Source organism: Microchirus variegatus (assembly GCF_963457635.1).
Source record: "Microchirus variegatus genome assembly, chromosome: 4".
Taxonomy (NCBI): domain Eukaryota; kingdom Metazoa; phylum Chordata; class Actinopteri; order Pleuronectiformes; family Soleidae; genus Microchirus; species Microchirus variegatus.
The window spans coordinates 8,535,783-8,586,543 of NC_139805.1; the positions used below are offsets into that span (position 1 = coordinate 8,535,783).

The following is a 50,761-nucleotide window of genomic DNA, read 5'->3' on the forward strand; positions in this document are numbered from 1 at the left end:
CAATAGATAGATAGAATTCACAGTCTTGTATGTGATGGAGACAGTTTTTCAGCTGCACCGGTCCAGTTACACTGCAGGACTTTCTCGCAGCCAGCAGGGAGGGAGCACAACCGTCGATTTGTTGGTGTCAATAAATACAAACATTGCAAGCATTCACACTGGTGCAAATAGAGCCCGGATGAAATTGCTCTGTGTTGTATCGACGTAATGACACGGTTTAACCAGTAAACATTAAGGTTCATTACCATAACCCCTTTAACAAACACCCCCTGCTTAAAAGGTTACAGAGAAGAGATCAATATGATTGCATTTTCCAAAAAGAAAATGATTTACGTTAATAGATAATCTAATGCTAATTCATAGTCTCCACGTCGGCCCAAAGACGGCTACTTATTATCCTTTTCCAAGTGATTCCAGGCTTTTGGACGTGGCTCTCTTCTGAGAAACTTCTTTTTCGGGATCTCACTCAGGGAGAAGGGACGAGAGACACCTGAGGGGCTCTCCTTCCGGGAGACGATGCGGTCCTTGATGGCTTCTTTAATAACCTGAAGGGACATTTACAGTGTTTAAAACCAAGAGGAGGAAATATTGCTTTCACAGATCATTTAACAATGTCCTCTAGTCAAGGTCACCACAAACTAATAGGTTTCAAGATTTGAGGAACATCACATGTGTCGCTGCTGGGCTGATTTATTTCATGGAATGTGAATGATGTCCCATGACGCAATAGTTTTTCCACATGATCCTTCTGCTGCTGCTGCGTTCATTCATCCATCCTGCCATCCATCCCCTTAATCCTCCACATGAGGGTCACAGGGCTGCTGGTGCCCATCCCAGCTCAAGTGTGTTCATGTAAATATCCAATTACAGTGCAGTGTATGAATGAGCTGACTTTCCCAGTCAAGTCAAATTAACTACATCTCATCTCATATGAATCCTTACTTTGCAAGGAGGAAGTGACTCAGCAAAGAGTGTGAAAGTCAGCCTGACCGTGCACAGTGACACACCTACTGTGTACTTGTCCAGACCTGCACTATCCAGCCTAAGACGATTCATGTTGCACAATGAATTAATATTTGTGTAGTGACAACATAGCAATGCAAAACCTTCCACAGTGACAACACCAAATAGAGGTAGTTTGACAACGAATGACTGAGGTGATGAATGTCGATATAGTGAGGGCATATGTAACATCTCTAGATGAGGTCATTAATCACCTTTAAGCACCATGACCAGGGACCTTGACATTGTAATATAACACGTTACGTGGTTACTCGTGTTTAATCTGTTGCGTCTGCCTTTATTTTGTTGACAAAACTACAGCCTGATCTTGTTTGGGGTTTGGAGAAATCCTCAGCGGTGGTTCCAGCTAAACATCCTGTAATAAAATCTAAAGGGAGCCAAACTGACCTCCAGGTTGTTGAGAGTGTTGAACTCCATGAGGTCATGTAGTCGAGTGAAGGCCTCGTTGGGGTATTGGAAATTAAAAGTGGAGAACGGAGTCTCTGGGTCGTCAAAGATGTCAAAATCTGCCAAGTCCTTCTCCTTCTCAGTCTCTCTGGGGACACCTGTGTGGGCATTTATGAGTAGAAATGTGAGTAAATACCAAAACAAATAAGTTAAGTAAACATTTAATTTCAACCTTTTGTCCATATTACTTTGTTCACTGGAGTTTTTTTTTTTATTATTATTTTATATCTTAAAATCTACAGTTTAATGGCAACTGTCCAATCTCTTTCTGCTGATTAAGATTGTAAGATGTAATAACTACTAATAGAACTAATAGAAACTAAGTAATAAGTACAAATAATAAAGTAATGATGAGTAAATAACTAAATGTTAGATCGTTATAAATACAATACACTGGCGAACTGTCCAAGGCGTTGCTTGCTGCACTAAATAATGTTACTATGCATTTACCTTTGCAGGTCTTTCTAAATCTGTTATTAGCAGTATTGTAATGTAACAAAGTACAAATACTTTGTTACTGTACTTATGTGCAAAATTCACAGTACCTTACTTTTTTATTTATATTTCTAGCTCTAACTTTTACTTTTACTCCAATACATTTCCTTTAACTATCTTTGTTACTCGTTACTACCAAATAAAATCATATGAAGAAGAGTTGGTCATGGTCTGTATTGTTATAAACTCTACTCACATGTGTTTCAGTATCTCCTTTCAGGGAAAAACTGTCATTTATTGTATTATAACACATGAAAAAAAAAATGTTGCAGACACATAGTAGTCATTTTTTAATGGACAAAATAACTTCCTCTTTCCATAAATGGGAAGTCCATGTATGGTGTTACTCCCTTACATGTCTAATGGGTTTAAGAGCAACAAGCTTATGTAACGTCCATAAACAGAGTGCGGATGTATGTGGGCAGACGACCTACTAATGTAAAGTTGGTGTGTCTTTGTATGTCTTATGATGTATGGCATGTTTACAGACACACACACACACACACACACACACACACACACACACACACACACACACACACACACACACACACACACACACACACACACACACACACACACACACACACACACACACACACACACACACACACACACAGCTCTCCCACTGGAGGGAGAGATTCCCTTCTGGCACCTGGCTCCTTGAGGAAGCGTAATTCATCCAGAGCAGCTTATTAAACACTGAACACACTAAGGAGGGGCACATCTGTGGGCACACACACACACACACACACACACACACCCCCCCCCCCCCCCCCCACACACACACACACAGACACGGGGCAAGCTTATCTGCAGGCGCACCATTTCCAGCACAAACCCACAGTGACCCTTAACAGAGACCTTTCATTGGTTAGAGGGGAATCGAGGTCAGAGACACAACCTTTGACAAAACATTAAACAATTGTCTGTTCTCAGCTGAATATGGTTATGTTACAAAGCGCACATTCGAGGAAGAAATGCCTCATGTGTCATGACGGTAATCCAGCATTATTACAGTAATATTACAGAGAGCCTTGGCATATTTTCCCCCCACTCACACGTGGCGGTGGAAACTCCACGTGTGCATATACTTGCCTGGAGCTTTGAATTGCCTAAAGTTGATGTTGACCAGGACAAAGTGGATAACAGTCGGACAGTTCTTTTCTCCTATCTTTGGTTTGAAGACGTAGCATTCCTTCAAGCCCTCACGGTCAAAGACTTTGGGGTCGATCTTGGGGAACGGGAGCTTGTTCATTCGGGCCCACTTCTCTGCGAGCAGGAGCTCCTGTGGTGTACATTTACAAATTATTCTCTATCACAAGTTTAAAGTCTAATTTTAAGCACCCTGTGACACTAAAAAAAGAGTACAAGCCTGACTTTGAACGGAGGACTGGAGTCACTGGGCCGAGCAGAGAAGTCGAAGGAGATGATGAGGTCCACACCGCGCTGCGGCCGCAGAATGAGAGGGTAAGGGAGGTTGTAGGTCAGACCGCTGTCCACCACATGGATCTTCTTACTCTTCACATCCAGAGGCTCGTAGATGCGATCAAACTCATCTGGGTCTGGGGAAATGACACAATTAGAATGAAATGAGTTATGTCGCCAATTCTTGTGGCCACATTTTATTCCACACGACTTTTCAGAAGAGCTAACCTGCGTATCACTCGCCTACGTTAGTAAGATTAGTAAGTTTTCACACTGATGCCCACAACACACCTGTGTTCTGGCTCTGAGCTGAAACCATATACCCCACATACGAGCCAGTTTGCAGCCTTTGACCCTCAGTTGGAGCATTGCCCCAAAGTCCAGACTTAAATTAGGGCCTCTCTACTTTGGATTGACCTGCCTGTCGAGATTAAGTTCACAGATTATGTGAATTATTTCAAATGACTTCTTCAAACCATTTTACAAACTTGCCTTTATCGTCATTTTGTTCCATTTTCCCCTGTGTTTATTGCCTTTCCCACTCTATTTATTTACTTTTCATTCCTTAAGTCGCACTTACTTATGCTTTGGTCTTCTCTTTTGTGTTCTGAATTTTCTAACATTGAGTTGCTTTTGAAAGACTTTGTCAACCTGTGTTTTTAAATGTGCTACATATACATAATATATATCCATCCATCCATCTTCTACTGCTTTAATTTTTGATATTATATATATTTTTATTTGATTTAATTTATTTTATATTAAAGCTAATATGAGGCAAATGTGTCTCTTTGTCTCTTGGGCCAGTGTCCTGTGGAGATTTGTAGAGAGACTAGACTAAAGACTAAACTGTAAACTGTGCGTCCTCGGTCATACAGGCACTAGACTGATATTTTTACACATGACATTTTTACACAGACTTGTAAAAACTGGAGACTGACCCTTCAAATCTGGAAGCAGCAATGACCTTTGAACTCTCACCTGTGACGGCATCCACCTCCTCTTCAGGTGTAGACACAGTGTGATGGATGACCTCATTGGCTGGTGAGAAAGGCATGCTGGTGTTCAGGTTCAGGCCCAGCATGAAATTATGCACCTGACAACGTAGTGAGAGTATGTTATGGAGCGTGAGAGAGAGAGAGAGAGAGAGAGAGAGAGAGAGAGAGAGAGAGAGAGAGAGAGAGAGAGAGAGAGAGAGAGAGAGAGAGAGAGAGAGAGAGAGAGAGAGAGAGAGAGAGAGAGAGAGAGAGAGAGAGAGAGGCACGTCGCTGTGAATTTGACTGTAGGAAAATGGATAGACAAACACAGCTGAAGTGTTACACTAATGTTAACGGTGTTGTGGTGAATGAGCGTATTCGGGTACCTTCCCGGCACGGCCCTCTCTTGTGTTGAACAGGGAAGAGTCGCTGAACAGTGACGTAATCATCCGCTGAACCCAGCTGGCCTGAGCGGTGCGATGAAACTCGTCCTCTGCTTCCTGGTTCTCTGTCCCACCTGAACAACAAAGTCATAACATGGCGGTTAAAGAACTAAAGCTTTAGCGCACAACCGCGACGTAACTGCAACGACGTCACAAGACGCTCCCTAGACTCCTAAAGTATGGATCACGTCATTGAATGGTGCAATTATTAAAAAACCAATGAACATCCCAATTACAAGGATCACATAACCACAAGAAACAAATGACCAGTTAATCTTCTAAAAAGTCATTTAATCTGCCTTTGCTTCTTCTGTCTCACATTCAAATGCTTGCGTCTCCTTCACAATTTTTGGCACAAGTGTGTTATTCTTTTAAAATCCAGGGTTACAAATGGAAAATGAGAGGGTGTCTCTACATTCAATTTGCATTTGGCTGTTTTTTCTGGCTCTAAAGTTCTTCTCAGTACAAGGCAGAAATATTCCAAAGACCTCCTCATGTATTTTCCTAAAAATCAATCAACTCTTTCAGATTTCAAAATGTAAATTCATTTACTATTCAACTCGTGCAGAACTGATTCCGCGACGAGATCCAGAATCAACTCAAATCCAACAGTGTGCCAGTGTTCTGCTTGACACTCTTCACAGTCATACACCCAGATTCCATAATATCAAATATAATAAACAGAACAAAGAGGTTGTTTTCAGCTCGTACATATTTTTTGCCGCTCACCTTTTCGTGGCTCGTCGTCATTGTCCATGCTGTCTTCTCCAACAATGTGCTGAGGTTTGATTTGCTCTGAAAGACATCAGTCATCAGATTACAACGTTATAGTAAGCTTGATTAATCTGAACACGTCAGCGCAGTATCTTGACAAAAATGCCTTTGTTCACTTGTGTGACATTATCAAATTCACGGCCTATTGTTTATCTCTGGGAGAATTGCAAGACAACCAATAAACACATGTTTCTTTAACTGGGTGGAAAATGTTTTGAGTCCGAGTGTTAAAAGGTCACCACATAGAAATGCTTTCAACCATAACAAACATCCGTCCCATGAGCTGTCAAAATAATGACAGGAGGCTGACACACACACACACACACACACACTTAGACTACAGATTTCTAAATCTGTGGTGGGAAAATTTTAGGTCAGCTATTTTTTGAAGTAGGAGGAGACTTAGCTGGTGTCAAAAGTGTGTGAACGTAATCCCGGCATCAGACAATGAGGCAAGCGAATGAAAAGACAGGCAACAATAGGATCTCAGAGAAGAGTGAATGTTAGTTTCAGTAGGACGATGTACCTGATATTTTATCAGTAAATCAGTGCATATCAAAGACTAAAGAAAGGAGCTCAAACCTCGACCATAGAAACTCAGTTTACCACATACCCCTAGAAAATGGCATCAAAATAAATCTGCCCTTTCATTTTTGTGTTATGCCGCTCATAACCTGAGCCAAATGGAGCCAAAACATTACACACATACATTGTGATTTGAAAACAAACACTACTGTCATGTATACACTAGAGCAGAGAAACCCAACCTCAGCCTGTTAGGCTCAGGTCAGGTTAGGTCAATTCTTTCATTGAAACATAAATGGCTATAATTGCTTTATTGAATGTAAAATGTAAATATTTACGTAGATGTACTGACATCAGCACCATCTTTGATTAAAATGCTCAATTATGTTGCATCACTTTGTATGTTTTATGTGATATCGTAAGGCGGCTGATTGGAATTTCACCTGTCTACTTCTCCAGATCCAAAAAAAAGGAAAAAAATTTTGAATGGTGAAAATACACTGAAATTGCTTGCAGTAATGGTACATTGAACATCTACAATCCAAAAGATAAAATTACCTAACTCCTCCTCCATGGTGCTGCCACCAACTGTGTCTTTGACTCCCAGCACTCGGTTGAACAGAATGGAGAAGGCACTTCCCCACACACCTGACACAAAAACATCATGTCAAAATCACAGCAGAAGGTTTGAGCGATGTCTGAAATGATGTCCATGAACTCATCTTTCTTACCCATTAGAAAATGAAGGGGGTTTTCCTCGTATTTCTTCACAGCAGTCCCCATGAAGAACTTGCTTCCAAACAAGTCTGGGGTCATGAAGGTTCCATACTTTGCCATTCCAATTTCATACGGACTGAACTCCACCCAGTCTACAGGTCGAAAGTATCAGTGTTAATCAAGCATGCGTGCAATATTCACAAAGCATCTGTAGAAAAACCTGCAAATAGCTTCCATTTAAAGACAATACATGAAAAGAAGAATAAACACCTTGTTTAAATGTGTTGGAATGCTCTGAACATGACTAAGAGTCTTTGAAGTTTTACAAAAAAGAGGTTCTTAACATTTGCAAGGCAACAATTATAATAATATCAGCATGCTCGTGTTCCTCTAAATGAAAACATTAAAAATAATTGTTGTGATGTCGGAACAGTTAGGACATTTCTATTTCCCAAGTCATTTCTCAGCCTCCACATCATAAACGCAGAAGTCATTTATGACATTATTTGTAACAACTTGTAATACACAAATGCGGAGTGAATAATCGTTCGAATACATACAAACACGCCTACAGTCATCTGTGATGTTATGCAAACACAATAGTGATACCTTAAACCTTGGCAACATTTTAGACAACGACAGCCTCTTAAATACACAGACTAATTCACTGGGCATTCATTTAAGCTCTCTTTTGACAGAGCGGTAGTTTCCATTAAATCGGCTCATACAGAAAGGGGAAAGGATTTTAAGGAAGTTGTCCCGAATTATTGTGATTGCTAAATATCCTTTCTTTGGAATGAGTTTGGTACAGTCTTGTTATAATAGTGATACTGCACAATGCACTGATATGAATCATATTTATTACAATCTTAGTGGGAAATTCTCAATATGAATCATGATTTACAATAGCTTTCACTGGAATTAGGGCAGGAGCATTTCATTATCTGGAGATGCAATAAGAGGGATTGTCTTTCGATTTCCTTACACAACATTAAATGGATTTGCAGGGTTAAGGTTAGATCGTTGAGGAGCAACAGACAGTCATGGCACATGCCATCACCTATAGTAGGACTATGGTTTCTGGTTTTGAAGTCAGACTACAGTACTATACTGTACTGCAGATATTGTTTTATATCTGTTTGGCTATAGAGTAGTGGCTGCCTCCACATTGAGGAAGGATCACACGGTAGGGAACTGACCCAGAGTCAACCATGGCATCATCAGTTCCTCGATGTAGCTCAGTTTCTATCGAAGTGTTATGAGGAAATACTGTACGTTCTGTTGGTTATTTTTGCATTTGAATAAAACCAGAAACATTATTACCTGCAAACATGAGCTCAGAAACATCTGGCTTGACATGCAGACATGTGAAGAGAGGTAGAGGACACTGTGCCTGGTCTATTTTCTCCTGGAACTCACTCAGCTTGGTGTCCATCCTCTAGTGGGAGAGAGAATGTTATTTGTTACAGTGATGAAAGTAAAAAGGTTGTGAGAAAAAGTACACAAAAAGAAGCATATGCTGGGTCTGGATGAGACATGAGATCAAATAAGATGGGAAGTTATGAAGGAGAAAGAAGTTAGCTATGAGGAGATGGAAAAGTAGGAAATTCTTTTAAAATGAAAAGAATGAACAGCTGGCAACTCTTACCGCGGGTATAAGGGTCTCTCCTATGAGCATACCAAAGATATCAGTGAAGGTAACCGGCTGCCCTAAGGCCTTTTTGGCCCACAGCGCCTGGATGTAGTTGGTGATATGCTGGGGCAGTAACAGCCTCAAGGGATTACCGCTAACTCTATTCATCAACTCCTTGTTGATGTCCTTTGGGCCCTTATTTGGAAAGTCGGGGTGGGAATAGAGACTGGACATGTACCTACAGGGATGAAGGAGGTTAGATACAGGTATGGCAGGTAATACATGTTAAAACTATTGGGATAAATCACTCAGCAGGAAATACTACAAGCGTAAGGTACATCCACCAAGTCCCTCAACAAATATGAAGTAGTACAGTAAAGTCAGTGGTGTCAGTGGGGATTTTAACACTGGGGGAAACTCTCAGAATATATACACACACACACACATGCATGTTTGTGCACGCACACGCACACGTGCACACAGTCAAATAATGTTCTTTTGCCAGCCATTGTCAAAAAGGTCAAAACTGCAACGTAACTGAAGCAATACACCTGCCAACTCCCGCTAATTGCTATCGGCGCGCCTGCCCACTGACGTGGCCGCTGTGACCGTGCCCGTGCCCGCCATTACACAATAAGAATTTCAATAATAATAATTGTGAATTGCAGTATGTATGTTTTACTTTATTACAAGCTATACAATTGCAAAAATGATAACGATCTCGCCAAAAACACTGGAGGAACGCTGTTCCCCGTAAGTAATGAACAGGGGGAGAAGAATAGGATCAATAAAAACTAACCAAGTAGATCCGGAGAGGCCGGCAATGTAGGTGACACAGTCCAGGACCCCAGATTCAAACAGAGCCTTCATGACACCCGAGAACCCAACCATGGCACGGAAACCTCCTCCTGAGCCTGCAATGGCTATCACTGGAACCTGCAACACACACACACACACACATAATTACATATAAATATACATATATACACATATTCAACGGTAGCAGAATCCCACATTCAAATGTATCCTCACAAACAATATAGACAAGATGTAGATTCTTAAAAGAAAGAAGAGAGAATGGACACGAGCTCCATCATATACTGTAATTATGACGCTACTATACAACAAAGAGCCTGACTGACATTCTCTCATCTTCTCTTTCTCTATGGAGTTGAGGTGCTTTCAGATCTACAGGTATTCTGTAAATCGTGGTTGTGCAACAACGCTTCCCTTCCACGACAAGTCTGAGTTTATCTCATGAGTACGTGAACAGAAATATTTAAACAATATCGTACTGGACATGAAGTTGGGGGGAGTTGTAGGGTCTTTTGTAACAAAGGAGAAAATGAACCAAGGATTAGGCCACAACTGGGGGAAAGAATGGCATGTTTTGGGAGGCTGACTTTATCTTTCATGCTCTAAGAGGGAGAAATATTGAAGTGCTGTCATAAATGTTAAGAACTTACATCACAGTTCACAATTCAGCACAACAGCAGGTCTGCAGGAAGTGCAGAGTCATGTGGTTACGTGACTTAAAAAAGCAGATTGCAATATTATATAAATACGGAGCTCAGCAGAGTAGGGAGTCTTATTTGACGAGCTCATGAGAGCATAACACGGCTTTCAGATGAGTAGCAGGACAGCAGGCCAGTGGTTCTGATATGTTGTGGTTTATATTTACATTAATAAAAATAATCATGTCAATTAGTGAAATAGGTTTGTGCTTGGTGGTTTTGGCCAGCTGTTTTTCTCCATTTCCAGTCTGGCTTTGGGCTTAACTTACACCAAATGCAAAATGATTAAACATATTTCTATAATAGTTAACAGTATAATGGGTCCACTATGTCATTTAGTTGTAGCATTAGAATAACCATTGTATGTGTACTAAGACTTGCACCATTAGTCTCACCATTAGATTCTGACACACTGAACCGTTCGTTTGCAATATTTATATCTTTCCTGATGTATTTTACTTGTCTTATCTTGCGTCTCTCGCCTCCTTAGTCCCCTGCATAATTCGAAGCTCAGAATTAGGGGTAAATTTACATGTAAATCATGATAGTGCAGCCAACAAGTTGTGAAGAAAGAAAATACTGGAAAGCCTGCTTACCCAGTTGTCAGATGTTGTGAAGCAACGCGGTTACTTCACCCAAAAGACTATGTGAAACTTCTCGATTTTGCATAATGGTCTTACTCTTAACCTTTGAACACTTCTATTGAGAAACATGCAAATCAGTACATGTTAAAGCAGCTCAAATAATGTTGCTGGGACAAGACAGACAAGCCTCCAACTGGATTGGATTCAACGTTGTCCAACTCTGTAAATGTACACTCTGTGACATTTTCCATTATCCCTGAGTTACGGACACAACCCACAACAAAAACACATCTTATACCACAATAAACACCAAGACCGCTGTTATTAGAGCGTAAAGACACGTTACTAAAAAGTTCAATTTCATGCCTGAGGAGAACTTGGCTATCGTCACAATACGCCAGATTTGGCTCTCTGATCACCTTTCAAACTAAGGCCAAAGCCAAGTCATATCCATCTGACAATGTACCAACACGTCTTCAATTCAAATAACTGTGCGACCGCAACATTGTTTGAGTGTCAGTCAGCCTGTTTGCTTCACTGGCCATGGTAGTGAAAAAGAAAAAGAAATCCACCTGTTTGGGTGTCATGGAATGTAAGTCACACAGTGTTACCAGATAGGGCTTGAAGAGGAAGACACAAACAAAGCTGCTTTTGTCACATTAAAGAGGTTTTGGAAGGTCAACTCAACAGGATGCTCTGAGCGCCCGGAGCACCTTCCAGAGAGTCACGAAAGATGCAATGGATTTCAAACGAGCCCCGGTTGTTATTGACGACGTCGTAGTGTTTTCTGACACCCTTGACGAACCCGAGGTAAATGAACTTCTGCAGGTCATTAACAAGCTGAAAGGGTTAGTCACATGAGAAATGTCGTTTCTTTTTTGAGTAGGCTGTTGAGATATGTGGTTTCACACCAGAGTTTGTCATTCTTCAGTTTCTCATAGCAGGATTGTTAAGGGTCATACGAAGACAATATGTAAATGATTTGATTGCAATCAAATGGGGAAGTTGCATGTTGCAGATGAAAATCCATCCTCAGCTCATCCTTCCTTTCCAAGTGTATCTGAGAACCCCACGAAGCCTTCAGTTTACATAGAAACTGCAAATATGTTTAGTTTGTCCTTCATGGGTGATTGTAAAATCATCCAAAAAGGATATCAATATAAAAGGCTCATTCAAAAAGGTCATGAAAAACAACTCTTCATACAATCAGGTGATTGAAAACGTATATAACAGTGGGTGTAACTAGTTCAATCATTTCACTAAAATGCTACACGCTGGACATTTAAATAAAGACAGGATCCACTCCAGCTGACCATGCCACCTCACATGGAGTAACAACAACCTTACTGTTAAACAGATTCACATTTGAGATCTCAAAAGACATCCAACTACCTGGGTAACTGCGTTAAAACTGGTAACTGAGGGACACTAAACTATTTTAACAGACTTGCAAACAGTTGTTGTTGAGTTTGAAAGTACACAATCTTACACTGAGCTAAAATCTGCTGTAGTGCCAGACAGCAGCTATTAAAAAAAGGTTCATTTGCCATCATGTCAGACTATTCCATGAAGAAGGGTATCTGTCATACAAGTTTATCTTTTCTAACAGGCCTATGGATGATAACCCCTGTTCTGTTCTACTTTCCTGTTTTCTTTTTCCATTGCTAAGTGTCCTTAGGACCTTGAAAAGGTTCTATCTAATTTTAAATTATTATTATTAATTTTATCATGTAAGAAGTGGATTGTAGAACTCCAACAATGTCTTGAAGCCCACAGCAGTCGTACATGCCAAATGTTTTTTGAATATTCTGAGGTATAAGCCCCCACATTATTTTCTATATGTATATAAATGACTTTGCTTTCTCTGTTCAGAACCCATCTATTCACCTTTATGCTGATGACACAGTCCTTTATGCTGTTGGTCCCTCTCCAGATGCAGTACGCTCTTTACTTCAGGATATTTTTTTAAGCTTTCTCCACCCTAAACCTTCTGCTACACACCACTAAGCTCAAGGTCATGCGGTTAAAAGGTTCTGTGCCACTCCCAGACCGGGGGAATCGTCCACTTTGACGGAGCCATCCTGGAGCAGGTCACTGAATACAAATAGAAACCCGGGTATCTGGCTTGACAACACTCTGTCATATCAGCAGGTTACCGTCAAAGGTTAAATCTGAAATCGGCTCCCTGTATAAAATGCGCTCCACTTTCACTTCCTCTGCCAGACTAACTCTTGTACAAACGATGATCCTGCCCATGTAAGACGATGGTGATGTGATGCATCTACAAAACTCCACACAGCCATAGACAGTAACAATGTCCCAAAACAACTCATTATGGACACATTTATCCCCAAGGACATGTTTACTATCACACGCAACTGTTTCCTCACACACTAGATACGTTGATCCCTGTTTGTCAGCTGCTAATATTTGCTGTTATGTGTCATTTTGTTCATATTCAATATTTGTGTGATAAACCGCAAACAATTGATTTGTCATTGTTTGTTCTTAACGACGCGCCTGATTCAACACACATTCAAACGCACAATTTAAATGTCTTAGTTTTAAAGGTGCCATATGTAAGAATGTGGCCAAAAACGGTTACTACATTCAAATTCAAAATAACAAGGTCTTTTAGGTTTCGTTTTCTGACGTAACTGGCAACCCGTGGTTGCTCAGCAGCAGAGACTCTACTGACTGCAATGATTGGTAGATGGCGGTAGGTGGCGCCACATGCCAAAACATGATTTCAAAACATAAACATGATTTGCAGTCTGCAAAATATATTTTTTAATGCAAATATGTCTGTACTGTTGTTGTTGGTGAGTTCAGTTTGTTATATGAATATTATTCCAGTCTCTGTGACATATTAAGAGGATTTTATGTCCAGTTGCTTTAGATTTATTACATAATGGACGTTTAAATATTAACAGTAATCATGGTAAATCTATGAAAAGTCGTCATTCAGTTGCACTGTTCCCACCTCCTCTGGAGCGCTGGGGAGAAAGCGAGACTTCTCCATGTCGAGAAGCTTCTTGATGCCCAGCATCACTCTCTCCCTGCGGGTTTGTCTGAACTGTTTCTCTTTGTCGCACAGGGCCAGGCTGAACCGCAGGTCCAGTTTGGTGCTGCAGATATAAAAATATTTATATAGTGTCAGTGTTTTACATCGTGTCCATAACACTACTGTTAAAAACACACATCTTTTCACACACACACCCCTCAGGCACACAAGGCATTTCCAAATCCTCCCACACACTCCTGTGCAATGATACAACAGGTATTACAATGTACTTTCAAACCATATTACGTTACATGTTATTACTGTGTTATGCTGCTTTAAGTTCTAATTTTAGTTTCTGCGTCACTCCCAGTAAATTCCTGCGAATTCTTGAGTTCTTGTGAAGCCTTTGTTGACAGGCATTACATTACATAAAAAACAACACTGCTTCTTCACCTTCACCTCGTAAAAGTAATGTTGTGAACATACCAGATCTCCAGTGACATCTCCAAGTATACTTTTGTTGCCTGCCAAAACAGTTAAATAAGTGGTTAATGTATGAGTAAGAGAGCAACTGATTGTCACTGGCAACATATTATTCAACAAAACAATATGACATGATATCACAATCAGCCACTAAAAAGAGCGGATCTGCATATACGCAGTTAGCACATCACACACTATATTTAATCACACTTGAAATATCAGATGTTTTGCACATTTCCTTGTTATATTCATTTGCCTATAATTCACAAGAAGTATTACATTTCTTACTTTGCCGATGAGAAAAGACTCCATCTTTGTTTGGCCCATTTTGAGCTTGGAGATGTGGAAGGACACTGTCCCGAGTGTCTCGTCCATCACATAATTGGCGTCCATTAATGTGATCTGATTGGAACAAACAACAGCAATTCATGGTTGAGTATATTGGGAGAAACACACAAGCTCAGCTTAACAACCATTTGCAGTATGGTTTAGTCAATAAGATCAACAAGAACAAAACTCTCCTTTTCCAATTTTGCATTCACTTTAGAGGTTCCAAAATTAACCCCTCGTGCTCATGTGGTAAATTGCAGTGGGAATAATACACAACTCCTTATATGGAAATCCTCGTGGTGTGTTTATAGGTCACATCTTCAGGCTTCACATAATGTTGTTTTTTTTCATCTTCTTATGTGAAGCGCATTGCATTCACTTGAAAAAAAACTGGTTTGTTTTTCCGAGTAATTATTCACTTGTTTTTCAAATGAATGCAATGCGCTTCCGTACCAAGCAAACTTTGAAATGTGTTTTTTTAATTTTTTTTTTTAATTAAATGTGAGTACTTTTTGCTCAGGTGTGTTTATAAAGTTGGTGAAAATGGAAACAAAAATCATTGCCTATTGGCTGTGCTGAAAAAAAGGATATAAGACACTTTGTATTGCACATTCTTATAACCTCTGTGTATGTGTTTTAACATAGTGATGGAAAAAATCGGCCGAAATGCTCTGTGTTCTGAGGGTGATATATAATACAACAATGTATTTGTTTTCGTTTGAATTTGTTTTGCAAGCGCAGGTTTAACCTCCAGGACGTTCTCCAGGTTGGGGTCTAATATGAAGTGAAAGGACTCGTTCCATTTTGGGTTGATGTCGTTGTCGATGTGTTTGGTCCTCTTTCTGCTCTCTGGGGCCGTCGGGATGAACAGTTCCACATATGGATCTGGGGTGTCCACTGCAAGCACACACACAAACACACACAAAGAAAAAAACGTCAAAGTATCTCTGACACTCAACGGTGTAGAGACAAACACTTAATATGTGAAACTAGTTTTGATGAGAAGAGTTAGTGAGACTCACGCAGGTCACCCAGGGCTCCTTTGGTGACACTCTCAGCCCGAACCACTGTCACTGTGAATTTGTGAGAAAACTGCTGCTCTACCTGCAATAGCACATTGTGGTCAGTTTAGCTTCACCAACTCTAGGTCCACTCACAGTAAATTCTGACAATAATATATTCATTAAATTAGGACATGTGGTGTAAGCAGACTCTACTTTTGCACTCCTTGTGTAATCAGCCTTTACAGTGTGCCACAAATACACTCGTGATCGTTGAACAATGTGCTTTATGTAAACTGGCATATCGTTGTTTTGGATGTTTTAATCTCTTTGTCTTTTGTAACAAAAAAACAACAAACAGACGCTGTTCTTCAATTTTGCCGTTCGTGTCAACCTAATCAGTGTCGACGTGCAATTTGGTTGCAGTTTTGTGGTGTGAGCTTTTATAATTGGCCCTAAAATACAGTTTGTTGATTATGGTACGTTGCACACACTGAGTTATGTAGGACAGATTGTTCGTTTTCAGTGAACCGTGCACAAGTGTTTAAAGCACAAAGTGCTATCAGACTGTTAACAGATGGGAACACCTCTAATTCATTTGACCTTGTCAGTCGTCACAGTGATAACAACACAACAATCAATTTTGTGTCAGCCTGGGTCATTTTAACATTGTGTAGAGCACATAATAACAATAATAACACTCACAATTATATTAGAAGCCATTATGTGTTGTCAAGTGAGTAATACTCAAGAAAAGCCTTCGTCAAAATGTGAAGTTTATCTCAGGAGAACGTCACAGTCATGACCTGAAGAGATCAGAGCCTGGAAGAGGGAAAAAAGACGTTGAGTATCAGTAAAAAGGCAGGTTTTCAGTTTTAACAAACACACATTTACATGATATTAGATTTGTCAGTATGAACAGAATAATCAACTTTAGACCAGAGCTGTTTCAGTATTACCCAGCCAAATATGACTCCATCCTCTTCAAGGGTGATATCTTTCTTTTTTTTCTTTAAAGAAAAAAAAAGAAAAAGAAAAGAAAAGCCATAACAACTTCTTCAAAAATATCAGTGGAAGCCTTCACATCTTGAGACGGGCAAGGGGAAGTGTGCTAAGCCACAAAACTGTGATAGGAGGCCTGGACCAATAGGAATAGGCTCTACATGTAGGCTATATGTGTTCGAGTGCAATCACACTTCATGTAGCTGAGACACAGACCCCAGGAAAACTGAATTCATCTTTGAGGATAAAGATAGGCTGTAGCTATGCATTGAGCTTGAATGGCACAACAAAAGTATACGTGAAGAGAAGAGGAGGCAAGGCTATTTTAACAATGCTAATGTTTTTTTTTTTTACGATGCATAAACAAATGATGAAAATAATTTGCATGTGATGTTTCGACGTGTGCAGGATATGAAAGCATATGCAAGCCTTTTCTCAGCTGTTCACCAAAGCGTATCATTGCTGTGGGGACGAAGAGCACGTAGAACTCCTGCACCGGTCACGTAGTTTGTGACAGGGGTCCAACTTTTCCGACGGCCAGCTCACTATGACCTTGTTCTGCAGGGCACAATGAGTGCACGCAGCCTGCTGAGGCCTGTGAGAGTGCCAGCATCACCCAAGCAGACACATTTTTATATGTGAAAGAAAACACGGCAACCTGCCAACTACAGCTGCTGCAGTAATGATATGAAGGGCCTATGGTTCAGTGTCTGACATTTTTGTGGTCTGATACAACAGTGTTTCTCAACCCCTGTCCTGCTCCCTGCTCCAACACACCTGATTCAAATGAACAGGTCCTTCTCAAGCTTTTGCAGAGCAATTGTGATTTAATTTATTCGGGAACAAGATCTGTACCACACGTCACCATACATACATGAACCACTCTGGTATATTACGCAGGTTGTAGGAAACGCTATTTCCTACAACCTCACAATACAACATGTACCATGATACAGAGGACACAACACAACACATATAGCGATACACAGTTATTTCCAATGATGATCATAATATGATCATCATTGGAAATAACAGCTAAATTCTGTAAACGATATTATCTTTTACAGAATTTAGCTGCCATCCACAGGCTTTATTCCACACTGCACCATAGGTGTCGTTTCAAGACTACCGTCACAACATGTGCTGTAAATCAATACGTGCCATATTCCGCACTATCCATGTTTTTGGGAAGATGTGAAATGTTTCCAACGTGTATGAATTCCATTTCGAAGAAGAACAGTTTAACAGCAACCTTTTGGCATTGTGTACATTGTACTGTAAATTGTACTCTTCATGATTCTGCTCTGCAATCCTACACAAAGTAAACATCAGCAATTATTAATTAAACTACTAATAAAGCAACCAGATAACAGCAGTGTGAACTGTGGATTCAGGGGGTGATTGATGAAATGACTGGCTTTTATTATGATGACTGTGTGGTACAAGTCTGAGAGTTTAGGTGCAGGGTTGGGGTGAAAGGTCACACATGAAGGCAGATAACCTCTTTGAATCTACTGTACATTACTGCACAAAAATATCACATGTAAAAAAAAAAAGTGGTGTTTCAACTCTTATCTAAATGATACGCTTCATATACAAACTGTTTCACTGCACCTCCAACAGGTTTTGCCTGATTCTTAAAAGCTGAGCAGAATAAGGTCACGTCTGCTGGTACAGTGAGTGTGTAACGTGCTGTAAATTAAGGCTGTCAAACTCATTTTAATGTCAGGGGCCACATACAGCACAGTTTGATCTCAATCGTGGACAGGACCCGTCAAATAAGAGCGTAGTAACCAATGAACAACAAGTGCTCAAAATGTTTCCCTTTTATTTTACATTAAATTAACTATCTTTTTATAAAACATCTTATGAACAGCCTGACATTTACAAGTATCTGTAACTGAAAAAAAATAATAATTCACAAATTCATGGGGGGGGGGGGTTGGACCCACCCACTACCCACTGGGCCGGTTCTGGCCCGCGGCCTTTACCTTTGACACCCCTGCAAATAAAATACTAACTGTTTATTCATTTATAATATGAATATCATACATGTTTATGTGTGTCGTTTCTATAAAGAAGTTATTCCTTCAACTATCCTTCAATTATCACTTGAAGGATAGTTATCACACAGGACAAAAACTTTAATTTCATCTTTAGTTATCTGATTATTAATCATGCCGATAATATCAAGACAATTATGGACATTAACTTGATGAATAAAACGTGTTTTTGTAGCGTTATAACGTTGTTGTCCGTGTTGCCCAGCCCTGTTTATTTCAGATATGACATCAGCGTGGCTTGTAAACTCAATATTTTTGCGTACAAACGAAGAAAGACTCCTTCACGCCTGATCAAAAGTGCTGATGTGTCCACAGACTTCATGCAAGTCAGTACACTGGTGCGTAAAGAGAGAGTTTCCTTATCCTCTGGCGGAAGATTGAACCCCCAACCTTCGACATAACTCTCCAGCTCGTTTCACAGCACTTATTTGCTCGCCACAAACACTGCAAACTACTACAGACTCGTAAAAGACGCGGAGAAAGGACACGTACCTTCGGCGAGAGGCGTTTATCAGCTCACGAATCCTGACACGAGTGTCATGCTCATTGAGAATTTCGCTCCTCCGCTGCGCCGCCGCCGCCGGAGTATCAGTGATAGAGGAGGTGCTTCCCGGGGCCGGAGAGTGTGTGTCGTCAGTCTGTCACACACTTGTGGACATTTCAAACAAACACGAACATCAAGGAAACGACCGAGGCGACCTGAAAAAACATGACAAGCGGGGAAGGATTGCAAAAACCCGCAGTCAGGCAGTTGACTCAGCTGCGGGGAAAGTTGCGCCTGGCTGACTGACTGACTGACGGACTGACGGCTACGTTCCAAATCCAAACCTCTCTAGCAGCTGCGCCAGTGCGCACACGCGTCCACACCACACGAGGTCGCGGAACGGCAAAACTCACTGTTGTCATGATAAACTCAGCAGCGCTGAGCCGTGAGTTGCTCACTGCAAGAAAGTGGTGACGCCGAAGTGAAGTATTTTAGTAAAACTTTCCTCTTTTAATTCATCTCTTTGGGTTACTGCGTCCTGACACAGTCAGAGTGGAATAAATTGTCTCGTTTTGCTTACAGGCAAAATATTTCCATCCCGTTTTCCGGTAAAGATGTTGCTAAATTTATGATTCACTCAATAAAAAAAAGACATATATATGCTATGGCTCTATAGCCTTAATATAGATCTATTATACATGTAAATACATTGTTTATCAAACATAAATGTAAAAAGTCATGTCTTTGTTAACGAGGTGCAGATGAACATATACAATATATTCTATTTTGTGTAAGTAAAATACAAATTAGAATGCAGACCATGAGGTCTTTTAGAGGACATTTATACGCTTTATAATAATACTCCACATGTAAAGTAAACCATATGGAATCAAATTCTGTGCAATCACATAGTATATATTAGTTTGTATGGAAATAAATAAAATTAGCTCTTTTAAGTTTGAACAGTTATAGAATAGTGTATATATAGATTTATATTCATATATATATAAATATAAATCTATATATTTATAAACGTTAACTTATTGTGTGTTAAGAAGGGCAGTTTAAAATACTCTCATCCTTTAATCCAGGGTCGGAAGTGAACGGAATAAAGTTGCGAAAGAAAAGACATTCCTTCACAGTCATTTAGGTGTCAGTGTATTTACTTGTGGGCAGATTTGTATTTACAGGCGCGTCTCTCTACGTCCAATGTGTGTAACGTCACCCACGCAAGGAGTATAAATATGCTGTACGCGAGCAGGACTGGCTATTCAAACCCTCAGCATCAGAGGAGCCACCGGAGGAGAGGAGGGACAAGAAGAGCAGGCAGACCAGCAAAAAAGTAAAGAAGAAAAGTCTTTGGACTATGAACAGACTCACATTCGTGGTTTCCCTGTTGGCGCTGGGCTGTCTTGTGTGCGAAGGAGGTAAGAAAAATAACCACAAAATGATTATCTGCTGTTCAAACAGGAGCTCGGGACCTCATTCTTTATTTGAATGTATTTGATTTTATCAATGACTTTATCAATTCATCAAAAAACAAAAAAAAAAACACATCACACGTGTTCCCAAAGGCACTGTAGTGATAAGAAACAATTATGTGATTGTACTGATGTGTATTTTATGACTATTATACAACACATTTTGTTGTTTTGTACAATAACAATACAGGCTTTCTGTTCTATCCTGCTCTATTATATTATATTCTGCTCTATAACCTACTTAACGCAGAGTTATGGGATGTCTCTTTGTATTTCTATATGAAGTTTACTTTAATCACAACATTATTCTTGCCAGGTAACCCTTGCTGCTCAGAGCCATGCCAGAACAGGGGCGTATGCACAACACTCGGAACAGATAACTACGAGTGTGACTGCACCCGCACAGGTTTCTATGGACAGAACTGCACAACACGTAAGTACTAATAGAACATCATGTCAGGTGGATAAAGGATTTGTTTACTGAAGCAGAACTCCTGAGGTGTTTTATTTAAATTCCTCTCCTGGCCTTTACAGCTGAGCTCCTCACACGGATCAAAGTGACCTTGAAGCCAACACCCAACACTGTCCACTACCTTCTCACCCACTTCAAGGGCTTCTGGAACATCATCAACAACATCTCTTTTCTCCGGGATGCCATCATGAGATATGTGCTGACATGTAAGTCGCCAGCCGAAGGCTAAATTAGATGGACGGGAATTGTCTCAATTACACTTAAAACAATTTGTAAAAGCCAAGAAGCAGAGGTGCTGTTTATATTAACAGTTAAACGTGTTTTCTTCCCCCCTCACTCTAGCCCGATCCCACATGATTGATAGTCCTCCGACTTACAATGCAGATTATGGTTACAAAAGTTGGGAAGCCTATTCCAACCTCTCATACTATACACGCACACTTCCTCCTGTACCAGAGGATTGCCCAACCCCCATGGGAGTTGTAGGTGAGTACACTCCTTTTGTTTCATCTCCGGAGAACCTGTTTTCATAGATTCTTAGATACTGAGCGAGCGTGTTGTGGTGCCATTACATCACAGGAAATGCTAAATTATTCCTTTGGGTGACACAGAACAGCACAACCTGCTCCAGAAAGGCATTTTACATGGAGAGCATGAAGCAGACATTCACCAGTTTGAAACACATGTGTTATATCTAGATTCAACAGGCCTTATTCTGTATTGTAGAGTATGTATGCTGACTGTAATTCTCTTAATTGTTTCCCCAGGTAAAAAAGAGCTACCTGACGCTAAAATTTTGGCCGAGAAGCTCCTGGTGAGGAGACAGTTTATTCCGGACCCGCAGGGCACCAGTCTGATGTTTGCATTCTTTGCACAGCATTTCACTCACCAATTCTTCAAAACTGATACGAAGAAAGGACCTGCATTTACTGCGGCTAAAGGCCATGGGGTAAGAGGAGCAGATATCAGATTTCAGTCAGGATAAAGAGATATTTTTCTAAATGAGTGACTCATTAAAACTTTTTCATTTTCAGGTGGACCTCAGCCACGTTTATGGAAACGGCCTGGAGAGACAACACAAGCTTAGACTCTTCAAAGACGGCAAACTTAGACATCAGGTACGAGAAGAGGCAGATTGAGTTCACACAGTCACATGCTTTAAACCACAGTGTGTGTAAGTGTCTTACAGTTGCTTCCTCTCTTTCATAACTTCACAGATTGTGAATGGAGAGGTTTACCCCCCAACAGTGAAAGAAGTAGGTGTCGACATGATCTACCCTCCTCATGTCCCCGAATCTCACCGCTTTGCCGTGGGTCACGAGGCGTTTGGCCTGGTCCCTGGTCTGATGATGTACGCCACCCTTTGGCTGAGGGAACACAACCGGGTGTGCGATGTGCTGAAGGAGGTGCATCCGGACTGGGATGACGAAAGACTCTTCCAGACATCGAGGCTCATCCTGATCGGTGAGTTTAACTTCGGATGAATTCATGGGGGAATTTGTTTCGCAGTTGGCAGAACAAAAACAATAAAAGTGAGGGGAAAGAAACATAGGACGACATTAACACACATTACAACAAAACATTTCCTGGAAAAATAAAATCAGGACAATCATTAGAAGAAAATAATAAACTTAGAGGAAGTTGTACTTTTTATTTTGGTGATCACCCAACAAACCCTGTTGCACACATTTCAGGAACATGATTTACTGGAAGACTTCAATTTCAACATTTAAAAACAATGCATGTTTAGTGAAATATAGTTTGATGTTGATCATCCACAAAAAGTTAAATTAAAACTTTTACATTCCACTTCAAATGTAAACTGGAGCACATTTAAGAAAAGCAAGGTAAAGATTAATCAGAAAAGCACAAAACTTTCTTAAAAGTGAAGCTTGAACATCCAGGTGAAGTAACACATGAGCAAAACATACTTGAGTGGAGGGTAACATTTGCACAAATGCATCAAATCATGATTCATTTCTCTCCCACAGGTGAGACCATAAAGATTGTGATCGAGGACTACGTGCAGCATCTCAGCGGCTATAACTTCCAGCTCAAGTTTGACCCCACACTGCTCTTCAAAGAGCGTTTCCAGTACCAGAACCGCATATCTTCAGAGTTCAACACACTTTACCACTGGCACCCACTGATGCCTGATTCTTTCCACATCGAGGAGAAAGATTACAGTTACAAGCAGTTTGTCTTCAACAACTCTGTAGTGACTGAGCACGGCATCAGCAACCTGGTGGAGTCATTTACCAATCAGATTGCTGGACGGGTAAGAATTAAAAAATGCTCTCCATCAAATCTGAGACTGTAAAGTTACATTAAAGCCAAATTAACTAACCATTCCATTCATATTTGTAGGTTGCTGGTGGCCGCAATGTTCCTGCACCTATCTTGTATGTCGCCATTAAGTCGATAGAGCACAGCAGACAAATGCGTTACCAGTCTATGAATGCCTACAGGAAACGTTTCAACATGAAGCCCTACAGCTCTTTCGAGGACCTGACAGGTGAGACAAAGATCACCCACAAAACATAAACAATACACGTAGCTGGAAAGGAGCATGAGCAGAGCATGAGATCACACCTTAAGTCACAGATAACTAACTTTTTATGAGGGAAAATAGCTCAGACTCTTTTCGAGAGCCAGATGTTCATTTCAACTTGAGATAGTGTAAGCAGATTGTCATCATAGAGACTCTAAGACCTAAAAAGACAAGAGAGGCAGCATGCTTCACTGGTTTTAATATTGATTAAAAAAAGTGATTTATGATTTATTTAAGAGATGAAAATGGGAAAGAAGCACATACAAAGTTAGAGTTTTTTTTTTTTTTCCCTTGTTTGAATCAATCAACACATAAAAGAGATATTTATACTTACTGGGAGTTTTGCAGCTGCTGCTCCAGTGAGATGAGCCAGATAGAGACGCTTACTAAAACTATTTTCCTATTTGTTTTATTCAGGAGAGACTGAAATGGCGGCACTGCTGGAGGAGATGTATGGTCACGTCGATGCTGTGGAGCTCTACCCCGGCCTGCTTGTGGAAAAACCCAGACAGAATGCCATCTTTGGGGAGACCTTGGTGGAGATGGGGGCCCCTTTCTCCCTCAAGGGCTTAATGGGGAACCCCATCTGCTCCCCAGAGTACTGGAAGCCCAGCACCTTCGGAGGGAAAGTAGGGTTTGACATCATCAACACAGCCTCGCTGCAGAAACTCGTCTGCAACAACGTGCAGGGCCCCTGTCCTGTGGCGTCTTTCAATGTGCCAAACATTAAAGAGTCGGAGCCCATGATCATCAACTCCAGCACGTCCCACTCAAGTGGCACTGAAATCAACCCTACAGTCATTTTGAAAGAAAGGACTACTGAGCTCTAATTTTTCCTTTTTCATTAGTCGATCCCCTTTTTATGTGTATATTTATTTATTTATTTAATACTATTTTAATATTTATTGTCAATTCTATTTATAGTATAACATTAAAAAGTGTCAAACTGTTAAGTTTTTTTAAAAATATGGAATTATGTCTGTTTTTGTCTGCTTTCCAAAAAAAAGCAAAAGCCTGTGGACTGTTATTTATTGATGAATAATTGTATGCTAAAATGATTCATGTAAATTAATTTAATGACCTCAGTCACTGCAACTTGATACGTGTGGATTAGTTTACAGTTCAAGCAGATAAACAGTTGTAAGGTTGTCCCAGGGCACAATCAGCTGTTGTACAGACAGCGATATAGTAGTACACTATAGTAGTGATGTTCACAGTTAACTACACAACTGATCTTGTCTCCCTTTGATTTAACGTTACAGTAGTTCCTATAACAGTATTTCTTTTAACTTCAGTCTGTATTAACTTGGGTCATTTAAAATGACACTGATGACTTTGTGTCTATGCTGCACTGTTTTTATTTTTTGTTTCATTTGACTGTAAGGGACATTTTCGTTTCCGTTTCTTTTATCAGTGCCTGTTGACTTAAAAAATAAATGCTACCTGGAAATTATGCACATTTCTCATGAGTCCATGTTGTCGTCATGTGCGACTCTGATTGTCGCCTCAAACTTAAACTCTCCTATTGATAAACGCATGCATCTACAGATTGATTATTTCAAAATATTTTAAAAAGCACTAAAATGAAAGCGAAACCATGTCACCTCAATAACCATATTTTCTAACATTTGAGAAACATTTTTTCATTTGTTTTGTCATTTATTATTTTTGAAAAATAACATTTATAATTAATAACTTCACAAAATTCACAAAATTGTGATTAACAACTGATGTACAATACTGTGCAAAAGTCTTATGCCACCATTATATTTGTTGTTTTAGCAACACTATGATGATCATACAGACTACAATAGCCATACAATTATTTTCCAATTAATAATGACACTTTTAAATCTGTGCAGATTAAAGTGTTAAGTATTTAGTGTAAACTACACTTGAACAATAGCACAACTCTGGCTCTCTTACAACTGAAGTGGAACCTTAATTTAAGTTACTAGTGTTTGTCCTACTATTTCATATGAAATAGGTGTATAACAAGACCAACTTTTAGTCACATCATTCCAATCCAAATGACAACAGCACCGGTAGTGCCTTGAGATTTTCTGAACAGTACTGTATAATGTTCAGGAAAACTACATTCAGTTTGATGAAAATGAACTAACCCTTTGAATAAATCAGAAGAGGACACACAAATTGTGTGGTTATGGACCTCCTATTGAATCCCTGCTTGCATGGAATCACTAGGACTCCAATTTGTTTAGTGATTGCAAAAAGAGTGAATTAAATAAATCAAAATGACATCTCAGTCAAATTATCAACCACATCTTGGAGAAGACCATAAAATACAAACACAGTCAGAAGATTGAGAAAACACCAGTTTTCACCAGGGTAATAAATAGATCAGGTCACAGTCTCTGTGTGAACTATATTTTTATCTCTGGCAATAAAGGGTGCAAGTGAACAACAAAGGATGCACAGAAGTGAACAGCGATCAATTATCTTAATAACGAGATGAATGTGATTAACAAAAATAAATGGCAAGCTTCAACTTCCAAGAGGGCTTAAGGGGTTGTTGTTCTGTCTTAACCCAAACTCCCTCAACACACACAAGACCGCATTGTGTTGCTGGTTGAACTTGTAGACACTTGTCACGCTCAACAAGGTCTGCATGCTGTGAGGCAACATGGCATGAACTCCTGGTTCACAGATACATGCTGGCAAACAGGAAAAGATAGGGAATTTCTCACTAACCCACTCCCTCTTTCTATTGTAGGTACATCTGTTAATTGAAGGAAGGAATTTAATCCGTCCACATGCCTGAGGCCAAGTATCGATGGCCTTGTGTCATACTACACAATATTCCAAGAAACACTTCAGAAAACAAAATTCCACTTCTGTTTTGATGGACTTCAAGCAGATTGTAGATTACTAACATAACACATGCATGATAAGAAAATCAAGGAAATGGCTTCGTACAGGCGGCGGTATCACGCACATCCGTAAACCTTTCCGGGAGTCGACGTATGCTTTGCCGGGAAAAGATAAAAAGGGGCGAAATGACAGTTACAGTATATGAGGTGTGAAAGTGAGTGGTCATTGCCGGTGCGTACAGGAAACCTAGCATCAGCACTAAAGGCTGACGGTGCAACAGGGGCTCCCCTTTCCAAAACAAACATGGTGGATGGAATATTCATGTGACTGCTGGCACAAAGTGAGTCAGACTGCAAAGCACCGCCCCGTCTAAACACAGACAATGAGACGTTTTCCCATCCATTCACACATTAGAGTTGTAAACCTTCGTCACACTCACAGGCTGAAAAAAACAACGTTAATTAATCAATACAAGCAAAAAGACCCGAGGGTTAACAGGACACTAAATTGCCCTTAGGTGTGAGAGAGAATGTGAGTGAATGCTTGTTTGTCCCTGTGATGGACTGGCGTCCCGTCCAGGGTGTACACCCCGCCTTTTGCCCTATGTCAGCTGGGATTGGCTTCCGCGGCCCCCGCAACTCTCATGTGGGGGTTAAAGCAGTAGACAATGAATGAATGAATGAATGAATAAACATCTCTACTGATCCTCATAGACCAGGCATTTGGGATTCTCAGTTCCACAAACAGCCTGATTGTGTGTTCATATGACAGGTTTTCCTCACTGTCATTCAGAGTGTTATTACGCCGTTGTGCATCGGTGCGTGGCATGCTCAGGCCCCGATCAATGAGATGGAGCAAGGGGGAACACATCTTGCTTTGTGTGAGTGTAATGAGGATGAGCAAGCCATGAGCTGAAAGGATCAGAAGAGTTCACTTCAGTGTGCTTTCCCTCTGACCGCTTCTGGATCCAGACCCAGGGTGAAGGCAGTGACCCAAAAACCAGAATTACGTGACACCTTGCAAGTGGAGAGACCCAGGATCAACTGAGAGCTGGTGCCAGCCACCACCCTGGCACCGTCCTATTGGAGGGAGGCCAGTTGTCATTTAGGTTTGAATGACACAGTCATCAATGTGGACTGCAGTTTGACCTCTGTTAGTGAAGGGGAATCATGATTTCTCAAAAACAGCAATAATTGATTTTTATTGATTGCATTTCTCTGGTTTCTTTATGGTCTGTTTTGTAGCTTTTTTAATTGTGTTTTAAATAATTTGTTAATGATGATAAATGTTAATCCGTTAAATGTTTTGTCTCCACAACTTTACTGCATTCTCACTGCTTGTGTTGATTTGCTGCCACTGCTCAGATATTCGTTTACCTTTTATTTGACGAGGAAATCACATCGAGATGGCTGTAAAATGTCTTTCACATGTGAGATCTTGTACTTTCTGTGGCCTAGATATGTCTAGTGTCGGTAGAGACCAAAGAAGAAAAAAAAAGGGGGCTGAAAGCAAACATCGGACTGACTGTAACTTTGCCGAGGTGGCCAGGAATACAATGGCGCATGAACAAGGATAGTGCTGATTTAAGTTATAAAAACAGTCTGCTCATGTCGTAGGAAAAGCAGGAAAGTAAACAGAGATACAGAGAGAGGGGTGGAAACAGATTAAGAGATGACCAGAGAACCTAGAAAACATCCTGTCTTTGAGGGGTTCATGCGCTGGGGAGAGAGGGACATCCTTGGAGACACACCAGTTAGAACATTATATAAGTTCATTATAGACCACATTGATGCATTTGCAATGAAATGTCAAAAAATGTGAGACAAACGTACTTTCTTTGTTTGACCAACAGTCTTAAACAACAACAATGATAGAATACAGGGCAATTCTTACACTTCTTTTTTAAGTTTGTTGAAAAGTTAATTTGAATCTTGTTGAATCGAGAACAACTGGCCAATTGTTTTTGGCTTTGCATTAATTACAGTTATACTCCTAACCCCTAACCCTCCGTGCGTTGCAACGTTGATATCCTGACAGCTACTGTGTGGAATTCAAGATTCAAGATCACAAGATCATGTGAAGAGTTTCTCTCAACAGAAACTCAACAGCATCAGTGATCAGTGATGTCATTCTTTGAGAATCATGATAACTTCACACTGTGACACACTCAGACACAAATCAGCGTATCACACGATAGTTTAGGTAATGGTGACAGTTAGGGAAAGCCTGGGGCATGGGAGTCACTGGCCAGGTAAGATTCCATTAAAACCCACATTAGCAGCAAGTTGCCCCTTTGTATAGTAAAAGCACTTCTGTGATGAGTTTGTCTGCCAATATAAACCTGTGTAGCTTGTTGTAAAAAAAAATAAAAATAAAATAAAATACCTGTCTTGGGCAGGGCCCAAAACAGTATCTGAGCAAGTTACATGAATTGTATATAGTATACCTTTAAAACAACATATTTTGAAATATAAGCCCCACTAGCTTTCCAATACAATACTACTGTGAAATCTTTCTTTAAAGGGAGTCCAGATTCCTGCAATTATTAACACTTCTGCTACTGAACTGACTTACACGCAAACAGCACATTAATCAAAATGAGATGAGGAAGTTATTGATTAATGTGTTGCAACCAACGCAGAAAATAAGATGTCTGTGCCAAGAAAGAAAGAAAAACAGAGGCGAGAAACAAAGGAAGCATCGACAGAAGAAGGAAAGAAGGAAAGAAAGAAAGAGTTTCTGTGACTTTCATCAAGGAGGCATACTTGACATTTGACTTGTGTTTGTTACAGGAGCGTCAGAAACTACCTGCAGTTTGTAAAACAGAGCCTTTTAAGGTCAGACAGAGGGTGAATAACATCATTATGTGACACGATGACAAACCAGCAAAATAAAATTACAAAACAGCTGTTTACAATCACATCATATTATGCACACATACTCACTCACAGCACATGCTTACTCACCTCTCTCTCACACACACACACACACACATCACTGTTACATTATACACAACCACTTACGGGCCTAAATAAGCAGACACAGAGTATGACATCACATACCAAATGTTGTGTTTAATGGTCTTTGTATTTTTATTTATTCTCAGACCTGCAGTTAAAGGTCCGGTTTGAAACATGGTCCACGTTTGCATAAGTGTAAGTACATATAATTACATTTATAAATATGGGTATACTTGCTTTAAAATAAATAATATTTGGTAACTTCCAAAGACGTGCAAAACCAAGTTTCTCTGTTGTCGCGAGATCCTAGAAATGCGTGGATTTCACTCAGCTAATCAGCAGAGATCCAACAACTTTACAGAAAGCATCAGCGTCAAAGTTGACTCAATCAGCAGAGGCCTGTGACACTTCATCTATTTTCTTCTCTTTCCTCTCTCTGTAAATGTGATGTTTTGTTTGTCATGTCCTGAGGTTTCTCCTGTTTTTCTCCTACAAGGGTTTTTGTGGAGTGTTTTTCACACTTGATATCAGGGTGTAAGGACAGAGGGCGTCACTTGCAGTACAGACAGTGAAGCCCTCGACTGTAAAGACTTGACTTAAGTGGCATGTGTCAAGTTGTTCGTCTGAACATTTTGGTTCTCAAACTTTTTATACCAAGTACAACCTGAGAAAATAATCCGCTCTCTAAGTAACGCCATTATTGCCAACGTTAAAATACAGTGGTGTGAATATGGCAGAGAAAAGTCTAAAAGCTATGGACTTTTCACTTTTACGGACTTATTGGCAATAAATCTGCCTCCTGGGAAAAGTCCGTAGCTGACTTTTGGTTACTTAATATCATGAAATTAGTTTTTTTCACGATTAATAGATGGTTTGTTTAAATGGAACCAGTTTTTGACTTTGTTCAGTCCCTTTTCAACCTTGACCAATACTTGGTTTGTCCCCGAGCAAAACTAAGTGGAATCATCTGCAAGTTTGAAAATATTGACAAAGTCATAGAACCTTTGATCTTGTGCGCTTCTACAAACTGGGATAGTGTACATCAATGTTATGCTCCGCCTTCATCTCCTCCTTTTTCTCCTGCATTTGTTTCTGCATGCAATCAATTCACCTGTGGCGGGAGCACACCTGCTCCCGATCCCTTCATCAAGCACCTCTACTTATTTCCTGGTTCTCCAGTCCCTTGTCACCAGATTATTTCTGAACTCCGTGCGGTGAACATCACGGCTCTCCTGAAGATCCTGCTTATTCTAGTTATTGTGGGTTTCTCTGGTCGTGTTAACTCCTACGCTTTCCTGTGCCTCTGCCAACTGACGCTTACCTTCTCTGCCGTCTGGATCAGATCTCCGCCTTCACCTCCAGTTCCTGCATTAATTCATCTCATCTGTTAACTCCTTCAGGGTTCCGGCACCACCTCACCCTAACAAACAAGCCCATAATAAACATTTTCAGGGCTTAAAGTTTTCAGGAACACAATTGAATTAAATGTTTTATTGACCATAAACATGCCACAGAAAAAATTAATGATGCAAATGTACAGAATTAGATACTCAATTATAAGGCACCTCCAAATATAATGCATTATTATTATTATTATATTATTATTAATTAAAATGCAAACTATGTATAAGAAATTAAACGCATCAAGGGAGAGAGACTGTTGCAGTGGCGATTGTCTTTAGGTCAAAAACATCCAGAACAAATTTGGTTAGAATGACAATACATATTTATTTGTAGAAAAGCAAATAAAAGTCAAGGATGTTAAAATTATATTCATATTTATATGTCCTTACAGGTCATTAGCCTGTGGTAAAACCCTTTAGGCGTCATTTACAGTCGCATAACTTTCAACTGCTATGACGTCACCCAGGCGTATATAGGTGCTGCAGATGAGTACAACTGGCTATTCAAACCCTCAGCACCAGAGTAGCCACTGGAAGAGAGGAGGGAATTGAATTTGATTGAAGAAAATCCAAAAAAAGAAAGTCTTTGGACCATGATCAGACTCACATTTGTGGTTTTCCTGTTGGCGCTGCTCTGTCTTGTGTGCAAAGGAGGTAAGAAACCACAAAAAAATATCTACTGAAATATTAAGATATATGTATTGGGGTGCATCATCATTTGAATGGGAAATTTTAATTTCAAAATATACATTTGGCTGGCATTGTATTTTGTTCCAATTGACATAAAAATGACTGAGGTTTCAATGTTTTGAGGAATTCCATTGTGATTTAGTGGTGCCAAAAGGTTTACCTGGAAATGTTTTATAGGGTTATGAAAGTATAAGTTGTTTGGGCATTCTTGGGCATTTCTCAGAATTCGACTTTCAAGATTCTCCATTCATTTTGTCTAGAGTGAATGGAGAATCTTGTCAATGCAACATGTTCACGTGGCCTTACCCTGAGTTTTGTGCAGCAGTGATGGATGTTGCACACATATAAAGTTTAATTGACTTTATTGTTAAACACAAGGGGCGATACTGACACACTTAAAATAACAAAGAACAAACCCCCTCTAGTGGCTAACTCACTAGCAACTATGGTAAGATGGTAAGAGCTGACACTAATTAAAGCGTAAGATCTGACGACCAGTTGGTATGTAAATTTTCATGATTTTCCTTTATAAATCATTGGTTGTTTGGATGAGAAATGTCAGTTAAATATATCATATAGGAGAAAAACACGGTGATATTTGAGAAGTGAAATAAAGTTTATATGATTTACAGAAAGTGTGCAAGAATTATTTAAACACAATTAGGCTAATAAAGTTTAGGCACCCTTGTCATTTTATTGATTTCAATACATTTAGCACTAATTATTGGAACTCAAAATTGGTTTGGTAACCTCAGTGACCTTTGACCTCCACACACAGGTGAATCCAATCATGAGAAAGGGTATTTAAAGAGGCCAATTCTAAGTGTTTCTCCTCTTTGCATCTTCTCTGAAGAGTGGCATCATGGGAGCCTCAAAACAACTCTCAAATGACCTGAAAATAATGATTGTTCAACATCATGGTTTAGGGGAAGGATACAGAAAGCTATCTCAGAGATTTAAGCTCTCAGTTTCAACTGTGAGGAACATTGTGAGGAATTGGAAGACACAGGAACAGATCTAGTTAAGGCCCGAAGTGGCAGACCAAGAAAAATCTCAGATAAGCAGAGGCAAAGGACGGTGAGAACAGATGATGGTGTCACTGTGCATCGTTCAACTATTCAGCGCACTTTACACAAGGAGATGCTGTATGGAAGAGTTATGCAGAAAAGGCCTTTTCTCTGCACCCGCCACAAACAGAGTCACTTGAGGTATGCTAAAGCACATTTGGAATAAGGTGCCGTGGACTGATGAAACTAAAATAAAGTTATTTGGGCAAAACAAGGGGCGTTATGCATGGTGGAAAAAGAACACAGCATTCCAAGAAAAACACTTGCTACCTACAGTAACATTTGGTGGCGGTTCCATCATGCTGTGGGGCTGTGTGGCCAGTGCAGGGACTCGGAATCTTGTCAAAGTTGGGGTGGCATGGGTTCCACTCAATATCAGCAGATTCTGGAGAACAATGTCCAGGAATCGGTGACAAAGGTGAAGTTGTGTTGGGGCTGGATCTTTCCCCTGTATCACCTATATAGGCCAATCTCTCATGGAAGAATTGGGAAAACAGGGCCCTGAGCTTCAGGGGAACTACACCTAGTCACTGCTTAAGCACATGATAAATTGGTTAAAATCAAAACCCAAGAAGTTGACAGAAACATCAAGTCAACCATGGTGGATACCAAAGACAAATGGTTAGCTTTCCTGGATTGTGCCAGGGTGATTGAGGAAGGTGGAAGCATCAACATGGAAGTCAACTGAAAACCTACACACACAGGCCAATATCTCTTTTTGACTCTCACCACCCACTTGAACACAAACTCTGTGTCATGGGAAAACATTACAACACCTGCGAGAGACAATTCCCTCCAAGGCAGAGGGTAAACAAAAGGAGCAGACACACATCAGAGAAGCTCTAAATATTTGCGGCTATCCACAATGTCCACAATTACAAAAAAAAACTTTGAAAACTTTGAAATAGTTCATGAAATCAATGGGCCTCAACACTAAATATCAAGCTGGTTTCAGGAATGGAAGAGTCACCACAAACAACATCCACCACTTATCAGAAGACATCCACAGAAGCTTCAACAAAAAAGAAATAACCTTGGCAATATTCTTCAAAACTGAAAAAGCATTTGACAAGGAATGGCACAACAGACACATGTATAGACTCCTGGATTGCAACTTCAAACTCCCACAACCCACCAAGTCCATTATCTTAAGCTTTCTTACCAACTGTCAAATCAAAGCCAAAGTTGCTTCAACAAATAGACATATACTGTACTACCCCCCAGTTTCTCAGTTTGCTGACAATCTCTGCTCCTGGTTTAGCTCAAAAACTTTCAACCAAAAAACCCACTTGCGCGTTCCTTTCACCAGGGTCCTCTATTGCTCACAACACTTAGAAAGGAAAATAGAAAAAGGCACAAGCGCTGAGCTATCCCACCAAGCTCAAGATTGTCTTAGAGTACCAAAATCATAACTGAAGAAGCTTATTGGATGAGATGCGTGTTTAAGAACGAAACAGAAGACCAGTTGCCTTAGTTTTTAGCACTTATGAAGGCTATATGAAGAGAGGTTAACTCTTATAGTCACCACTCCACATTATTCTTGCCAGGTAACCCTTGCTGCTCAGAGCCATGCCAGAACAGGGGCGTATGCACAACACTCGGAACAGATAATTATGAGTGTGACTGCACCCGCACAGGCTTCTATGGACAGAACTGCGCAACACGTAAGTACTAATACACATCACGTCACGTGAATATGGGACTTATTTATTGTAGTAGAACTCCTGAGGTGATTTATTTAAATTCCTCTCCGGGCCTTTACAGCTGAGCTCCTCACACGGATCAAAGTGACCTTGAAGCCAACACCCAACACTGTCCACTACCTTCTCACCCACTTCAAGGGCTTCTGGAACATCATCAACAACATCTCTTTTCTCCGGGATCCCATCATGAGATATGTGCTGACATGTAAGTCTCCAGCCGAAGACTATATTAGATGGAGGGGAATTGTCTCAATTACACTTAAAACAATTTGTAAAAGCCAAGAAGCAGAGGTGCTGTTTATATTAACAGTTAAACGTGTTTTCTTCCCCCCTCACTCTAGCCCGATCCCACATGGTTGATAGTCCTCCGACTTACAATGTAGATTATGGTTACAAAAGTTGGGAAGCCTATTCCAACCTCTCATACTATACACGCGCACTTCCTCCTGTACCAGAGGATTGCCCAACCCCCATGGGAGTTGTAGGTGAGTACACTCCTTTTGTTTCATCTCCGGAGAACCTGTTTTCATAGATTCTTAGATACTGAGCGAGCGTGTTGTGGTGCCATCGCGGGAAATGCTAAATTATTCCTTTGGGTGACACAGAACAGCACAACCTGCTCCAGAAAGACATTTTACATTGAGAGCATGAAGCAGACATTCACCAGTTTGAAACACATGTGTTATATCTAGATTCAACAGGCCTTATTCTGTATTGTAGAGTATGTATGCTGACTGTAATTCTCTTAATTGTTTCCCCAGGTAAAAAAGAGCTACCTGACGTTAATCTTTTGGCCAAGAAGCTCCTGGTGAGGAGACAGTTTATTCCAGACCCGCAGCGCACCAGTCTGATGTTTGCATTCTTCGGACAGCATTTCACTCACCAATTCTTCAAATCTGATAAGAAGAAAGGACCTGCATTTACTGCGGCTAAAGGCCATGGGGTAAGAGGAGCAGATATCAGAGTAAATCAGATTTCAGTCAGGATAAAGAGATATTTTTCTAAATGAGTGACTCATTAAAACTTTTTCATTTTCAGGTGGACCTCAGCCAAGTTTATGGAAACGGCCTGGAGAGACAACACAAGCTTAGACTCTTCAAAGACGGCAAACTTAGACATCAGGTACGAGAAGAGGCAGATTGAGTTCACACAGTCACATGCTTTAAACCACACACGTGTCTTACAGTTGCTTCCTCTCTTTCATAACTTCACAGATTGTGAATGGAGAGGTTTACCCCCCAACAGTGAAAGAAGTAGGTGTCGACATGATCTACCCTCCTCATGTCCCCGAATCTCACCGCTTTGCCGTGGGTAACGAGGCGTTTGGCCTGGTCCCTGGTCTGATGATGTACGCCACCCTTTGGCTGAGGGAACACAACCGGGTGTGCGATGTGCTGAAGGAGGTGCATCCGGACTGGGATGACGAAAGACTCTTCCAGACATCGAGGCTCATCCTGATTGGTGGGTTTTATTTCCATCATGGGGAAATTTGTTTTGCAGTTGGCAGAATAAAAAAGTAAAAGTCAGTGAAAAACACCATAAACAAGAACATAGGACACCATAGAGACGCATTTATATCGGACTTCTTTAACTAATGTTACAAAGTGTTTAACATTCTAATCATCCTAATCAAATACTACAAGGCATCTTGCCTGGTAAGGCAAGGAAGAAAAAAAAAACAACACTTCACGCAATGAATAAGTACTAGGCAACAGTGGAGAGGGAAAAAACTTTTAACTGAAGGAAGAAATCTCTGACAGAACCAGAGTCAAATATGTGTAGCCATCTGCCTCGACTGGTTGGGGTGAGACAATAGGGGACAGGAGTGAGTGCAGAAAGGAGGGAAAGAAAAAAAGACAGTGGCAGTAACAAGGAAAGTTGAGAGACAAATCAACCTATCAACAATGAAACAGGACAACAAATACAGTATGTTAAAATAAAAAGAAATAAACGGGAGGAAAGGCAGAGAACAAGAGAAAGACGAAACGTGAACCATCGGCAAAGAGCAAAACAAAACAGTGCAACAAAAAAAAAAAAGAACAAAACAATACAACTATAAAAACAGGCAACCACGAACAGACTAAGCCTCCATAATAATGTCCAAATAGGTAAAAATGGATCAAGGAAATATGGGGCCACAGAAAAGAGGAGGGACAAAGGAGGAAGGGAGAGAAATAAAGACAGAGCGAGAACAGGAGCAGGAGGAGAGAGGGAGAGAAAAATAATTAATAGAGGGTGAAATCATCGATAATAGAAAAGTAAATTGCAACCGTCCATGACTGTATAGAGAGGCCAAGTTGTCGAACTTAACTAGTGTTCAGAGTCATCAGAGTTTTTTGGATTGCTCAAGGGTCGGGGCAGCTCGCACATGTGAAGTTAGGCTCTTCAACGGCTTTAGCCATTATTTAGGCATGTGCAAGAGCAGCTGACCAGCTGACCTCAGAGCCCTGCATGGATTGTGAGGCTTCAAGACCTCTGTCAGGTATGCAGGTGCCAGGCCATTGACGCATTTAAAGGCAAGTAATAAGATCTTATAAAATGACTCCTAAAATAGACAAGGAACCAGTGTAAAGAGGCCAGAACAGAGTGATATGCTCTCTGCATTTTGTCCCTTTCAAAAGGCGGGTAGCAGCATTGTGGACAACTGGTAAGTGTTGGAGATGACTGATCAAGACCAACGTAGAGGGATCTGCCCATTCAAAGCTAGGCCTTAATTGAAAGAAGCTAGTTTTCACTACTGAGCTTATGTGTTTCTCAAGTTTAAAGGTGTTGTCCATGATGCCAAGATTCCTTACATATGCGTGACAGAATGAAAACAGACTGATGGCACGATGATAATCATCTAAGAGGTCAGGTTGTCCAAATAAAACATTTTCACAAGAAGTTGAACTCCATCCATATCTGTAAGTCTCTGAGACACAAGGGAAGATATATCTGTAAATGATCTGCAAAATGGTGAGATAATTTAAAAATTAACCCTAAGAGGAACATAAATCTTTATTCATTTCTCTCTATATAGGTGAGACCATAAAGATTGTGATCGAGGACTACGTGCAGCATCTCAGCGACTATAACTTCCAGCTCAAGTTTGACCCCACACTGCTCTTCAAAGAGCGTTTCCAGTACCAGAACCGCATATCCTCAGAGTTCAGCACACTTTACCACTGGCACCCGCTGATGCCTGATTCTTTCCACATCGAGGAGAAAGATTACAGTTACAAGCAGTTTGTCTTCAACACCTCTGTAGTGACTGAGCACGGCATCAGCAACCTGGTGGAGTCATTTACCAAGCAGATTGCTGGACGGGTAAGAATTAAAAAATGCTCTCCATCAAAACTAAAGACTGTAAACGCTGTATAACTAACCTTTCCATTCATATTTTTAGGTTGCTGGTGGCCGCAATATTGCTGAACCTATCTTGCATGTAACCATTAAGGCGATAGAGGACAGCAGACAAATGCGTTACCAGTCTATGAATGCCTACAGGAAACGTTTCAACATGAAGCCCTACAGCTCTTTCGAGGACCTGACAGGTGAGACAAAGATCACCCACAAAACATAAACAATACACGTAGCTGGAAAGGAAGACATCTCCTCAACATAACAGAGCATGAGATCACACCTTAAGTCACAGATAACTAACTTTTTATGAGGGTAAATAGCTCAGACTCTTTTCGAGTCCCCAGCAGCTTTGGAGGAGAGGAATTCATTTCCGTGACTCTAGAGCCAGATGTTCATTTCAACTTGAGATAGTGTAAGCAGATTGTCATCACAGAGACTCTAAGACCTAAACAGAGAGGCAGCATGCTTCACTGGATCAAAAACTAAAAGTGATTTTTGAGTTAATGTTTTTACTCATATGAAAGAGATGAAAATGGGAAAGAAGCACATACAAAGTTAGAGTTTTTTTTTTTTCCTTGTTTGAATCAATCAACACATAAAAGAGATATTTATACTTACTGGGAGTTTTGCAGCTGCTGCTCCAGTGAGATGAGCCAGATAGAGACGCTTACTAAAACTATTTTTCTATTTGTTTTATTCAGGAGAGACTGAAATGGCGGCACTGCTGGAGGAGATGTATGGTCATGTCGATGCTGTGGAGTTCTTACCCGGCCTGCTTCTGGAAAAACCCAGACATAATGCCATCTTTGGGGAGATCATGGTGGAGATGGGGGCCCCTTTCTCCCTCAAGGGCTTAATGGGGAACCCCATCTGCTCCCCAGAGTACTGGAAGCCCAGCACCTTCGGAGGGAAAGTAGGGTTTGACATCATCAACACAGCCTCGCTGCAGAAACTCGTCTGCAACAACGTGCAGGGCCCCTGTCCTGTGGCGTCTTTCCGTGTGCCAAACATTAAAGAGTCGGAGGAGCCCATGATCATCAACTCGAGCGAGTCCCACTCAAGTGGCACTGAAATCAACCCTACAGTCATTTTGACAACTGAACTCTAATTTTCTTTATCATTGGGTGTTCTTTTTATCTATTTATTTAGTGCTATTTTAATATTTACGGTCAATTTACGGTCAATTAGTGTAACATTTTTGTTGGTGTATGGGATAAATGTGATTCTTCATTCGTTTATCTTTGACTTATCTTTGGTTGGGGGTCTTCTGAAGCTGATGGTTGGTTCATCTGAATAAACCTCTCATAGAAAACTATGACTTTTTAATATGCCCCTATTCGTTTTGATTATTTGTTTAATATTAGGTGCTTCAGAACGGCAAGGTGTTACAAAGTAAACTACAGCTAAACATTGTTGTTGTGTCAGTTTTTTTAATGAGCAATTGTTCTCTCGTAAAACTTTTTGTCCATATCTTTGGCTCATTTCTTTCAAAGTCTTCTTTTGAATTACAAATACCCTAAAAGTCGTATTCGAACCTAATAGTACGCTAGGCTTAACTTTTGACTTTGAAGACAAGACAACACTGAACAAGAAAACTTGCTTGTCTGTTGGTTAATGCAGGACTACTTCTGTTTCCTCCCGATGTAAAACATAAAACTGCATCAAATCCTATGGTTTTATGTGAACATACGACACGTATATATACGCTACAAAAATGGGCTCAGACATTTCATCGTTCTAGACGCGCGTATGTTTTGTTTGTGTTTACCCACAATGCCCTGCATTGTAGTCCGCTTCCTGCATTTGGTTCCAAGACCAAGACCTATGTTTTAGGCGGACCAGAGTTCACTTCTTTGGTGTGGATCAGAGTTTGTTTGCGCATTCACACCTCCCCAAACGAAACGCTGGTGTGAATACGACATATGTTTTGAAAAGATATATTGTCAATCAGCCAAGGACACCATCTGCACTAAGGATTGTGTTAGTCAAATCTATGCTAAGTTTCAAATTGCTGTTTGCATTGTTTCAATATGAATGGAACACTAAAAGCTCTGTTTCTGAGCCAGACCAACGTACAAAAAATGTCATCTATGTACCTTATGATATTTTCTAAATACTGTAGGTATTTAGGCCGAAAAAAGTTCTCCTCTGGGTCAACAAGTATGGGAGTTACTGGGTCTCCCTACTGGAATGGGCAAGGGGGGAACCGGGGATAAAGCAATAGGCTACTGTAATAGAATTAGTGGGCTAAAGTCGGTCAAACTTCAACTTTCTTCCAAATAACCCACGTTTCATTCATAATATTATTAATATAGGCCTATTTTTCTGGTTTGTGTGAAATAACAAAAAAAAAAATAGTAGGCCTAGTACAAAATGAATTTGTGCACCTCCAAGGTGGATTGGTTTCATCTTGACCCCTGGTTGTCTGTGACAGTGTTGGGGGATGGGAAATCTGTTTATTCTCCAGTGCCAAATAAAAGATAAAGGTATGTAGATGTTCTCGCCATATGTCATTAAAATAGGGCCAAGGTAAATTAGCTTGCGTATAACTCTTATGTTTGTTAGCTTTTGCTATGATACTTGCTGTGCTCTAATACACACTAACAAACATAATATTCATGTAGTCATTTCACATGTGGTGCAATAAGACTGTTAATAGTGCTACAAGTTAAGTTAGGCTATTATTTATATTGATCATTTAGTTTGCTTAACCCTGTTGTGTTTTTTGGGGGGGTGGGGGGGGGGGTGCTCGAGGGGAGTCTCGAAAGAGTTTGTTACAAATGATCTAATATTAGATGTTGATAATTCTTATACATTGGATCTTTAACCTGATAAGACCCCATCTGTGAAATCGCAGGTATTGTTTTCAATGCCCTTATGCTGTAAATATTAAAACTGTCACTTTTACTATGGCAGTTTGAAAACACATCTTTTCCAAACGTCGAAACCATTTCATTGTCACAGAGCTCGGATCAGAGCTTCACTCGAGACACAATCTTACACAAGCGAGTTTCGGTTTAAACCAACGCATTTATCACTATCGCACCCGGCATCCACATTGCTCCAACGCATGTGCAGCCATTTGAGTGATAAGCATATCGGTGTTAACAGGAGGTGTGGTCGGGTGCATTAAGGGAACAAAAACCTTGCTAGAAATCAGTGAGGTCATTGTTTCACTGGTATTTCAAGGGCACATTATGAGTATAGTAGATTGTAATGAAAACCTGCAGGTGCACAAACACAAGTTCATTCAGGTTTCTGCTCGTTGTTTGCCAATTCCTGGACTTCCACTTGAGATTGACAGAACAATAAGTACTGTAAGTTGTAATTATCAACAAATAAGTTATATTTCACAAAAAGCTTTATTTTCATTTTTAAAGTTTTAGCACTTTGCATAAGGAATGTGACGCAAAAGCTTTACAGGCATCCACCCATCCATTCTTAACAGATGTCAATCAAACTGAAAGCGTCTTACGTCCAGACTGGTGTCAGTGTTGCTAAGTCTCTCACTGACACATCAGAGAGGCATGTTGTAATTAACGGCATTTTAGAGTTAATCTGTTACATGTCAGTTATTTGACCTGGTGCTTTTTCCGGGTTAGTAATAAGGTGTCGCTACCTGTGATAGCGTGCAGATCTGTCATATCTATTTGCTCACCTCGTCTCCTGATACTCCCACACACAGACACAGACTTTTCTCAAGACCATAAGTCATTACTGTAATAATTGTTAGGTCATATGAATGGAATGGAATGTTCCATTGTAACTTCTACAAGCCATTATTTTAACAATGAGTAATGGTTTTTTTTTTTAAAGTAGTAAGAAAACATGTGCATGATACACAAGTGAATATAAACTTGCATATAAACTTTCTGAGTTAAGTTTAGGGCAACAATTTGAACCGTGGTTAGGTTAAGGTTAGGGTTAGACATTAACTGGATATGGTTAAGGTTTGAGCTCACGTTATATTTAGGATAAATGTAAAACGTGTCAATGCAGTGTCCTTAAAAATAGCTACGTGTGTGTGCATTTTAATATGTGTGGGTATATTTATGATGGTCATGATTAAAGTATGTAATGGTATGTAAATTGAAATTTGAGGAAATGCCTGTTGCGCTCCAAATATCTCTGGCAAAAGAGAGAGAGATTTTTCCCTGTTTTTCACTACCATGAATATTTTCATTAATCCAGCACCTATGTGTCCTTTTCCCTTGGCTATGACTAAAAATAGTTCCCCAGAGTAAACAATTCAGAAATTGAAAGTGTTACAATGAATAATGAAGAATTCCTTCAGATCCAATAGGGTTCTTGCACAGTCGTGCTCAAACCCATATATATTCATTATTGACATGCGATATGATTGCACTGTACTCCAGATATCTGGAAAGTGGCTTTTTCTTTTACGTGTCCTAGAAGATGCAGCAAAAAAAGTTTCCATGATGTGGAAACTGTTTATTTTGTTGTCACAACACAGGTGACAGGTTAAGTGGAGAACTCTCTGCTCACTGGATGCCATCAGCGTCATCAAAAAAAACACTTCCTTGTGTTGTCTGCGATAGATGAATGTGCCTGTGTCATCATGCAAATGTAGTTTACGCTGGTTTACACAGGCCCATTATGTAAGTACAGTATGTCATTTGATTATCGAAAATAATAGCACAACAAGTCACTACAACGCTTATGTGTAACAGAGCCTTGTCTCTTCGCTGTCAACAAAGACAGGGACAAGGTTTTGTCAAAAACACTTTGGAATTGTTGCTTTTACTTTTTCTGAAATGTTTCATTAGAATTTAAGTTGTATTCTGCATTTTGTAAACTATACACTGCTGCGTAATTTCATAAAGTTTATTTTATTATGTGTCTCATTTGGTTTAAGTGAAGACACACAGTAACGTGTGTTATGGTTTTTTTGGTTTTTTAATCTTAAATAAGCTCCTGAAACAGAAAGTCACTGTAGGTTTTTCATTGTAAATTTAAACAAGAGTAAACATTGCATTTAATGGGAACTCTATTGTCTTATTAATATGCTTGGTGCACAGCACGGACAGCAGCAACAGAGCACGTGAGTCCGATTTGAATAAACCGCAGATTTACCAAGACCAGTTTTTTTTTTTTTTTTTTTTTAAATGAAAAATAGAATTATCATAATCATAGAAATTATGTTCACTTAGTTAGAAACAAATTGTTTCCCCAGCAACACAACATGTCCACTTATTGTTTGAATGGGAAAGCATTTTCCATCATAATTATACAAGCCATCATTACCAAAGTAGAGTAATAGAGTAATAATTATTTTTAATTGATGAGAGAAATTTGCAGCATGCACAGGTGAAGAATAAGGATACAGGTATTTTGTGAATAAATGAACGAATGAATGAGTATTTATTGATGGAAATGGAAGGGGACTGTGAAAGATGAAAGATGACTGACCGCTCTTAGGTTTAGGCAACAAAAGTACACAGGTTGTGGAGAGATCACTGTTTTGTTTTAAATGTAAACATCCCCATGTTTTCTCACTTATGTAAAACCAAATACTGTGAGCACAAACGTACACATTTGTGTGGTCACTTGTGTGTCAAATATATTCATACATGCTTACAGTGTCGATAGTTTTAAAAGGCAACCTGTTCCGTATAGCTTCTGGGTAAACTTGTGTTCTTATCTTTATATATATTTAAAAAATGTAATTAATTGTATGTGTTTATTTTATGCACTTTTATTATAAACCACTTTGTGATTGTATCTGTGAAAAAGCTCTATATGAATAAAATGTACTTACTTACATTATACATACATTCCTTATCTGAATATTCATGACCGGTCAAAAAGGTCAATATAATTGTCATTACAATCATGTATTTTGATGACAAATTGGATGCAACAAAATCTATTTGCTCTTGCTAAATTAGTTGTTTTGTATCAAAGCACAAATTCTTTTTGGTCAAAGTTGAATCTCCATGATTTTCACTGCTGTTAAAGGCGATGATACATACAACCTAACAGCTAACACGGAATTATACATGACAGACAGAACATATGTAACACATCGGAGGGCTTCGGCTGCGTAGGAGTCGTTTTTTTACAGTCGAGTGGTAGAGATTGCGAAAGTCATTCCTTTCGACTGAGGGAATGAGCTAACATATAGGAATCCCTCATCCACTGTTTGCATTTTTTGAACTCTGAATCATCACAGACTGGATATAAACCCATGACTGTAGAGTAGGTTATGACCTATGAGTGTGAGATAAGTGGAAGTGAGGCCTAATAAGTATACTTGAAAATGGACACCTGATCGCTGTAAGTTTATAAAGACATCTTACACCAGCCAAGAAAAAGTTGCCAGTGTTTATGTTTTACCTGGTGTTAGGGCTCTCAGACTTCTCTCGAAACTGCCGTGCAGTGACATGAGGTCGGCTGTCGCAGCTTGCAGTGGATCTACGAGAACCAAAGGATTGACAACGCACTTGACTGTGAACCCGAGGCCGGTTTGAGCTGGTGTTGTACTTGCAATTACATACACTGAGTCATAGAGACAGTTTACATTGTAGCTAGGGAAACCTTTGTCATTTGTCATTTCCAAAGCATAGCACAATCCGAGATTTACCACACCTTTTGTCAGCTGGGGGCAACACTTAACATGACAGTACATTAACAGCATGTGCTAATATGGTACTAATTTGTAACAGGGGGGTAATATTGTCTTATTTTTAATGCAAGTAGTTAGTTAGTAATGACAATAGTGTAGTAGTAAAGTATTCAGTAATACTAAGTGAAGTTGAAATATGTCAAAACCAAGCGCTTACTTGGTAATTACTATACAATAAATAAAATAAAATAAAATAAAATGATTGCACAATGGCCTGTATTTCATTCTTATTTAAATATTTACCATTTTTCTAATTATTGATTTGATCTATCCCTTTGTTTATTTTGCTTGATATTCTAAGGAATGCAGTGAAATTGTGTGGTAATGAATGATGTTGAATAATAACTCAAGCATTGAGTGGCAACAGTTTTGACTGTTGATTGCCTCATCAGTGACGCATCTTCATATAAGATTACAAATAATCCCTGATTTCATATATCACCCAGAGGTTTCCAGCAACAAGCAGAGAGTGGGAGAATCTGCTCTGTGCTCCTGCAGCTCCTCCCAGTGGCAGATGAGACAACATATTGGCTCTGGTACTACAATGCTTCGAGCATGCATCCCTTTTTCTCTCAGTACTTGAAACTAAGGAGGGGGTTGGGTCAGTTAAAAACAGAAGCAACAACATTGCTGTGGGATGACTAATATTTATGAATGGGACCACATAGAGACGGTGGCTGGGTCGGGGGTGGCGTGGCTGCTGCTGCCTTGTCACTCCCTCCAAACCATCTCTTGCGCAGAACTTGCTGGACCACTTCTGATGTTGCACAATAGGCCTGAACACACACAGACACAAACTCTTGTCTTTCTATAGCTGTGAGGACAGTCGTAGACAAAGTGCTTCACCTCACCATTACATCGCATCATCACATTGTCACCTAACCCTAAAATCTTACCCCAAAATTGCAATTTAATCTGACAAAATGTCCTCACAACCACAGCAAGACATATACACACACGTGCAATTTCAAGCCACTATACCAAGTTTTTTTTTTTCAACAATGAATTCTCAATGTCATCAATGATGCGATGATTAATGTGAACATTGCGACAAAGGAAAGTTACTGCGCTGTGTTTTGGGTCTTTTGATTTAGTGCTCGAGTGCTCGAGGACAGGCCTTAATGCATCAGGACTACATACTTCAGTTAGTCACAAATTTGCTTGGAAACGGCGAATATGAAACTAACTGGTCCTCCGCCCCCAGTCTTGAGGCTGGCTTTTATGTAATTTTAAAAGGAAAAATCTTACCAATGTGTTATTGCTTGCAGCTGATAAAGGCCTGTACTCCATTTTACCTCGGCTCAGGCATTTCACACAGTGCGCTGCAAGGTCTCGATAAGCCGTGTGAAAAACAATGGCATCAGTCCTGTGTGATTTTGGTTAAGTTCATCCGACATCTGTGTATCGGATCCTTCTCTGTTCTGCTTGGAGTTGCCTCCTCCTCGCGCACTCCTCTCTTTTGTCGCATCCCGAAAGGGCCTATTCTCGGTCATCCCTCCTTTTATTACTCAAAGCATGTTACCCTGGAGCAACTCATGCAAAAAAAAAACGTAACATAATAATAGGCAGGCCATCTTTCCAACCCTACCTCTCGCCCAGTGTCAGCAGGGATTGGCTCTAGCTCCCCAAGATGAGTTGTGTATATGTACCTAATGAATTGAGAGGTCTAGTCTAGAGTTTTTCTGCTATTGAATTTGTCTCAATCCGAAACAATTGTAATTGCACCATGGCCCCCAGTACTAGCATTAGCATCGTCTCTCATAAAGACTGGGAGTCCTACGGTATCGGATCATTTTATCAGAACAAAGGCCCATAACCAAAGAGTTATCTTGACTCTGATGGGCTGACCTTAGACAATCAGGTCAATGCTTTACATGCTTAACATGAGCCCTCTGTTTTGTTTAGTTTTTTTCTCTCAGCTGATGATCTAAAAAAAATATGTATATATAAAATAAAGGATTTTATCTTGCTAACTGGATTTTCAAAAAACAAACAAAAAACACATACAAAATGCAACTGCTAGGCACAACAGAAACCACAACAGCACACTAACCCTGGCTGCTGTTTCCTGGTTCCCTGTTTTAGAACTGATTTGCACACGCTTTTTGTGAATCATTCAATGATAAAAATTAAGAGACTGCATTTCCCTAAAAATCAACACAATGTCTTAGAATACTAGTGTCTTTTTTTGTACTTAAATGGCAAAAAAATATTCACCTTACTATCCCATGAGAGAGGGAAGAGATCCTTTCGATTCTGGACCAAGTGGAAAAATCATTTTGCAGAGACAAGAACCTAAAAGCTCTGCCACTTTCCATTGTTTAAAAATCCCGAAAAGTGTGGTTTGGCCAGTTCATGCAATGAGAGGCCTCTGCCAGATTATAACATCTGCATCACTGAGCTGGAAATGAAAATCCCTGAGTCACAGAAGCAGAAATGTTTTGTCAGTGTGCGTCAAACAAAGCAAGACTGGACTTTCACACAGCTTCTCATTACAGCTGTCATCATTTTGGAAGAATCCGCTCCCATTCACAAGTACAGTAAAACAGAAGGAAAAATACAGCTAAGTCAGAGCCTGGTCAGAGGAAAACTACAGAAGTATAAATACTTTTTGCAGACCAAAAAACATCACATATGTTTGTCACTAACAGTGGAAAGGAGTAGTACGCAGGACTGTGCATGTGGAGTCAGAATTTTGTCTTCCCAGGTTCGGCTGCTCAGTGCTTAGTGCACAGTTTTCCTCCCCATTTTCCATACAGACCATAAATCACTGCAATAGTTTGGTGATGATAAGGGTGTCAGCAACATTTACGTAATATCATCATCAAGACGAGTTGTCCCTCCAAGCTATGTGTGTTAGCTGCACTACAGGTGGATCAAAAATGTGCAAAAACATTTTCGTTGACTCTGCAAAGAAAAGTCAGAGACTCAAGCTACATAAAAAATATGCATGTTATAGCTTACAGTTGCACAGAATAAAAAGTCTTGAGATGTGTTTGTTTGTGACTAGTCAACAGTTCTTAATGCCCAGCTAATAAAAAACAGCCCAGAACCAGGTTTCATATTAAGTTGGTGCGTGTTCACTACTTCTGTAAGCAGGAGAATTGCATGATAATGTGTGATGTGGTGGAATGATTTTAGAGAGCAGCATTAAACTGAGAAAAATGTCATTGAATGCTTGTCTTGTGAATCTCTTCAGTCACTGACGTTTCCTTAATCTGCAACATTCAGGAAACATTCTCAGTTTCGCTCGTGAATATTAGGGAGACGGCTCGGGCAAAGGTGCAAGATCCTAAAAAAATTACTTTGGAATACGGCTCATGCATCTGTCATGGGTGGATGATAAAATAAACTGCGTTGACGTTTGTTATAATAAGAAGATGCCTTGCAGCTGTATCTTTTAGCATCAGCCTTCCTCACTCTGTCAATCAAACCATGGCAGGTGTTTAAAAAGAGAGAGAGGAACCTGACATTAGTGTTAATCCAAGTGAATTATGTGTATGTTGCACTTGACACTGGAATGAAACTTGCAGGAGTCTGATAAGACTGATGTGGACAACACGCCACATTACCTGTGATCCTCACCCATTACAGTTATTAAGTTATTAGCCATGGGGGGAAGAAATCCACCGCCTGATTTTGCTGCTCCCAAGACTATCAGTTTATCTAAGGAATGTACACACGCCAGAGTCACCTGAAGGATATAAGGTGTAAGTGGAACTCGCCTGTTGTACCCGCAGTGCAGCACATGGCAGATCAATCACATGTAAAACACGTCATCCCACACAAGTAACACGGGAGGTACATGAGATTTACATTCCACACTTGATTGTTGATGTTTCTCTATGTGATTAATATAAGCGTCCAAGAAGAGAAGCACATTTTTCACAACCCTCAACATGAATGCATGGAAAGCCTCGTCTACTTGTAATTGCAGGCTTTCAGAGAGGTGGTAACTCTATACTTAAAGTTTCACGTACAAGTACGTCATTAGATCGTAAAGTTCACATGAGAAAAGCTATACTGTGCCCCTAAATACTTGCCACCGAGACAGAAGATGACGTACGGACACACACATTTTCTCTCTCTCGCACACACACACATCTACTATCTTTTCATTCTGACTGCCAATCACCTTTAAGGCATAAACTCTGAGTGCTATTCGAAGTGGTTATCTAAGTTTGCGGTCACTCTCTTTGCTCACCTGGCCCTGCAAGGAACGAACTGTTAGACGTAGATGCAAATTTATTAACCGAACACCAGACATATTGGCGTTGGAGGTCGACTAGTTCAGCAGTTCCTTTCTTCTCTTTCAGTTCTCTTCACATTTGGCTGAACGAAACTCCAATAAGATCACTATGCTGAGGTTGAGGAGAAAGCAAAAGTTATAATAAAGTTAGCACATGCACACACATGAAAGCAAGCTTAGATGTTGCAGTCATTGCAAAAAAAAAACCCACCATATTTAGGGCACAACATAAGTAGCACATAGTTCACTGAGATGTTTTTTTTTGCAGATCTGGGCTTTTCATTTTGTCCACATCAGGGCAGGTTTAGTGGCATGTAATTAACATTTAACACCATTTTGAGTATCTGGTCATGGTATTAGAGTAACTAAAGTCTGCCCCAGGATTTTCAAATCCACAGACACAGCAAACTTTGAAAGCGATTTTGAATCCTGAGAAAGCGCAGACTAGATGATCCAGTCAAGACACAAGACCACACACTTGGTGTTTAAAGGTGCCATATGTAAGAATGTGGCCAAAACAGTTTCTACATTCAAATTCAAAATACCGAGGTCTTTTAGGTTTCGTTTTCTGACCTAACTGGCAACCCGTGGTTGCTCGGCAGCTGAGACTTTACTGACTGCAATGATTGGTAGACGGCGGTAGGTGGCGCCACATGCAAAAACATGATTTCAAAACATAAACATGATTTGCAGTCTGCAAAATATTTTTTTTAATGCAAATATTTTGTCTGTACTGTTGTTGTTGGTGAGTTCAGTTTGTTATATGAACATTATTCCTGAGTCTCTGTGACATATTAGGAGGATTTTATGTCCAGTTGCTTTAGATTTATTACATAATGCACCTTTAATCAAACTATTTCAAAGTGGAGATTCCAGGTATTTGGGATTTCACAGAAACTTGTGTGATTTAACGTGACTTCAGAATATAAACAGACATGGAGGGGGACTGTCGGTGTCTTCAGTTAGTAGCTGTTGTGTGTGAGATGTTTTGTGCTAAAAAAAAAGAACTGTGGATGAAGTCATGGCTGAGAAGTCGGAATCAATTTACGGTTCTAAACAAAAGTACGCAACATCCATTTCATGGTCAACTCGCTCTCATTGGTTATTGTGGGGTTCTGCTCACGCCCCAATCGCTGTTCAGTTGTAAATACTTGTGTATAATACTTGGGGAAGACTCTGATCCGTCCAATGACGTTAAAATTGTGTCTGTTAATCCCTCACACTACAGGACAATTTGGCCAGATAATATGTTCAAATCAGTCTAAAATGGGAGGGCACCCATTATTGGGCAGGTCTCACGATTGGTGCTAGAAGTACCTAACGCAGGTTAGGAAAGCAGTGCCTGTCATAGCTGACAAGGTAGCCAGAGCTGCTAAAGTTGCCAAAATGACAGGGATGTGATGTCCGCTACAGTATGTCTGTCATTGTTGAGTACACTTTGTCCAACAAATAAAGCATCAGTAAGCCGTCTTGTCAGAGAGCTCATATTGAGCCATGTAACGTTTAGCGTGAGCACGTCAAGCTAAACCCGTTGACACGATGAACCGTTCTCAACATCTGATCAACGCATGGTCAGCAAAGTGAACACCTGACACAGCTCCCTTCAAAGCGAGTGAGATGCATTCGTTGATGTTTTCACTGTGTATGTGTGAGTCCGGCGTCGTGTCGCTGCTGTTTTCCAGTATGTGAGGACCATATTCTCCAGTGTCTTCGAGAGAATGTACTTTTTTGTTCCAGTATATGTCTCGATTGTGTGCTTCTTGTTTCTAAAGATAAAGATAAAAATGGAGGTTCACCAAGTCTATCCCTCAGGCAAATCACGGTTTCTAGGAACTCTAGGGACTTTTCTTACAACACAATAAGGGTCTAGTGTGTAACAGTTAGGAGGGTTTACTGACAGACAGAATGCACTATTCATAAGTATGTTTGTAAGTGAATTGCTTTGAAATAAAAATAATATGGTTTTCATAGACTTATAATAAGACTTTTATTTGTACTTTTCAGAGGCTGACCTCTTGTGCTGAATTGCATTTCACATTTTCAAGAAGTTTACTATGTATGCAAACGAGAGAATGGCTCCACATATATTCCATGCATAAACCAACAAAGAAGAATTGGGAAAATGGCTGAGGAAGTTTTGCCATCATTTCCTGCAGGCTATATATATGCAGGCTCACCATTAGATGTTGCTAATTATTGTCAGTAAGTTACATTTGTGGACTTATGTTAAAGGGATAGTTCAGGTTTTTCAAGTGGTTGTATACATGATATTATGGCAAAGGAGAAAACAGTTTTTTAGCCACTTAAGAAGAGGCTTACTGACTAAAATCTATTCGCTTATGTCAGCAATATATAGAAAATATGTGAACCACTTTTTTCCTGCTATTGACAGCCTTCATTGGCTGAAAACTGAGTCCATATGGAAAATCAGTGATTTT

General features: G+C 40.0%; 3 protein-coding genes across 3 annotated transcripts; 2 read left to right on the forward strand and 1 right to left on the reverse strand.

Moving 5' to 3' along the window:
- Positions 1 to 386: 386 nt before the first annotated feature.
- Positions 387 to 16,101, reverse strand: pla2g4ab (phospholipase A2, group IVAb (cytosolic, calcium-dependent); the record flags this gene model as incomplete). The annotated part of the gene is made up of 18 exons (XM_083888396.1): positions 387 to 545; positions 1,411 to 1,568; positions 3,064 to 3,253; positions 3,346 to 3,530; positions 4,375 to 4,489; positions 4,757 to 4,887; positions 5,543 to 5,608; positions 6,671 to 6,760; positions 6,844 to 6,981; positions 8,153 to 8,267; positions 8,478 to 8,700; positions 9,262 to 9,398; positions 13,544 to 13,688; positions 14,051 to 14,088; positions 14,336 to 14,449; positions 15,126 to 15,274; positions 15,400 to 15,481; positions 16,084 to 16,101. 18 exons carry the CDS (start codon positions 16,099 to 16,101, stop codon positions 387 to 389), a joined length of 2,253 nt encoding a protein of 750 aa, XP_083744522.1.
- A 4,142-nt stretch (positions 16,102 to 20,243) lies between these two features.
- Positions 20,244 to 24,261, forward strand: LOC310925488 (prostaglandin G/H synthase 2-like; the record flags this gene model as incomplete). The annotated part of the gene is made up of 10 exons (XM_083887456.1): positions 20,244 to 20,354; positions 20,725 to 20,841; positions 20,943 to 21,086; positions 21,223 to 21,366; positions 21,648 to 21,829; positions 21,915 to 21,998; positions 22,098 to 22,344; positions 22,872 to 23,158; positions 23,248 to 23,395; positions 23,849 to 24,261. The coding sequence occupies exons 1-10, from the start codon at positions 20,294 to 20,296 to the stop codon at positions 24,259 to 24,261; spliced, it is 1,827 nt and encodes a 608-aa protein (XP_083743582.1). The 5' UTR covers positions 20,244 to 20,293.
- A 6,958-nt stretch (positions 24,262 to 31,219) lies between these two features.
- Positions 31,220 to 38,536, forward strand: LOC310925489 (prostaglandin G/H synthase 2-like; the record flags this gene model as incomplete). The annotated part of the gene is made up of 10 exons (XM_083887457.1): positions 31,220 to 31,280; positions 33,931 to 34,047; positions 34,148 to 34,291; positions 34,428 to 34,571; positions 34,848 to 35,029; positions 35,125 to 35,208; positions 35,301 to 35,547; positions 37,106 to 37,392; positions 37,472 to 37,619; positions 38,130 to 38,536. The coding sequence occupies 10 exons, from the start codon at positions 31,220 to 31,222 to the stop codon at positions 38,534 to 38,536; spliced, it is 1,821 nt and encodes a 606-aa protein (XP_083743583.1).
- Positions 38,537 to 50,761: the final 12,225 nt, after the last annotated feature.